Here is a 72,089-nt window from a genome sequence, read left to right as displayed (position 1 = left end):
GAAGAGACTTCTGAGGATCTGCACACTTCCGGGTCCCACCGCTGCCACCAATGTAACCGGTTATTTTCTTGCCCGGTGCGGGATTCGATACGAGGTGTACTGCTCCACAAGGCGACGTCACTAACCGCTCGGCTAAAGGGTCAGACCCGTTAGCTAGGGGCTAACGAGTCTTATTAGTAGTTTACACTAGCCTACACCTTAACACTACACGCCAGGTCATCAACAACCATCTGAATGAAATGTAACGTGCATGGATAAGTAGACACGGTAGCCCTTGGCTAACGGGTCGGACCCTTTAGTCGAGCGGTTGGCGATGTCGCCCGCCGTGCGGGAGATACGGGTTCGCGTCCCGGCTGCGGCAGTTCCTGCGGTTGCCCCCCCTCCCCCTCCCAATTCGCTGCAGAATGCTGTTGCCAGAGCCTGCCATTGCTCGGCTGAATAACAGGGAAAGCACGTGACCAGGTGCTCGTCACCTCTGTGAGGCAGCAGCACGGACTCACCAGCCAGGAAGACTACAGTACCGGATGGCCCTTTCTTACACCCGGGAAGATGTTGTTCAAATCCGGTGGGGATTCTGCACCCCGGCGCTTGACAGCTGCTGGAAAACTCTGCAGCTCCGACCGGGACGGTCCTCAGCTTCCCAGCCCGCGGAGCGAAGGAGGGGAGAGAGGAGAGGAGAGGAGAGGATGAGTTCTGACAAGCTGAGGTTCTGTTTCAATTATTGATGAGCAGAGCGTCGAGAGAAAGAGAGAGACAGAGAGAGACAGAGAGCGAGGGAGAGCGAGGGGGGAGAGAGAGAGAGACAGCGAGAGAGAGGGAGAGAACGAGAGAGAGAGAGAGAGAGAGAGAGAGAGAGAGAGAGAAAAGACAGGGAGAGAGTGAGGGAGAGAGAGGGGGGAGAGAAAAAGAGAGAAGATAGGGAGACAGAGGGAGTGAGAGAGAGAGGGGGAGAGAGAGGGGGGAGAGAAAAAGAGAGAGAAGATAGGGAGACAGAGGGAGTGAGAGAGAGAGGGGGAGAGAGTGTGCGAGAGAGAAGACAGGGAGACAGAGGGGGGAGAGAGTGTGCGAGACAGAAGACAGGGAGGGAGAGAACGAGAGAGAGAGAGAGAGAAAAGACAGGGAGAGAGTGAGGGAGAGAAAGGGGGGAGAGAGAGAGAGAGGGAGAGAAAAAGAGAGAGAAGATAGGGAGACAGAGGGGGAGAGGAGACAAAGGGAGTGAGAGAGAGGGGGGGAGAGTGTATGTGAGAGAGAAGACAGGGAGACAGAGAGGGAGAGAACGAGAGAGAGAAGATAGGGAGACAGAGGGAGTGAGAGAGAGAGGGGGAGAGAGAGTGAGAGAGAGAAGACAGGGAGAGAGAGAGGGACAAAGAGAGAGAGACAGAGAGAGAGAAAAAAGACAGGGAGAGCGAGGGAGAGAGAGAGGTAGAGAAAAAGAGAGAGAACATAGGGAGACAAAGGGAGTGAGAGAGAGAGGGACAAAGAGAGAGAGACAGAGAGAGAGAGAGACAAAAGACAGGGAGACAGTGGGGGGAGAGTGATGGAGTGATAGAGGAAGTGTGGGTGGAGATTAGGAGTGGGTGAGACGTGAGGAAGGTGGCTGGCTTCTCCGCCAGCTGGGTGTTTACCTTCACCCACACGTGTGATGGAGAGGTGAAGGGGTCTGGGGGAGGGGGGGCAGTCGGGGGGGCGCAGACAGTATTTACCGGTGTGATGGGAGGCTGCTTAAATGAGAAGCGCGTCATGATGATGAAGAGGAGGAGGAAGACCTGTAGGGAGGATTTACATGTTTCATACATGAACCACTCATATTTTAGAGGGGAGGTGGTTTAAAACATCACAAAAGAGCTGAGAGGCTGAAATTCTGGTTAAAGATTGATGATGTTAAATGAAGGATGTTAAATAAATGATGCCAGACGGCGGCGCCAACTCACGTTTGCAGCGTCCATGCAGTGTCTTCTTCCGGGTCTGGGTCTGTGTCTTCGTCTGATGGCTGGGAGGGCCGGTGCTGGATAGGCCGGGGGAGCCTGGTCTGCTGCCTCCGTCGGGCCCAGGGACCACGGCCCTGCCTGGAGCTGCGCCCCAAGACGAAACACCGAGGGCGGTCTGACAGGACGCGGAAGCGGGGCCGGCTAAGCTAACTGCTAGCCCACGCAGTCACCCTGGCTGGCGCTCGCTCGCTCTCCTGGGCACTGAACTTTTTAATTTTTATTTCTTTCTTTTTTGGGGGGATATGTTGGGTATATTTGTTCTTGTAGTTTTTGTAGGTTGTTTTCTATTTTGTATTTTGGATACATGTGTTCTTGTAGTTTTTGTAGGTTTTTTGTAGTTTGGATACACGTGTTCTTGTAGTTTTGTAGTTTTTGTAGGTTTGTGGTAGTTAGGATACATGTGTTCTTGTAGTTTTTGTAGGTTTTTTGTAGTTTGGATACATGTGTTCTTGTAGTTTTTGTAGGTTATTTGTTGTAGTTTGGATACATGTGTTCTTGTAGTTTTTGTAGTTTTTTGTTGTAGTTTGGATACATGTGTTCTTGTAGTTTTTTGTTGTAGTTTGGATACATGTGTTCTTGTACTTTTGTAGTTTTTGTAGGTTTATTTGTAGTTTGGATACATGTGTTCTTGTAGTTTTTGTAGGTTTTTTGTAGCTTGGATACATGTGTTCTTGCAGTTTTTGTAGGTTGTTTTCTATTTTGTATTTTGGATACATGTGTTCTTGTAGTTTTTGTAGGTTTTTTGTAGTTTGGATACACGTGTTCTTGTAGTTTTGTAGTTTTTGTAGGTTTGTTGTAGTTTGGATACATGTGTTCTTGTAGTTTTTGTAGGTTTTTTGTAGTTTGGATACATGTGTTCTTGTAGTTTTTGTAGGTTATTTGTTGTAGTTTGGATACATGTGTTCTTGTAGTTTTTGTAGTTTTTTTTGTAGTTTGGATACATGTGTTCTTGTAGTTTTGTAGTTTTTGTAGGTTTATTTGTAGTTTGGATACATGTGTTCTTGTAGTTTTTGTAGGGTTTTTTTGTAGTTTGGATACATGTTCTTGTAGGTTTGTAGTTTTGTAGGTTTTGTTTTATAGTTTGGATACATGTGTTCTTGTAGGTTTGTAGTTTTTGTAGGGTTTTTTTTGTAGTTTGGATACATGTGTTCTTGTAGGTTTGTAGTTTTTGTATGTTTATTTGTAGTTTGGATACATGGGTTCTTGTAGTTTTTGTAGGTTTTTTTGTAGTTTGGATACATGTGTTCTTGTAGGTTTGTAGTATTTGTAGGTTTTGTTTTGTAGTTTGGATACATGTGTTCTTGTAGGTTTGTAGTATTTGTAGGTTTTGTTTTGTAGTTTGGATACATGCGTTCTTGTAGTTTTGGATATGTCTTTGTCTTTGTGTTGCACTGCTGTGGGCTGGGGGAAACGATATTTCGTTTAATTTCATGTACATAGTACATGAAATGAAATGACAAACAGAAGTCCCTGATTCCTGAAATGTGATTAAAACGCTGACAAATAAATGTTCCTGATTCCTGAAATGTGATTAAAACGCGTAATGTTACTAATTACTCCCTTCAGCGGAAATCTCCTGTAACCGTTTCAACAGACGACTACAAAGTGGATTGATTGTATTTCCTCTTACAGATCAATTTGGGTAAATGTCACTTCTCTTCAGTCAGACTCCAAACTGTAAGATGGAGCTTGATACCAGCATTCAAGTATGGATAGATAGACTTGTCAAGCATGGATAGATAGACTTGTCAAGCATGGATAGATAGGCTGGTCAAGTATGGATAGATAGACTTGTCAAGTATGGATAGATACACTTGTCAAGTATGGATAGATAGACTTGTCAAGTATGGATAGATAGACTTGTCAGGTGTGGATAGATAGACTTGTCAAGTATGGATAGATACACTTGTCAAGTATAGATAGATAGACTTGTCAAGTCTAGATAGATAGACTGGTCAAGTATGGATAGATAGACTGGTCAAGTATGGATAGATAGACTTGTCAAGTATAGATAGATAGACTTGTCAAGTCTAGATAGATAGACTGGTCAAGTATGGATAGATAGGCTGGTCAAGTATGGATAGATAGACTTGTCAAGTATGGATAGATACACTTGTCAAGTATAGATAGATAGACTTGTCAAGTCTAGATAGATAGACTGGTCAAGTATGGATAGATAGACTGGTCAAGTATGGATAGATAGACTGGTCAAGTATGGATAGATAGACTTGTCAAGTATGGATAGATAGACTGGTCAAGTATGGATAGATACACTTGTCAAGTATGGATAGATAGACTTGTCAAGTATGGATAGATAGACTGGTCAAGTATGGATAGATAGACTGGTCAAGTATGGATAGATAGACTGGTCAAGTATGGATAGATAGACTTGTCAAGTCTAGATAGATAGACTGGTCAAGTACGGATAGATAGACTGGTCAAGTATGGATAGATAGACTTGTCAAGTATGGATAGATAGACTTGTCAAGTATAGATAGATAGACTGGTCAAGTATGGATAGATAGACTTGTCAAGTATGGATAGATAGACTTGTCAAGTATGGATAGATAGACTTGACAAGTATGGATAGAAAGACTGGTCAAGTATGGATAGATAGACTTGTCAAGTATGAATATATAGACTGGTCAAGTATGGATAGATAGACTTGTCAAGTATGGATAGATAGACTTGTCAAGTATAGATAGACAGACTTGTCAAGTATGGATAGACAGACTTGTCAAGTATGGATAGATAGACTTGTCAAGTATGGATAGATAGATTTGTCAAGTCTAGATATATAGACTTGTTACGTATGGATAGATAGACTTGTCAAGTATGGATAGACAGACTTGTCAAGTATGGATAGATAGACTTGTCAAGTATGGATAGATAGACTTATCAAGTATGGATAGACAGACTTGCCAAGTATAGATAGACTTGTCATGGCCAGCACATTTTGGAGTCGAGTCTTCGTGTCTGCGGTGTCGGAGCGGGCGACTGAACAACAGAGAAAAACCAGACGGCTGACACCAGGCTGGAGTGATGCATAGTTTATCATAGTATCGCCAGGGAGGCTACAAGGTCAATACAACAGTCTGGCTGGCTGGTCTACCTATGAACTACGAACAGCACACGGTGTTATCGTGACACCTTGGTATGACACAGGTAAAAACGTGACATTGCATTCAAGATTATTACTGTTATTATGTTTTTGCCCATTCTGTGTTGGGATGTACCATAAAAGTTGCTCTAGAGCAGTGTTTCTCAACCGGGGGTCCGCGGACCCCTAGTGGTCCGCGGTGTACCCCCCTCCCCCAAGATCAGGTGGAGGGGTCCTCAGGGTAGATCAAACATACGCAGGGGGTCCAGGACCCCCAAAAAGGTCGAGAACCACTGGCCTAGAAAGGTACAACATTGAGTATAGTATAGGGACGTGGTCGCCGTGCGCACACCTCCGTATCGCTACAAGCTACTGGCCGACACGTTTTGTCTCTCGTTTGGCTACTTGATCCTACAGTACATCGCTTTAGACTCCTCTACGTAGTATACCTGAATAGGGGCGGCGGGTCGCCGCGTGTGGAAATCGGCGGAGATTGAACAGTCGACAGTTTTTCTTCTCGGTGGTAGAAAAGCAAAGGTATGACGCGTCCGTCAGTGCAGAGTGGTGCGTCCCGGGATGAGGGACTGCGTGCGTGGAGGAAAAACTGGTAACCCCCCCCCCCTCCCTCCTCCTCCTCCCCCTCCTCCCAACACCACCTCCTCCCCGCTCCCCCCTTCCGCATGCGGAACACTTAATGCAGCCCGGCAAGCAGCGCTCGCGTGCCCTCTGTCCCCCCTCACGTCCTCTGAACGCGCATCGCACAACTCTCGGCAGGCTTTTCTCCGGGGATCTCTCCCTCCCTCCCTCCTTCCCCCCATCTCTCCTCTCTCTCCCTCCCTCCTTCCCCCCATCTCTCCTCTCTCTCCCTCTCTCATATACACGCACACAGACACACACACCGGACCGGTCCAGTCAGTAACCCCGGCAGCCCGCGGCGGTGTCATCCGAACCTGGGGACGCACTCGGCGGCAGCGGTGCGGTTCGGCGGCTCGGTGCCGGTGCCGTTGCCGCCGGTGGTGGTGTTGGTGTAATGCGCATCCGGCGTCCAGAAGAAGACGTAGTAGATCACCAGGATGAACGCCGCCACGGACACGCAGAGGAAATAGGCGATCGCCATCGCCACTTTGACCCAGATTTTAGTGGACATGTTGACGTGTTTGGCCCTCGTCTGCTCCCCCGGGTAGCTCCGGTTCGCGTCCCCGTTCGGTTTGCCCGCCGCCGGGCCGGGGATGGTGGCGGTGGTCACGGTGACGCTCTTGCTCGCCGTTTTCATCTCGCTGTGAGTGGCAAAACGCTGTCCCCGTCAGTCTCCGGCGTTGGATGTAGTCTGCTCATTGGACACGAGTCCGATCAGAGGCAGTACATATAATCTGGTCTCTCTCTCTCTCTCTCTTTCCCTCTATCTCTCTCTCTCTCTTGGCTGAGACGCAGCGGTAGGCCACCTGTCTCTGCTCCGGGACGGGTCAGCCCTCCTCCGTCCTCCAGCCGGACGGTCCTCCCTTGGCGCACACCGGCGCAAACTGTAGCCCAAGGAGGCTGATGTTGGCATCAGACGGGGAGGGGCGGAAAGTACGCAACGCGCAGCGATTGGCTCTCGTAGTTTGAGAGAAACGTCCCGCAAGAAGACGGGATAAAGCGGAGGCGCCGGCCCAGTGGGGGCTGTGGAGCCATGCGCACCCCCCATTTTCTGGGCCCCCCCGTCGCAAACACGCGTCATAAACACTCCGCCGTCCTCCCTCTCATTCACGCACATGTATTCCGCCGTGCTCCTACTTGTTTTCATTCCTCCTCTCCCCAGTGCATACCTCCACCTCTCCAGGCTCTCCTCCACCTGCACCCTACTCTCGCTACAGATCTCAATGTCATCCGCAAACATCATCGTCCATGGAGACTCCTGCCTGATCTCGTCCGTCAACCTGTCCATCACCGTTGCAAATAAGAAAGGGCTCAGAGCCGATCCTTGATGTAATCCCACCTCCACCTTGAACCCATCTGTCATTCCCACCGCACGCCTCACCACTGTTACACCTCCCTCATACATATCCTGCACCACTCCTACATACTTCCCTGCAACTCCCACTTCCTCATACAATACCACACCTCCTCTCTCGGCACCCTGTCGTATGCTTTCTCTAAATCTACAAAGACACAATGTGCCTCCTTCTGGCCTCCTCTATACTCCTCCATCAACATTCTCAAAGCAAGCATCGCATCTGTGGTGCTCTTTCCTGGCATGAAACCATACTGCTGCTCCCTAATCGTGACCTCTCCTCTCAACCTAGCTTCTATTACTCTTCCCCATATCTTCATGCTGTGGCTGATCAGCTTCTTCTCCACTCCCCAGGCATTCTCTCACTTTAACAACCGTTGACTAAATAAGAGAAGAAGAAGAAGGGAGAAGACTTAGTGTTGGCAGCCTCTAGCCTTCCTTACTGTCAGATCTGGGCTCTCTGCCATGTGCTCCTGCTAGCTGACGGACGGGACGGGAGCTGAGTAGACAGCATCATCCTCCCTGGACACTGAAGACGAGTTGGGCCCCATCACCTTCTTCTGTTCTCGGGTCGCTTGAGTATCAGAGAACATCTTTATAACGAGCGTTATCATATTTTTTGGGGGGGGGGTACCCAACTTTAGCTTTGTTTCAACTGTTTGTTGGGAGTGTTTTCGCATGGCTCGAGGAGCATCAAATCAAGGATAAAGACCTTCTTCCTTTCTAGGAGCTTTAACTGTCCACTGGTTTACAACAGTAAAAAAAAATCACTTTTGATTGAGACTGAAAGAAAAGATATTGAACAAGAATTTGATTTTTTTTCTATTTTCTTAATAGCTAAACTATCTCTTTAGTGTCATCCATTCATGTTTGTTATGTTGTCATTCATTCGCTTTCATTTATAAGTCATAATTTACAAATTACAGCAGAAGATACTGTAGCGAATTGGCGGGACAACGCAACCACAGGAACTGCCGCGGCCGGGAAGCGAACCCGAGTCGCCCGCACCGCAGGAGGCATCGCTAACCGCTCGACTAAAGGCTCAGACTCGCTAACTAGCGGCCAGCGTGTCTTATTATCCATGCACGTTACAATACTTTGCTTAAAACAAAGGGTTGACATGTATTTGAGGGAGGACACGTTCCAGCCCAGTAGTTCATTATGTGGACTTGGGCAGCATACCGCTACCAGACCCTGGAATACTACATTTCCTGCTACAGTGCAGTTTCAGTCTGGCCTCATCTTGATTTGTTTCTCTTTAAAGAGGGGCGACAGATACTTGGTGACGCGCTGAATAAGGAAAGGAAAGGGAGAAACTGGCGTCGTTAACCCACCGACAAATAAAACTGGCTAAACGCAACCCCAACACTACGTCACAATACGTACGTGTCAGAGGACACGTTTTTGCAATACCGAAATACGCGTATATGGACACGTATCAGTTGCCACTGGGGCCGCAATCCCGTCTTCTGGCCACTGGGGGCGCAAGAAAAAGGGCGGACAGCGTCACGGTGGCAGCAGTCCTGCAACCAACATAGTAGATGAATGCGGGAGGTGCGGCAAGACGCAGCACACCGATGAGCGGAAGTGTCCTGCAATGAACAGGAAGTGCAACAAGTGTCCTAAAAAGGGACATTGGGCGCGTGTGTGTCACTCTAAAGCGGTGACAGACGTCACTGAAGAGGTTAAACAGCTGTACTTTCTGGGAGAAGTTGGCAAAGACAGCAGTCAGGAACATTCGCTCCGCCATCTTTGTTCAATATTTTTGACATTCTATTGCGTCATGACCATGGTCATGACAGACCTAGTAGGCTACAGGGCGCCCCTAGCGGCATCTGTGAGATACGTGTCAATGAACACGTATTAGTGACTTGCAGAAGCGTGTCCATAGACACGTAAAGAGGAGGCGACCGGTCTGCGCAACACATGACGCGTGACTTGCCAAATACAGAACTTAAACCCGCAGCGCCTGCTGGCAGTGAGAGTAATTACTTCTCTGTCACCGCTCTCCGGCGAGGAAACGCTACCCCAGCGGTTATCGGTCGCTTTCTTCTTTGGCTCGAATCCTTCCTCTTCGTTCTCTGGAGCTTCGGGAACTTTTCTTGGGTTTTCCCGCCAAAGCCTCGAAGCCCCAGAAGCCTCGCGGCAGAACGCCCTGAAGGCCAGCCAATCAGAGGCGTGCGGATGCTTTCGTCACACGGAAGTTCGGCGCTTGCGCAGCAATCGTTGCTTTCGGCGTCCGGGGGGCGTAGCGGTCTGTTCCGTTGCCCGCCAACACGGGATCGCCGGGTCGAATCCGCGTGTCACCTCTGTGGGCGTCCCTGAAGATACAACTGGTATTTGTCCTGGTCGCTGCACTAGCGCCTCCTCTGGTCGGTCGGGGCGACCCCGGATCGGCAGAGAGGGGGTGGAGCAGCGACCAGGACGGCTCAGAAAGAGTGGGGTACTTGGCCAGATGCAATTGGGGGGGAAAAGGGGGGAAATTTTGAAAAACAATCAATCAATCAAGTTGCATTTTATATAGCGCTTTTCTATTGGATTTTTCTCTGACTAAGCCGGAGGTAACACGGCGATTCGAACCGCCGACCCGGTAGGCAACGGAACCACCACCACCACCACCCACTTCTTTTTTTTTTTCTTTCCAATTTTCCCCCTTTTTGTATCTGGCCAATTACCCCGCTCTTTTGGAGCCGTCCCGCTCGCTGCTCCACCTCCTCTCTGCCGATCCGGGGGCGCCCCGACCGACCAGAGGAGGCGCTGGTGCAGCGACCAGGAGACATACCCACATCCGACTTCCCACCCGCAGAAACGGCCAATTGTGTCTGTAGGGAAGCCCGCCCGAGCCGGAGGCGACGCGGGGATTCGAACCGGCGATCCCCGTGTTGGTAGGCAACGGAATAGACCGCTACGCCACCCGGGCACCGCCTCCACCAGCAGCCGCTTCTGTTCGCAAAACAATCATTGCTGGTTGGCGTAAAACGCATCACTATACATCACTTCCGGTGCGCCAGCGCGGGAAAGTCGCCCCAGACACCACATTTAGAAATCCGGTATACTGCGAAACAGAGAGCTTCACCTGGCGGTGATAGGTTTGATCATCATTATGTGAACTCGTTTGACAAGGGCTAGAATGTCACGGACATTCATCTCTATGTAAAAGTCCCGCGCTCTAGCTTAAAACCTTTTACACCTCCTGGTTCTACCCGCAAATTTGATATAGGTCAGACGGCCGCTCCCAAAATCTGCAACTTGCACCAAAATCTGCGAATTGTGACCATGGTTAAACGACACAATAAACTAAACATTATGTAGGATAGGCTGGCCTATATTATAGGCAATGTGCTGCATCTGGTGTGGGTCTAGTCGGGTCTGGTCTGGTGTTGTTTAGGAAGGCTGTGGGTCTGGTCTGGTGTGGGTCTAGTCTGGTGTGTTCTGGTGTTGTTTAGGAAGGCTGTGGGTCTGGTCTGGTGTGGGTCTAGTCTGGTGTGTTCTGGTCTGGTCTTGTTTAGGAAGGCTGTGGGTCTGGTGTGGGTGTAGTCTGGTGTGTTCTGGTCTGGTCTTGTTTAGGAAGGCTGTGGGTCTGGTCTGGTGTGGGTCTAGTCTGGTGTGTTCTGGTCTGGTGTTGTTTAGGAAGGCTGTGGGTCTGGTCTGGTCTTGTTTAGGAAGGCTGTGGGTCTGGTGCAGGTCTAGTCTGGCGTGTTCTGGTAGAACGAATTGGGAATGCGGTCGACCTTGAGGAGGCGCTTTCTGTGATTTCAGAAACATCTGGTCAACATTTTCAACGGTCGCAGATTTGGCCGCAACACCCCGTGCCAGTGTTCCCCTGTCAGCAGTGTTCAAACCTACATTTCCCTGGTGGGTCTAGTTTGTCGTGCGGACGGGTCGTCTGCATAAAAGCCCCATTTCACATTCACGATAAGCTTCTTGTAGAGGGAAATGTTGCGCTTTCATGTCGGTCCCTTTAAACGAGGACCCACAATTATATTTCATATGCTTGGAGAGATATGGGGGACACACGCAAAACCGTAACCCCACAAATGACGCCCCCCCCCACACGTCCTTCCCTCCCTCCCCCGTGGGCACGTGGGGATAATGGAACAGCCTAACCTCCAGCCGCACCGCGTGGATGAGTCACACAGCCATGAAACGCGGACTCTTCCTTTAATGACGTCACCGTTCGAAGAGCAACATTTATTCCCGCCGCGTCCAAGGTCGAGCGCGAGACGCCGCTAAGAGCAAGCGCAGCAAAACGTGACGTGGCAAAGGATCATCATCATCATCATCATTCCTAGTTCATGATGAAGGACGCAGAATTCGCTCTTGCCTACCTCTTATACACACACACACACACACGTGTTCGTTAGTGACGTCGTGGTGACGGGACGGGAGGTTTTCCCGCTCGTACGCCCGATGACGTCATCGGCGGCAGTTGCCGTTCCTTTCGAATCCGATCTGTCGGGTCCATCCCGGGTTTTCTCTAAACCTCACAAGTCTGTTTGGACAGCACTGACCCGTTCTGAACAACAATAGTTAACCATCCATATCCCTCCATCCTCCTCCACCCACACCGCCTATCCTGCTCTCAGGGCCAATCCCAGCAGCCATATCATATCATCACATCAATATTGTTAACGTTATTAATATTTGAGATGAAGAGGAGATATCTTGGGGGTCTTTCTGAATAGATTTTATAATCGCACTGCTTTATAAGCCACACGTGGGCCGCGCCCACTGCCACTTAGGGAACGAGAGATGGAGGTGACGGTGTTCTCTCATCTCTCCATCAGAGAGGGTGCTTATCAGCAGCACTTTTATTTAGGCAACACAAGTTTATTCCTCCATCTGCCCCCCCCCCAAACTGGGGCCCATCCTTACACCCTTCAGCTCCAAAACCCAAAGCAAGGTTCAAATCCTTGCTGTTTCGACTGCAGAACCAAGACCGAGCTTTTTTTTAAAATCCATTTCTGACGCACGCGCACACAAAGAAAAAAACACAACCAAGGGTGAAACTGGAGAAAAAAACATTTACTGAGTAAAGAAAAAAAAAACAAATGGATAAATCAACCCTGCGGAGAGAAGAGCGCCTCTTGCGGTGACGCGTGTCCACTGCACCCAGTCCGTGATGAGGAAAGACAAGCGTGACGTTTTCATACTCACTGCACTCCAAATGCACACCTTGTTAGTCCTTTAGCAAGCGTCCGGCCTGGACTGGGGAGACACCGCCGTGTCCGAGGGGATGTCCGCTACCTGCAAGCCACCGCAGTCGCTGCGGAGGGCAACGACGCAACCCAAACCCAAACCCAAACCAGAACAACGACACAATGGTGGTTTCAGACACCGAACTGAGGAATGTTAAATTACATTTTGAAACAAGACTATATACATATTGCAGCTCATTTCAAGGAGAAAATAAAAGGGTCAACATCATTGGTTTCCACTCCATTCCTGTGATCAAGAACACAAACGAAGCTAAAGCGGCCCGCTCGACGCCGCCGGGCGGCCAACGGGCCCGCCACCGGCACCGGCACCGACTGCAAAGCAGAATTCACACAAAGAGGAACAAAAGAAACAATAATGACAAAATAAAACCCTAAAGCCTTTGACCTGCCGAGGTACACAATTGAAAGTTTCATTTCAGAGCGCACACACACACACACACACACACACACACACACACACACACACACACACACACACACACACACACACACACACACCGTCCATCTTGGAAAGGTTCTCATTTCTGTTTCTCCAGCCAGTCCTTCACCTTGTTTCCCTAGCTTATAATAATAATAATAATGATAATAATAATCATCATTACTCTTGTTTGTGGATAAATGCAAAACATAACTGATGTGGTTAAGATGGATGCATGTTTGGTTTTCATAAGCGGCACCAGACTGGGTGAGGCACAGCAAGCCAGCTCTCCAGAGGCTCAGAACCCAGAGAACAGAAGAGAAGCAGACAGACAGGCAGACAGACAGACAGGCAGACAGGCAGACAGGCAGACAGGCAGACAGACAGAGGTCAGCGTCTCCTGCTGCGACTCTTTCACACGTTCACTCGGCTTTTTTATTTCTTTTTGTGTTGCTTTGTTTAAATGGGCGACGCTCCCTCAGGCGCTGGTTGGCGTGGTGGTTCCTTCATCTTCATCTTCCTCGTCCTCTTTTCTCCTCCTCTCACCCCTCCATTGATCCCTGCTGCTCTCCAACATCTATCAACACACAAGAGGATGGCTTTGTGCTCTCAGCGGTCTTCAGCCTGGCGATAAAAACACAGCGAGTGTGTGTTGTGTGTGTGTATGTGTGCGTGTGTGTGTGTGTGTGTGTGTCTGTGCATGTGTGTATGCAAGAGAGACAATGTGTCATTACGCTTTTATCTAAAGCACATTACAGCACCCTGATACCCTCAGTGTGAACAATTTTAGCATGGTTGGCCCCTGGGGAAATCTTGCCAGTGTAATGCTGTGTGTGTGTCTGTGTGTGTGTGTGCGTGCATGTGTGTGTGTGTAGCTCAGCTGCTACAACTTGGCACAACACTGCAGCACCGTACGGATTTGACTGACTATAAGTAGCAGTAGATATATACTATCAGTAGTAGTAGATATATACTATAAGTACCAGTAGATATATACTATAAGTAGCAGTAGATATATACTATAAGTAGCAGTAGATATATACTATAAGTATCAGTAGATATATACTATAAGTAGCAGTAGATATATACTATAAGTAGTAGTAGATATATACTATAAGTAGTAGTAGATATATACTATATGTAGCAGTAGATATATACTATAAGTAGTAGTAGATATATACTATAAGTATCAGTAGATATATACTATAAGTATCAGTAGATATATACTATAAGTGGCAGTAGATATATACTATAAGTAGTAGTAGATATATACTATAAGTAGCAGTAGATATATACTATAAGTAGCAGTAGATATATACTATAAGTAGCAGTAGATATATACTATAAGTGGCAGTAGATATATACTATAAGTGGCAGTAGATATATACTATAAGTAGCAGTAGATATATACTATAAGTAGCAGTCGATATATACTATAAGTAGCAGTAGATATATACTATAAGTAGCAGTAGATATATACTATAAGTAGCAGTAGATATATACTATAAGTAGCAGTAGATATATACTATAAGTGGCAGTAGATATATACTATAAGTAGTAGTAGATACATACTATAAGTAGCAGTAGATATATACTATAAGTAGCAGTAGATATATACTATAAGTAGCAGTAGATATATACTATAAGTAGCAGTAGATATATACTATAAGTAGTAATAGATATATACTATGTTGCTAAATGACAGCTTATTTATCAGACGTATGTTAATGTCCATCTCACAGACTCCCGTGTTTTTTGGGGAATCAGCGACGGCTCTGGCTCGGTTTCTCCCAAATAATGACCATGTTTCCCAGTGTGGCTGCAACAGAACTAAACTGAAACACCCCCTATGATGTCATCAACCAAACCAAGACACGCCCTATGATGTCATTAACCGAATCGAGACAACCCCCTATGATGTCACCAACCAAATCAAGACAACCCCCCCTATGATGTCACCAACCGAATCAAGACACTCCCTATGATGCCATCAACTGAAACAAGACACCGCTATGATGTCATCAACCGAATCGAGACACCCCCATGATGTCATCAATTGAATCAAGACACCTCCTATAATGTGTCTGCAGGTGGCAAGCCGGATGTGGGTACGTGTCCTGGTGTCTGCACTAGCGCCCCCTCTAGTCGGTCGGGCCCGAGAGACTCCAGTACGGCTGAGTACCGGTCCACACGTTGGTGCTGGCCAGAGACACTGAAGGAGTAAATAGTTCTGTAAATAAAACCCTGTGTTCGGGTACACCTGTGTCCGTCCCCCACCACAAACCCGTCCTCGTGGCAACAGACTTGCCGCAGTCACCTACAGAAACAGAACTATGATGTCCCCAACAGCCAGTGTGCTCTCTATGATGTCATCAAGAAGAATCTGATCTGGACAGTGTTCAGGATCAAAGTCCCAAGACCTTCACAGAACAAATCCTGTGTTTCAGAGGCACCAGATGTTCATGGATGTTCTGGTCATGAATTTTCTCCGCCCCCCCCCCCAAAAAAAGAGGTTTGCAACGCTTTGGAAACGCACTTCAAATGGCCAACGATCTCTCTAATGGCCGAGTGAAAGAGCCATTAACGCGGTTAAGGAGTGGGCATTTCGCCGATAATGGCATGATTCATGTTACCCTCTCTCCTTTCGGCGGTCGGATACTCTGGAGCAGAGCCCGGGAGGGTTTAATCCAATCAGGCTTCGGCACTTCAAGCGGTCTCTGCTCTATCGGTCCTATCATCTGTACAGCGGCTGCGGCTAATTTCCTCCGAAAAGCCTTTCAAAGAACTTCATATCGTCTCCAATTCATCCCGTTTCCTGCCCCCCCCCCCAACAGAATACAAAATGGGTGTTTGGAGGGAGGGTGAAGTGTGGGTTCCTCCTAGCATGTGCACTTCGTTGCGCTCCTCGAGCCCTGTGCCGGAAGGAGGCGGCAAAACACCGTGCTGGCGGTTCTGGGTAAAATGGGTCGCCAACACTGCAAGGGACCGGAGGTTAGGTTACTTCCTCCCGGGGCCAGGTTACTTCCTCCCGGGGCCACCCGTGCTGCAAATGTACAACCTCAGGCTTCTGTAATGTGCTCTGTGAAGGGGGGATGTGTCGGTGTGTCTTCTGACCAGCTCACCCTTTCAAAACAGCATGCTTTATGTCCTCGTTAAGGAGGTCGTTGGGAGGGATGTGCTTGCTACAGTAACCGCAACAGTAATGAAAGCTTTTACGGAAATGGCTGACAGACTATCAGCTTCAATAAACCAACAGGAAGCCATTTTTTTTCTTCTTCACAGGTTTTCCATCAGGGGGAAGAAAACAATGACTGGTTTAAAATGGGATTCGGTGAAACCAAATACAAAGGTGAAAGCAACGCAAACAAAGTTAGGCAGTTCACAACAGCCAGTTTAGGTGAGAGGCATCATGGGAGGGTTAATAACCAGCCAATCAGACATTGAGCAAGGAAGCAGATTTTTTAAAAAAAAACAACCTCTTTCATGGCAAACTGGAATCAGGAACTATTTTTTGTTTTTTTGGACCCCCCCCCCTTTTTCTCCCCAGTTGTATCCAGCCAGCTACCCCACTCTTCCGAGCCGCCCCGGTCTCTGCTCCACCTCCTCTGCCGATCCGGAGGGCTGCAGACTACCACATGCCTCCTCCCATACATGTGGAGTCGCCAGCTGTTTCTTTTCACCTGACAGTGAAGAGTTTCGCCAGGGGGATGTAGCGTGTGGGAGGATCACGCTATTCCCCCCAGCTCCCGCTGAACAGGCGCCCCAACTGACCGGAGGAGGCGCGACCAGGACACACACCCACAGCCTGCTCCCCACCTGCAGACACGGCCAACTGTATCTGTAGGGACGCCCGACTAAGCCGGAGGCAACGTAGGGATTCGAACTGTGATCCCCGTGTTGGCAACAGACTCGACCGCTACACTACCCGGACGCCCAGAACCAGGAACTCTGACCTCTAAGGGGTTAATAAGAATATTTTTAAAATCACAATGCATATCTCACATGCTTACTTACAAGACAGAATAAACGTGGTGGCATTTAAAGCTTGAATCTCAAAATGATGCACGACATCCTGTTGACCGTTCAGACTATGTTTCAAAAGAAAGGCAAACGGGATAAACGTGCGGCACAAAATTATCGAGCAGACGGTAACCGGACGTCATCTAAAACGTTGTCAAGTGGGGCGTCCGGGTAGTGCAGCGGTCTATTCCGTTGCCTACAAACACAGGGATCACCGGTTTGAATCCCCGTGTTTCCTCTGGCTTGGTCGGGCGTCCCTACAGACACAATTGGCCGTGTCTGCGGGTGGGAAGCCAGATGTGGGTATGTGTCCTGGTCGCTGCACTAGCGCCTCCTCTGGTCGCCTGTTCAGGCGGGAGGGGGAACTGGGGGGGAATAGCGCGATCCTTCCATGCGCTACGTCCCTCTGGTGAAACCCCTCACTGCCAGGTGAAAAGCAGCGGCTAGTGACTCCATATGTACCGGAGGAGGCACGTGGTAGTCTGCAGCCCTCCCCGGATGGGCAGAGGGGGTGGAGCAGCGACTGGGATAGCTCGGAAGAGTGGGGTACTTGGCCGGATACAATTGTGGGGGAGGGGGGGTTTAAAAAAAACCTTGTCAAGTTACCCAGCTAGTGTAGCAGCCACTATGGGCAGCTAGGACTAGCTATAGTACGATGACACCCTATACCGTACCCCAGGTGGAACTAGAAGCATGACATCATCATGGTTACAGCTTTTGTCGATTGGTGCTCTAACAGAGTTTCGCCGTGCGAAACGACTTAAAAAAGGAATTTCTGTTCAGTACCAACGTGCCATGAAAGCAAGAGGAGAGAGGAGAGAGTAACCAGAGCTGGGCGATATTGACAAAATCAAACATCGCAATATTTTGACTGAGCACCTCGATTCCCGTAATGCGATGACATTTTGGGGATGACTATCGGTGCTTTCGTGAGATATTTACACACCAGAAGATGTTGAGAAATTATTATTAGTAAAGTAGATGTATGATGACCAAGCAGGTGGACACATTCATTGTCCATTTCAATCAGATGAAACAGTCGAATGAGTTCATTCATTCATTCATTCATTTATCTTCAGCTGCTTCTCTGGGGTCGGGTCGCGGTGGCAGCTATCTAAGTAGGGCACTCCAGACGTCCCTCTCCCCAGCAACGCCCTCCAGCTCCTCCTGGGGGATCCCAAGGCGTTCCCAGGCCAGATTGGACATGTAGTCCCCTCCAGCGAGTTCTGGGTCTACCCTGGGGTTTCCTCCCAGTTGGCCGTGCCTGGTAAGCCTCCAAAGGAGGCATCCTGATCAGATGCCCGGACCACCTCAACCGGCTCCTTTCGACGCGAAGGAGAGGCGGCTCTACTCTGAGCTCCCCCCGGATGTCTGAGCTCCTCACCCTATCTCTAAGGCTGAGCCCAGACACCCTACAGAGGAAACTCATTTCAGCCGCTTGTATCCATGTTCTCACCCTTTCGGTCACTACCCAAAGCTCATGACCATAGGTGAGGGTTGGACGAAGACTGACTGGTGAATTGAGAGCTTTGCCTTCTGGCTCAGCTCCCTCCTCACACTCAGGTGAAGAGAGGAGCAGAGCTGTCAACTCATCACCACCTGGTGGCGAGTTGGCTAAGATGGCGGGGAAGGCTGCCGGACAGACCTGGCAAACACAAACGTGTAGTGAAGGTGAACTGGGAACGTCTGGCAGAGGCCCCTGTCCGTGAGGTCTTCAACTCCCACCTCCGGAAGAGTTCAGAAAGTTGCATCACTTTAAGCAGCCAAATGATAACTAGTCTCATATCCATCCATCCATTATCCGAACCGCTTATCCTGCTTAGGGTCGCGGGGATGCTGGAGCCTATCCCAGCAGTCATTGGGCAGCAGGCGGGGAGACACCCTGGACAGGCTGCCAGTCCATCACAGGGCCGTATCAACATTGGTATTTTATCAATATATTGCCCAGCTCTAACACTTACAGAAAAGGTTACATTTTCTCTCTCTCTCTTCATAATATCTCCATCATTATCACACAGTAAGATTAAAATAATAATACAGGAGAGAAAGAGAGGAAGAGGGCAGTACACAAACAGTAGGAAGAGTTGGTTTTCTAGTTTTGATTGTGTTGAGGCAAATGAAGACCTGTTAAATCAAACTTTTCCCAAAACAGCCAGATATAGTAAGCAGCAAGGTTAGATTCAAAACAAAACTCCTTTTAGACATTATATCATCTCATCTCATCTCATCATCCGCCACTTCTCCGGGGTTGGGTCGCGGAGGCAAGCTAAGTACACATCCATTATATCAAAAATGCAAGACTCTAATCCAGCAATTCCCATTTTGTCTATGAAATGTGAAAAGTTAAATCTTATCAAAATCACATTTCCAACTATAGGGGATTTGGACACTTTACTGACACGTTATGGTTTTCCAATTTTTAGACATGTCCAGCGATGAGATGACACTTTCCTATAATAAATCATCTTGCAGGCCACTGTATCTGAACAAGAGTGGAGAAATTCCTGATTCAAGGTTTCATCCCAGAAATCAAGACAATAAAAACTAATAAATTCAAGAGGGTGTGGCTTCAGTTGTTCACAGAGGGCAGCATGCCATGCGCTTACACAAGCTCATCCATCACACCCAAAGTAAACAAAAAAACAACAACAGATGAGTTCAACATGGTGAGGACGGCGGAGGAAGAGTTCTGGAGGAAGAGGAGGGTGGGGAAATGGGGCTTACAACAGTGTGCAGACACAACAGGGGGCCACTGCAGGAGGCGGAGTTAGTGCGTTCGGTCCATTAGAGGAGGGGTTTATACAGGAGGTACCGTTCCTATTGGTCCAGAGAGTGCAGCGAGGCTCTGATAGACTCTTCTTCGATCCCGAAACAAGGGGGCAAGTGTTGCTAGTGTGTTAATATGTGTACGCATGTGTGTGCATGCTTGTGTTTCCGTTTGTCATGCAGGCCATAAGACAAAAATCAAAAATAGAAGTATTTATGTAGATATGAAACGAATACACGAATGAAGCTGAGTGAGCGGGTGAGTGAGCAAGCGAGCCAACGAACCACAGCAAGGACAATCAACACAAAAAGGCCCAAAACGCCAGCTGAAAAAAGGATGAATGGGAGCATGAATGGGGTGAGAAGTCAGTTATCAAAATGGGGGGCAAGTGTCAGGGACTTCTTACGGTAAACCACCGTCTCAAAGTCACTGATGTGGACCGCACCTGAGGACAGCTCATCTGTTGGCTCTGCTGGGTTCACCGTCGGGTCAGCGCAGGGAGCAGTCGGCTCAGAGGAGGTGTTGTCAACCTCCAGGACAGAGGGGGAGGGAGAGGCTACTGGTTGGTCTGGGGTGAGAGAGAGAGGCAGGGGTAAATAAAAATAAAAATTGTGTTGCGTAGCTAATTCGGTTGCCACGGTCAATCGCATGCTTCTCAATCATGTTCAAAAGAAAGAAAAAATGACAAAAATGTGTTTCAAATGTGTTTCTCAAGTGACCACCATTAGCAACCAACAGGAATTTCGGTGGCGGTCACTTGGTGATGATACCCCACCAACTGACAAGACTAATGCTGATAATAATGGGGCGGCAGTGGCTCGGCAAGTACAGCAGGTTGTCCGCTAATTGGAGGGTTGTGGTTCGATCCTCGGCTCCTCCTGGCAAAAGTGTCGAGGCGTCGCTGAGCAAGTTAACTAATTCTTTACTGCTCTCAATGAGCTGGCTGTTATCTTGCATGGCTGACACCGCCATCGGGGTATCAGCGTGTGTGTGCCTGGGCGTTAACTGTAAAGCGCTTTGGAATAAAGTGCTATAAAAATGCAGTCCATTCATCGTCCACAGTTTAACAAGCTACCCATCACAAATGAAAAGTGAAGAGTAACCATGTCACAAAACACTACAATATTTAGAGCTTATCACACTTCCAACTGTAGCACGGCCAGCTCGGCACCAGCTTTTGTGTCTTTGTAGTTGCAAAGTTTCGGCACATCAAAAGTAATAATTATACTTTTGGCGCGCCATTTGTCATGGTATTTCCTGTAGGTGACAAGGGTTTTGGATCCTTTCAAGCTGTGTTGCAACGCTGAATCCTTCATATTGGAAAAAGCACAATGAGATGAACGTGTGAGGACTCGTAAGTTCGTGGAAGGCAATGGGATCTCTACCTAATGGGGTGAGCCTTCTACTGGTTTGTTTACCAAAATAAGAAATGCAGGTCTTGAAAGCCAGAAATCTTATCACCTGGCAAAGCTCTCATTTTTCATTTGGTACAGACCGACAACCCTTTCCAATCCCCGGGGACACGATGGTCATTTCTGGCTGCGTAAGTCCAAGTTTTACTGATAACATCTTTAAAATGACATTTAATGGAATTCAGTCAAGTTGTGGCTCTACTAGCCCTGCCCTCACAGTGAGAGTGACGTTTCTCCTCAAGTGCTCAAGGAGAAGTCTCAGGTCAGGAAATTTTTGGTTTTAAGTCCGTTTTAAGCTTTCATCCAAGTTTTAAATATGCACCATATCATGATTTTTCGGTTTTCCCCTTTCCTTTAGTGTGTTATATAGCTGGAACGTGCATGTAAAACATCAGCAGATTCGCAAAGCCCAAAGTCCATGCCAAAGGGAGTTTTTCTCTCAGACAGGAAATACTGCCTGAAACGCCTCGTTTGTAGTCCAGTGTGTTCTTCTGTTACTTATCTACGTCACTATGTAACACATTTTCATAATCCCTGCCAAGCAGCTAGTTTGGACCGCCCTCAACGCCAGCAAGCGGATGAGGCGGCGCTTCCATGGACTGAGTGCTACCCCTCAGCAGGCTTCCAGAAGTTGGCCAATCAGAAGAAAGCAGTGGGCTTTTTGGGAGTGGGGCCTTAAAGAGACAGCTAAAACAAGCTAAAATGGCTTGTTTCAGACCGAGGATGAACTGAGGGGCTGCATAAAGGGCCAGTACAAGATAAATAAGGATTTTTTTGAACTGCGACTCATGCAAAGCTACTCTAGTGGAGCCCCAGAATAAAAATATAGAGCTGGTAGGGCGTCCAGGTAGCGCAGTGGTCTATTCCGTTGCATACCAACACGGGGATTGACGGTTCGAATCCCCGTGTTACCTCCGGCTTGGTCGGGCGTCCCTACAGACACAATTGGGCGTGTCTGCGGGTGGGAAGCCGGATGTGGGTGTGTCCCGGTCGCTGCACTAGCGCCTCCTCTGGTCGGCCGGGGCGCCTGCTCGGGGGAACTGGGGGGAATAGCATGATCCTCCCATGTGCTATGTCCCCCTGGCGAAACGCCTCACTGTCAGGTGAAAGGAAGCGGCTGGCGACTCCACATGTACTGGAGGAGGCATGTGGTAGTCTGCAGCCCTCCCCGGATCGGCAGCGTGGGTGGAGCAGCGACCAGGACGGCTCGGAAGAGTGGGGGTAATTGGACAGACACAATTAGGGAGAGAAAAAAAAAGGGGGGGTAATATAGAGCTGGTATGACCATGATATGGCCTCTTTAAGATCAATTACGCAACATGAAAACTGTCATCGATTTGCCTTATTATGCCTTTAACATTTCAGCAAGACAAAACCTAAATATCAGCTAAATATTCATGTTTTGAGGGAAAATCAATGTAAAATGTCATCAACTTCTTTTTTCCATTTCTTACTGAAACATTCTTGCTGTGACAGCCTTCCACTGCTTGTTGGATGTAAGAACAACATTAAAATGCAGTCATGTATTTTTTTTTAAATAACAGCAAAAGCAAAGCACCATGGTCCTTGTAATTCTACACTGTGTTCTTTACCTTGGGGTGCAGTAGCGGTTGCCTCCTGGTCCAATGTTGTAGTCTCTTTCTCAGTGATGTCAGAGGGAGTGGGCCCAAGGATCTCGGAGGCTGGGCTTGAAATATTGGAGGGAACGGGAATGGACACCACTACAGGGGCAGGGTCTGGGAAATCTGCGAGGGTGGGATCTGAGGCTGCTGAGAAGGCGGGGTCTGAAAACTCTGAGGGGTCAGGGTCTGAGGCTGCTGCGGGGGTGGGATCTGAGGCTGCTGCGGGGGTGGGATCTGAGGCTGCTGCGGGGGCGGGATCTGAGGCTGCTGAGAGGGCGGGATCTGAGGCTGCTGAGGGGGCGGGATCTGAGGCTGCTGCGGGGGCGGGATCTGAGGCTGCTGCGGGGGCGGGATCTGAGGCTGCAGAGGGGGTGGGATCTGAGGCTGCTGCGGGGGCGGGATCTGAGGCTGCTGAGAAGGCGGGGTCTGAAAACTCTGAGGGGTCAGGGTCTGAGGCTGCTGCGGGGGCGGGATCTGAGGCTGCTGCGGGGGCGGGATCTGAGGCTGCAGAGGGGGTGGGATCTGAGGCTGCTGCGGGGGCGGGATCTGAGGCTGCTGCGGGGGCGGGATCTGAGGCTGCTGCGGGGGCGGGATCTGAGGCTGCAGAGGGGGTGGGATCTGAGGCTGCTGCGGGGGCGGGATCTGAGGCTGCTGCGGGGGCGGGATCTGAGGCCGCTGAGGGGTCGGGATCTGAGGCTGCTGCGGGGGCGGGATCTGAGGCTGCGGAGGGGGCGGGATCTGAGGCTGCTGAGGGGTCAGGATCTGAGGCTGCTGAGGGGGCGGGATCTGAGGCTGCTGAGGGGTCAGGATCTGAGGCTGCTGAGGGATTAGGGTCTGAGAAATCTGAGGGGGTGGGGTCTGAAAACTCTGAGGGGGCGGGATCTGAGATTACGGAGTCTGAGGCCAGAGCTCCAGCGGAGTCGGTGGGGGCGATGTCAGGTTCTGATATTATGACAGTCTGCTGTGAAGGAGTGGGAGGCTCTGCTGCTGAGGAGAGAAGAGGACGAGAGAAGGAGGGAAGGAAGGGACCGATTGGGATAGAGGCAGGAGTGAGAAAAAGAGAGGGTAAGGGAAAGAAAGAGTAGACAAGGTAGGGAAGGAAAAAGAAAGAGTAAGTGAGTGAGGAAGAAGGAAGAAAAAAAGGGAAAGAAGGAAAACAATTTAATAAGACGGTAAGTGATGAGACCAGCAGATCAAAAATGTTAGAACAGAATTGATAATGAGAGAATGGAAGAGGCAGAGGAGACAAGGAGAGAAGAGAAGCAAAAAGACGAGAAAAGGAAAGAAGCTAAATTTCAGATAGCATATCCCTCTTCTGACCCCCCCTTTTCATAAGCAGATGGCGCCGCGGACAGTAGCCTCGGTTTCTGTGCTCTCTAGTATTTTCTGTTTTCGGTTATTTGTTTAGTTTCCAGCGCCCACTCACTGATCACATGGGAAGAACTTTTAAGCCTCCAACTGTCCACTGGATAAATTAAACGGACTTCACCAATTTTATCTGAATGTTTTAAGGAAAGTCTTGCCAAGTTTTTGGCTGGTATAGCCCTGCGCAGACTATGCAGAAGACGCCGATGGGGTAAGTGAGCCAGAGCACTCGTTAAATTGTGACAGCAGGGATTTAGAACCCCGCTCCCATCAATTTATCTGGTGAATGTCCGCTCTCTGGCCAACAAGATGGACGAACTCTTACTCATAAATGGAGAAAACTTGGGACTTTTCCAGATCTGCCACCCTGTCTCACTGAGACCTGGCTTAGTGAGCATATCTACTAGGGGTGCACGATTCAGAAAATCTCACGATTTAATTCGATTGCGATTGTTGGCGTCATGATTCGATTCAAAATCGATTCGCGATTCAAAACGATCTGCGATTCAAAATCAATTCAATTCGCGATTCAAAATCAGTTGTCAATTCAATACATTCATAGATTTGATTTTAGAATGCTGTTTTGGGTTACTTTTCCCATTCGACTGCGGTAGACACTTTTATAGGTCTAAAACAAAATACACTGAATCAAATGTAAACGTTTGCTACTCAGTGAGAAGATTTATTTTCCTTTAGTCCACTCAGTCAATAGGAAACCAAGGCAGCCCTGAGACAAAGGGTAAAATGAATATTTAATACAAAAATAAAAATGATTGCAAAGATAAACTGCAAAGTGCAAACCTTCAAATAACAACTTCAATATTCAAATAACAAAATCAAACAAACAATAGCTGCCTGCTACATTTGGCTGCAAAGTGCAAACAAGAACTGTTACATTTATTTGTAAAGTACACCCCTGCCTGGAATGTCTAGGTTCTTCTGTAGAAACAGAACCTGGTCTACACGTTCTGGAGTGAGCATGCTCCGCTGTGCAGTTACTACGTCCCCAGCAGTTGAGAACACCCTCTCTGCTGCTAGTACCAGGGATGCATAGATAGCGTTTAGCCAACTTGGCCAGTAGGGGAAAGACAGTCGCGTGGGACCTCCACCAGCTGAGGGGATCTTCTGAAAGTGATAATGAGGAGGCCTCCAGATACACTATATGGACAAAAGTATTGGGACACCTGGCCATTACACCTACAGGAGCTTTTATGACATCCCATTCTAAATCCATAGGCATTAATATGGAGTTGGTCCCCCTTTGCAGCTATAGACGCTTCCACTGTTCTCGGAAGGCTTTCCACAAGATTTTGGAGTGTGGAAATTTTTGCCCATTCATCCAGAAGAGCATTTGCGAGGTCAAGCACTGATGTTGGACGAGAAGACCTGGCTCACAATCTCCATTCTAGTTCATCCCAAAGGTGTTCAATGGGGTTGAGGTCAGGGCTCTGTGCGGGCCAGTCAAGTTCTTCCACACCAAACAAACTCACCCAACCATGTCTTAATGGACCTTGCTTTGTGCACTGGGGCACAGTCATGCTGGAACAGAAAAGGGCCCTCCCCAAACTGTTCCCACAAAGTTGGAAGCATAGAATTTTCCAATATGTCTTGGTATGCTGAAGCATTAAGATTTCCCTTCACTGGCACTAAGGAGCCTAGCCCAACCCCTCAAAAACAACACCATACCATTATCACTCCTCCACTAATTACCATTAGCATAGAGAGAGGGCGTGTCCGTAGCGGGACGCTATAAAAGCGGAGACGCACCCTTTTGGCTCGAAGGAATACGGCTGTATTGGCTGAGCAACATATTCGTGAGGTGAGTAGTCAACTTCCACTGAGAAAGAGGAATCGTCTTCCGCTTCCACATCCTCAACCTCAAAGCTGCTGTCGGTGGTCTCGTCGCTTGCCTTTTCTTTTTTTTTTAATGTAAAGTGATGACAGAGCACGAAGGGGGCTGTCACCAGTGAATTTCTCGTTTTTCTACAGCAAGTGGTTTAGCCCCAGTGTTCAGCCCACCCAGCCACACCCACCCTGAATTTCAGTAGCCAATAGCTATGAAATCATAAAACCACACCTACTTTTCGGTTGTAATTCAAACCACCCGTGTTAAAAAAATGTTCTCAGAAACAGCATGAAAGTATCTCTTTAACTCCTCCCTGAACTCCACACAACAGTCTTCCTTCTTCAACTTCCACCATTTCATCTTTGGCTCTGCCTTCACTCGCTTCCTCTTCTTGGTCTCCAAAGTCATCCTACAGACCACCATCCGATGCTGCTTAGATACATTCTCCCGTCACCACCTTGCAGTCTCTAATCCCTTTCGGATCACGCCTCCTACTTAAGATATAGTCCACCTGTGTGCATTTTCCTCCACTCTTGTACTTCACCCTGTGTTCCTCCCTCTTCTTGAAATATGTATTCACCACAGCCATTTCCATCCTTTCTGCAAAATCCACCACCATCTGTCCTTCCACATTTCTCTCCTTGACACCATACCTACCCATCATCTCCTCATCACCTCTGTTCTCTTCACCAACATGCCCACTGAAGTCCGCTCCAATCACCCCTCTCTCCACCTTGGGTACACTCTCCACCACTTCGTCCAACTCACTCCAGAATTCTTTTTTCTCTTCCATCTCACACCCAAACTTGCGGGGCATATGTGCTGATTACATTCATCAATACACCTTCGATTTCCAGCTTCATACTCATCACTGTGTCTGACACTCTCTTTACCTCCAGCACACTCTTGACATACTCTTCCTTCAGAATTACTCAGAACTCATCCCAGCCATTTCACACTCAGCGGCAAACTGGCCCAGTGAGTGCTGGAGGTCACGTTCTGGTGCAGCCAACAAAACCACATCATCTGCGAAGAGCAGAGATGCAAATCTGAGGTTTCCAAAACGGACACACTCCTCACCTTGGCTGCGCCTTGAGATCCTGCCCATGAATATCACAAACAGAATCGGAGACAAGGGACGACCTTAGCGGAGTCCAACACCTACCGAAAACATGTTTGACTCTGTGCCGAGAATGCGGACACAGCTCTCACTTTGGTTATACAAGGACCGGATGGCTTGTAGCAACTGCCCCGGTACCCCATACTCCCCGAGTACACAACACAGAGTGCCCCAGGGTTCACGGTCACAAGCCTTCTCCAAGTCCACAAAACACATGTAGACTGGCTGGTCAAACTCCCATGCACCCCCTCAGCCCTTTCGCGAGGGTAAAGAGTTGGTCCGCTGTTCCGTGGCCAGGACGGAATCCGCAACTGTTCCCCTTGGATCCGAGGTTCAACAATTGGTCAGAGCCTCCTTTCCAGCACCCTAGAGTACACTTTCCCAGGGAGGCTGATTAATGTGATGCCTCTATAATTGGAGCACCTCCGGTCAAATTCATTCAAGGATAATTCTGTTTTGTTTTTTACAAAAAAGTATTTTTATTTTTTGCCATCATGCATATAGGTAATGATGTCATTTTATTGACAATTTTACTAATTACTAATAAGTTTAACTTTCATTTACACTTTCAAACAGGTGGCTTAGGTAATTGTGTGAAATTGGACTTGTTGAAGCCCCCTAAGATACCGTTGTAAAGGTGAGCCCAGCAGTGATCCCGTATTCAAAATCTCCAAAATGAAGCTGGTGAGTAAAATGACATCATAACCAATATGCACGATGACAAAAACGATGACAACAAGACCCAGATTGTAAAAACCAAACGAAAAAACCCTGTTATTATCCTTTCATTCTTTTAATAAGAAAAAAGTGGTAAATCGTAATGTATAGCGGCATATAGCTGCAGTTAAGAATCATAGAATATTATTCCAACTTTCTGCTGTTCAGATAAGGTGATGTCATTAAATTGGGAGTTCCCAAGTCATTTCAAAACTACCTGTCTCTGTGTCCTTCTTGGCATCAGGGCTGTCAGGTCCTCTGGGGCTGGGAGCCGGGTTCTCTCCTTGGCCCTGATTTGGGGTACCGCCCTCGGTGCTGGAGGGTTTCTGTGGGCTCTCCCCGCCCATGCTGCTTCTGGGTGACAGCATCTCCATCTCCTCGCCCCAGTCCGACACTGGCTGGTGGCCATCCAGCAGGGAGAAGGGGCTGAGTGGCTTGGCTCTCTCCGGCGACTCCTGGGCAGCTGTAGGAGAGGGGATGTGGACTTTGGGTCTGGGAGTGCGTCGCTCTTTGGGGCTCCCAGCTGATGGGCTGGATGTGGCGGGGACACGAGGAGCAGCAGGGGAAGCGGGGGAGGCCGGCTTGCTTTTCTCCGGGTCTTTCTTCTCATCAACCACGGAATTATGTTCTTCCTCGGGGCCGTCGCTCCCTTCCTCAACCTCTCCGTCCGAGTCTACATCGTCTCCGTCGCTGGCGTCCTCCCACTCATCCTCGTCCTCCTCCCTTCCTTCGTTCTTCTGCTGCACCTGAAGGAGTGTGTCGCATCAGATTTTTATAAAAGCTTAAGTAAAATCTTTGGACAGCATTGTTCCTTTACATAAAGAGTGAAGGTAATACAAGAATCAGTATAAGAGAGATGTTGACAATGGTATGATGTACTGTATGTATTTATCTTTGATGAAGATTAAGCAAGATAACCACTAAGTCAAACCTGAACCAGGCTTTTGCGTGTGTCACGTGTCTTCTAATCAAGAAAAATCAAGATTCAAATGGAGAACTGTTCAAGCAATCTAATATTTGATGAAGATATTCACAATCCACTTTGAATGCCACAAACATCTAAGAGAATTCTTCGGTTAAATACCAACCAAAAAGTTGTGCTGTACAAAAGTATCCAAAGGAGTTGAATCAAGTGCAACTGGACTTGGTATATACCCGTGAAGACGTTTCGCCTCTCATCCAAGAGGCTTCCTCAGTTCGTGCCTTTCTGACTAGATGAAGCTAGTCTGACTGGCTGGTGATGAGACTCAGAATTTTCTCCAAGAGGATAAATTCTGAGTCTCATCACCAGCCAGTCAGACTAGCTTCGTCTAGTCAGAAAGGCACCAACTGCGGAAGCCTCTTGGATGAGAGGCGAAACGTCTTCACGGATATATACCAAGTCCAGTTGCACTTGATTCAACTCCTTTGGATAACCATGACCTGGATGAATGAGAACATACACAGACATGTACAAAAGTACAACAACAAGGAAACGGCAAGACAATGACACTACATAATTCCTGCCAGGGTCAGAGGTTTAATTTTCCATGCAGCTCAGAGGAGAGAGAGCAAGGCACGAATTCTAGCTGCATTTCAAGCAAGTTAATTTGACATGAATTTTGAAGTTGTGAATAAATAAATGAATAGAAATTGCCAAATAAAAAGAATTCTTAAATCTGACAAAATATTTGTTCTGCTCACTTGAGGTAGGAAACAGACTTGTCAATAAAGAGAATATAGGATAAAGAGTGAGGTAAATGAAAATATTTAACTTTTAATATTTAAAGTTTGTTTAAACCTGACTGTACGTTGGGACGGACACACGGCTGCCTCCAGGGCTGAATACCTTCTGTGGCAGCAAAGCCTTAGGCTGCTGCTTCTCCTCCTCCTCCTCCTTCTTTGTCTTCTCTACTTTCTTCATCTTGTCCTCCTTCTCTTTCTCTTCATCATCTTTCTCTCCATCCCAGCGGTTGTCATGCATGCTGTCGGTGGCATTAAACATATGTCAGATCAAGTCTATTTAAAGTTTCACTATCACACCAGATCTCAACACAGTTTACAGCAAAAAGAAGAGACACATCTACTAAATAAAGGATGCAATTAAAGGCTAGTTAGTCTTTAATGTGGGCTTAGTCATAGTAGGCCATGAGAAAGTGAAAAAGGTGATCTGAAAATGTCTACTGAGTCTACCCATTCTGAGGTGCATTGCAAGGAAAGAAACATGGCTGGGGAACGCTCCACTTCCAATTCATTTTTTTATATACTCTAGGAACCGATGAGAAGCCAGCATATTGTGAGTGAATGGCATGTACTGGAATATAACATGTAATGTGAGTCCACTCAGGGTTTAATGTCAGAAGAAGCACTTTAAAGCCTCGCCTGGCGTTGACTGTGGTGATTTTGGTGTCATCGTGTGGAATACGGGGAGGTGTGTTGGGGATGTCTGGCTGGGGAAATTGGTGTTGGATCGGCTGGGGGAGCCTGGTCTGCTGCATTTGGTGGGCCTAAGGACCACAGCCCCTGCCTGGAGCTGCAACCCAAGAGGAAACACCGAGGGCGGTCTGACAGGATGCAGAAGCAGGGCAGGCTAAGCTAACTGCTAGTCCATGCAGACCGGCAGTTCCGACAGTCATCCTGGTTGGCGTTCGTTCCCTTGGACAGTGATTTTTTTTTAAAGTTTGGCTAGATATATGTTAGTTTAGATATATGTGTTAGTATGTGTGTTCTTGAAGTTCTTGTAGTGTTTGGATTTGTGTTTTTGTCGTTATGTTGCACGGCTGTGGGCAGGGGGAAGTGATACATAAAGTGTTCCTGATTCCTGATTTTAGGGCACCTTTTCTAGCCCCTTCCCCAGGTGCGGTGAGCAGAGTGGATCCTAAAGAGGGCTGCTCAGCCGTGGGTGCAGCTGCCAAAGGGCTTTCTATCTCATTCCACGAGCCCAGCGACTGAATGTAGCACCCACTGCCTGATGTGCCAGCTCATGAGTAGGGGCTTCCAGATCTCACAATCCTGCCCCCGTCACCACTTGTCCGTCGACATAGTACTTAATCCGGGATGTTAGGGTGGATTCCCTTTATGGAGGATGCCTGTGTGTGACTTTAACGTATGGAGACTGGTGCGCAGACAGCCACCACACAGTCCTTGACAGACCTGGGTCAGGATTCAGTGGCATGGAGTCCAAAACGACTGGGGGCCCATTTCTGCTGCAGCCTTCATCCGCCTTCTCAGCCATTGTGATGCTTCCCTAAAGTAAGCCATCATCTTCTGCCTGTTCCACCGTTGAGGTCTTGGTTGGATTTCTCTTTGTCAGGGACCTCCCCCTTGACCTTACCACCATGGGTGACCCTACCAGGAGCATAGCTCCAGACGGCATTGCTCTCAGGACCACGCAAGCTTCTCCACCATGACAAAGTGACAATCCACGGAGAAGGGCTATATATATATATATATATATCGTCACATTCTTAAAATAATGGCCTAAGTCATATTTTCAAGTTTTTTAAAAAAATGACTATTGACATACAAATAACACTTTCTGTCAATTATTAATTGACAGACAGCATTATTTGTATGTCAATAGTCATATATTGTCATAACCTTTTTGTGTGAAATGATTAAAAAATATCATATATTCTATATTTGTTTCAGTTTATTCTGTTTTTTGAAAAACTTGAAAATATGACTTAGGCCATTATTTTAAGAAGGTGACGATATATAAAAAAAGTGTGTGGAAAGACTGAGAGCCTTCCAGAACAAAGTGCAAAGTGTAACCGACCTGTAGCTCGGCCTCTGGCCCTTCCCTCGGCTCCATTCCCCTCGGCTTCCCTGGCTCCTGCCCTGGGACAGGAAGTCTCCAAATGTCGGGGCCTTCGGTGGTCGTTTACTGTCATCTGGACAAAATGAGGGAGGGATGGCATATGAATAACTTGACAAAAACAGGATTTATTAACCACAAAATGTAGAGAGAAAGAGGAGATATGGGATAGAGAGAGGAGGAATGAACAGATAGAGAGAAGAGAAAGAGTGGGTGGGGGGGGGTTGGTTTTGGAAATGTGGGATCCATACAGGATTGGTGCTTCTGTCCATAGCAGTGATGCATAACAAACAAGGCGGCCCCTGTTGTGATAGAGAAAGAGTGATAGAGAGACAAACTTTTATAACAGCTGCCTAGTTTTCAGTTTGCGCCATTAGCCCTCCTGTCTACTGAGGACTCTCCTAGTTTTACTCTGAAAGTTTTAAGTATTTTTCACTGTGGTAGATAGGATAATTAGAGTACATCCACCATAGGGCTGAAACAATTAGTTGATTAATCGATCAACAGAATATTAATCAATTGCAATTTTGGAAGATGATTGTGAATCATTCATCAAGTAAAAACATTAAACATTTGTTGGTTGAGGTTTCAGAAATGCTAAGATTTGCGTGCCGCCCTCTGATTTATATCATATTGAACAGTTTTAAGACACTTTGGACTCTGGGAACTTAAGATAAGCACTAATCAGAATTTTTTACTTTTAACAGACTAATTGATTAATTGATTATTCGGGGGTAAAAATCGGCAGATTAATTATCCCCACCAGGTGGTAGCCTTTGAAAAACGTTTGTTCTCGCTACTGCTCGCTCCTTTCTTCATTCAAGCTCTAGCTCGCTCAACCACTGCTGCGCTCTCTCTCTTGTTTGAAGCCAGAGCGGACCTGACTGTGCTTTCCGGAACATTAGCAAAGGCAGAGCTACTAGACTGCGACCAAAATGGTCGCATAGAAAACCTTTTCTTTTTGGAAAGTGCAAGTTATTATTAGACTTTGTCGCGTTCGTACGAGGGTCCACCTAGGCGGCTGCATATCCACAGACTGACAGGCAAAACCTTTTTATTAGCTAGAATTTTTAAGTATGAGCGCTGCATATTAAGAACTTTTTTTCCCATATTTCCCATTTGATACTGCAAATATACCTGTTTTATACCTTAACTGGGTGCTAACTCCTCAGCTGGTCTTTCACCTAAGTCTGAGTATGGAAGAAGGGATGATATGCAGGCAGTGCTTCTGTATTTTGCCTCCTCCTGGTAGGCGAAAAAAAGGGGCGGTTTGTCACCAAGTCTGAACACCAGAGACGGGGATATATGCCTGGCGGAGATCTGCACTCTACTGAGTGCACTCTTCCACTTTAATATGAACGCAATCTTTAGAAGCAGCCTCATCCACACAAACACATACATTTCAGAACAACTGGGAAGTTTTCAGTCCACACTCATGTTTTCCAATAGTTTTCGAAGTCTTTGCCACCCACACTGAAACACCAGAGCAAAAGCCTCTCCTTTGGGGCATAAGCATGCAACTTGAGCCGTCAGCTTTTTTAAAAGTTTAATTTTCCCTGTGCAAATTCAGTACCATGACTGGCCTTTTCAGGTTGACTGACTTTGGAGAGCATTTTGGAAATGCACAATTTTCCAGTGGTTGAAAACGCTGGTTCAGTATGGATGGAAGGCCAAAATGTGGAGAAACAGATGAGTTTTTGAATTTATCCATTGTTAGTGTGAACATACTCCAGAGACGTAGAGGTGACGAAGGCGTACGAATTTAAATACTTGGGGTCAGCTGTCCAAAGTAACAGGGAGTGCAGAAGAGAGGTGAAGAAGAGAGTACAGGCAGGGTGGAGTGGGTGCAGAAGAGTATCAGGAGTGATTTGTGACAGAAGGGTACCAGCAAGAGTTAAAGGGAAGGTTTACAAGGTGGTTGTGAGACCAGCTATGTTATATGGTTTGGAGACCGTGGCACTGATGAAAAGACAGGAGGCGGAGCTGGAGGTGACAGAGCTGAAGATGATAAGATTTTCATTGTGAGTGATGAAGGACAGGATTAGGAACGAGTATATTAGAGGGACAGCTCAGGTTGGTCGGCTTGGAGACAAAGCAAGAGAGGCAAGATTGAGTCTGCTTGGACATGTGTGGAGGAGAGATGCTGGGTATATTGGGGGAAGGATGCTGAATATGGAGTTGCCAGGGAAGAGGAGAAGAGGAAGGCCAAAGAGGAGGTTTATGGATGTGGTGAGAGAGGACATGCGGGTGGCTTGTGTGACAGAGGAAGATGCAGAGGACAGGAAGTGATGGAAACGGCTGATTGCAGAATTGATAAATCTATACATGTGAGAGGTTCGTGTATCACTGCACCCAAAACGACTCCAGATAAGCCACAAGGTAAATAAAATCATTAACTCCACTGTGCCATGCGAGAGCGGTACAAGGCAACCGTGCCTGGTGTGAGTACACTCTTACATCGAGAGAGACAGAGAGAGAACAAATCTAATTAAAGGTTATCTAATTAAATCTTAGTCATCTTTTAAAATGGTGTTTAACCCATTGCTTAGTCAGACATAACTAGTCTGAGATAAGGACGCTACACATGGATGACTGCTTAAATTTTACTGGTAGTGAAGATAAGAAGAGAAAAGCGGGTGAGGGTATACATGTGAGGATTTAATAAAAGAGGGAGGACGATATGAAATGAGAGGAGTAAAGCTAGGAAAAAGAAAGGGACAGCCGGGGAACAGAGGAGGCGAGAAAGGGATACTGGAAGGGAGGCAGGGAGAGAAAGAAGAGCGGCAAAGTAAGGACAGGACGGCAGGAATAAGAAAAGAAAACGAGGGCGAGAGAAAGAGGAGTAGAATGAAGAGGAGGATGGAGATAAAGGGATTCCAGCTGTGAAGAAGGTCACTCAGTAAATCCAAAAATTAATGTCTGTGGGGGAAAAGAAAAAAAACCCAGGAGTACACACAAACGCAGCCAGAGTGAGTGCAGACCATGACATGAGGCAAGTCTAAACCAACACTGCGATACACACTCAACATACAAACCAGACCTGGGTCAAACACTGTCCACAAATCATTTTTTGCCACTTTTGCCTCGCTCGGACTTTCAAAAACATTTGGGTTTTGCTGGCAGGGTGGGGGGTAAAATGTCTGTTAAGTTGGCGATCACAGGTGCGTCCGGGTAGAGTAGCGGTCGATTCCGTTGCCTACCAACATGGGGATTGACGGTTCGAATCCCCGTGTTACCTCCCGGCTTGGTCAGGCGTCCCTACAGACACAATTGGCCGTGTCTGCGGGTGGGAAGCCGGATGTGGTTATGTGTCCTGGTCGCTGCACTAGCGCCTCTTCTGGTCGGTTGGGGCGCCTGTTCAGGGGGGAGGGGGAACTGGGAGGAATAGCGTGATCCTCCCACCCCCTACATCCCCCTGGTATCCCACAGGTATCGGAGCAGACGTGGTAGTCGGCAGCCCTCCCCGGATCGACAGAGGGGGCGGAGCAGCGACCAGGACAACTTGGAAGAGTCGGGTAATTGGCCAAATACAATTTGGGGAGAAAAAAAAAAAGGGGGGGGTGAATGTTGGCGATCACAAGAGATGCATGCGAAACTGACGCATAGTCAGCTTTGATATGATTGTCTGAACTCTGACCTTCTTGTGGCACATAAGAGAAGCCCATCTGTACAATACTCAAAGAAAGCTAAAACAAACACAACAAGGACTGTGTGTTGATATTTTCTGACCCAGGCCCGGTAGCAGCACTCTGAGGTTAGCATGTGGTGAGAAGCTTGTGGTGCACAGCTGACCTCTTGAAAGGTGGTCAGATCACAACAGACCCAGTCCCAAAGCAACACCTGTACAAGAATCCGGGTAAGGTAGAGACAAGACCTCGAGTCGCTCTGAGTAAAAACAGAGGTGGATGAGTTGTTTTGGTTAGACTAATGAGATCAGCTCTACAGCTGATTGGTAAAGAAATGTTTTGAGCTTGGCAATCGAGTGGTTATCCTCAATTTCTTCAATTTTGGTAGATTTGGCATCATATGGTGGCTACAATAATTTGTTTTCATACCACTAATCCCCACATTTGATTCGGAAAAAAAAAAAAAACATGGCATTACGTGCAGGTCACAATTTTTGAAGGTTGCAGATTTTGGCATAACACCGGCGAGGTAAATCAGTGGTAACGTGGGTGGTTTGGAGGTTTGGAGAAAAAAGGCTGATCCGTCATCTGACAAGGTAATATTGAGCAAACATTTAATTAAACCCGGTGAAATGGGTAATCTTTAGCTTTGTATTTGAGCAACTATCGCATTCTCGCTATTACACTATTAGAAACTTGCTGACAGCGCTATAAATACAGGAGCAGGTCCTGCTCTCGTTCATACATGCAACGGTCCAGTCTTCTGAATATGCATCTTTGTGTGCACACCGAACATGAGTGATTTCACTTTGGCTGTCGAGCCCATGGATGCAAATATGAACAGGACCTCAGACTGTCTGGACCAGGGGCCCCATCCCCTTTACGGTCACTCATGCTTAATACTCAGCCACTTGTGGTAGTGCATACTGTTTTGGAGCAATAATGAACAATTTAAAACAAAGCTTACACTGATGATAGCCAGGATATACAGAACTGCAAAGGGACCCGTTGTTAGCCAATTCGTCCACATATCCAAGAGCATGAAATGTAAAAGAGGAGTACTTTCACAGGCAACAAATCAAAAAAAGGATCTATAGACGGGCTATGTTTTATGGTTTGGAGACATGAAAAGACAGGAGGCGGAGCTGGGGGTGGCAGAGCTGAAGATGCTAAGCCCCCCCCTCCTTTTTCTCCCAATTGTATCTGGCCAATTACCCCGCTCTTCTGAGCCTCCCCGGTTACTGCTCCACCCCCTCTGCTGATCCAGGGAGAGCTGCAGACTACCACATGCCTCCTCCCATACATGTGGAGTCACCAGCCGCTTCTTTTCACCCGACAGTGAAAAGTTTCACCGGGGGGACGTAGCGTGTGGGAGCATCACACTATTCCCCCCAGTTCCCCCTCCCCCCTGAACAGGCGCTCCAACCGACCAGAGGAGGCGCTAGTGCGGCGACCAGGACACATACCCACATCCGGCTTCCCCCCTGCCAACAAGGCCGGTTATGTCTGTAGAGATGCCCGACCAAGCCGGAGGTAACATGGGGATTCGAACCGGCGATCCCCATGTTGGCAGGCAACGGAATAGACCACTACGCTACCCGGATGCCCCCAGGAAGATGCTAAGATTTTCATTGGGAGTGACCCAATGAAAATCTTAGCAAGATGGTTGTGAGACCAGCTATGTTGTATGGTTTGGAGACAGTAGAACTGATGAAAAGACAGGAGGCGGCACTGGAGGTGACAGAGCTGAAGATGATAAGATTTTCATTGGGAGTGACGAAGAAGGACAGTATTAGGAACGAGTATATTAGAGGGACAGCTCAGGTTGGTCGGTTTGGAGACAAAGCAAGAGAGGCAAGATGGAGATGGTTTGGACATGTGTGGAGGAGAGATGCTGGGTATATTGTGAGAAGGATGTTGAATATGGAGCTGCCAGGGAAGAGGAAAAGAGGAAGGCCAAAGAGGAGGTTTATGGATGTGGTGAGGGAGGACATGCAGGTGGCTGGTGTGACAGAGCAAGATGCAGAGGACAGGAAGAGATGGAAACGGATGATCCGCTGATGATCCTAACGGGAGCAGCCGAAAATAGTAGTAGTAGTAGTAGTAGCAGTAGATACACAGGCACCATAACAGTATACTGAGTAAGTTGTATCATGGTTGGGGGGGCCCAGCTTTACATCTTATCTGGGAACACAGAATTCCTAGCAGCATCCCTGCACACACCAAACAAACAGTGGGCTAGACTACAAGTTTGGCAGATGAAGCAGTGGGTTTAGCGGTGCAGGTACAGGCTAACGGACTTGGGGGGGCGTTTCCTTTGGACTGGGCTCTGTTGTGCTCAGACAGACAAGCAGATGGAACATACACACGCTTGAATCTCAGTCCCATGCTGTTGTCTAACCTGATGCCCTGCCCCGAGGCTCTGTGCGGGAGGGTCGCCCCCTTGCTGCGTGGAGGACACACATACACAGAGGTCACAAACCCAAGAGACACACGTTACATTCGAAACATCAACTCACACACACACAAAAACTAAACTTTATATTCACAACACGATCGCAGACGCACACATCATAACCACAATATATAAAGCAGCCATCACAACTCGTTCCTCAGCAGCCGATAACTGTGTGTGGCATTAACACCAGTGATGGAATGGCGGTCTAAGTGTCATCCGAATTCAATTTAATTCTCTTTTCATTTGATAAGATTTTACCCCCTGTCTGAAGCTGGTATGAACCGTCACACTGATAATTCAAAGTGGACATACGTAGTCAGACATGCATAAAGATGCAAAGTCTAAATAGGACACACATTCTCTGATATCTTGCTTTACAAGAATGTGTATACTTTTTAGGTAATGAACGTTCAAGTTAAAGACAGGAGGTTAAAGTTATCCATCTTCTGATCCATCACTCCATCAGAGGGGGAGAAAGACATAGAAAGCACCAACAAGTAAGAACCGGGGGGGTTCCGAAAAGCCCTTCACCTCCTCTCACCACAGCCCAGCGAAAGCTTAAAATTGCTGATTTGGACACCAGGGAAATACAGCGTACATTTACATAATGAGCATTAATCAGTTCACATTTACATAACGGCCTTAATCGCCTGGGGGAGGGACTAGGGCTTGAATGCCATGATTGTTCATTTTATGTGTGTGGGCATGTTTGTGACATTATTTCAGACAAGGGCAGACGTTGGGGGGGCAGGTCCGCTCGCATTGTCTCGTCAGGTGTTGCGTAACCACGGAAACAACACTCTGTCAGAAACCATGTGTGTGTTATGTGCATGTGTTATGACTTGCCTCTTCTGCCGCCAGGCTCTGGGGCCATTCCCTCCGCAGACACAGATGGGTCCTCCTTGAACCTGTGAAAGATGCCACAGGGTTAGAGAAACACATACACCCACACCCACAGTTCTCCTTCCACACCTGTCAACATGTCACTCCCCATTCCTTTAAATTGTAATATCTTGCTTCAGTATAAAACTCTGCTTCATATTTGTTCGGGTTTGTTAAAGCTCGTCTGACAGCATTGCTAGATCTCCTCATTAAATAAGAACATTACAGCTGGCTGAAACCGCATACTGAAAACTCAAGGGTGAAAATTTGTCCTTCACAATGTGACAACAGAATCCCACTAAACTTCAGAATGTCAATAAAGAGATCCAGGTGACCGTCACAGGTTATCTGAAACTTCCCTGAAATAATGTTTTCTTCCTCAGATTGATCCATGACCTTTGTATCAAATGTACACGATGAGCTGAGAATTTTCTGATGGGTATTATAAAGGTCTCTACTGGAAAATGGTGGATTGCTCCCTCCCGGTTGTGGATGAGTTGTTGCCTCAAGTGAAGGAGTTTGAGTATCTCGGGGTCTTGGTCACAAGTGAGGGTAGGATGGAGCGGGAGATTGACAGGCGGATTGGTACAGCATCAGCAGTAATGCGGACGTTGTACCGGACCGTTGTGGTGAAGAGGGAGCTGAGCCGGGAGGCAAAGCTCTCAATTTACCAGTCAGTCTTCGTTCCAACCCTCACCTATGGTCATGAGCTTTGGGTAGTGACCGAAAGGGTGAGATCGGGGATACAAGTGGCTGAAATGAGTTTCCTCCGTAGGGTGTCTGGGCTCAGCCTTAGAGATAGGGTGAGGAGCTCAGACATCCAGAGGGAGCTCAGAGTAGAGCCGCTGCTCCCTCGCGTCGAAAGCAGCCAGTTGAGGTGGTTCGGGCATCTGATTAGGATGCCTCCTGGGCGCCTTCCTTTGGAGGTTTTCCGGGGACGTCCAACTGGGAGGAGACCCCGGGGTAGACCCAGAACTCGCTGGACGGACTACATGTCCAATCTGGCCTGGGAACGCCTTCAGATCCCCCCAGGAGGAGCTGGAGGGTGTTGCTGGGGAGAGGGATGTCTGGAGTGCCCTACTTAGCTTGCTGCCACCGCGACCCGACCCCGATACAACAAACAACAATACAAACACCGATATTCTCCTTAAACCTCCTTTTCCTCCTTTCTTCCATTAACCTCTGTCTCTCCTGTCTGCCTACCTCCTCCACTTCCCCTTCAAGGCTCCCCCCAGTCTGATGTCCCCTACTGCGCTCCCCCTTTTTCTCCTACTCTCCCCCCTCCATCTCCCTCCACTCCTCTCACATGCTGTCGGTCTTCTGGGCGTCCCACTCTCGTCTCCACTGGCCTGTGGCATTGCGATGGCGTGCCAGTCTCTCCTCGTCGATCTTCTCACGCTCCTTCTTCCAGCGCAGGTACTCGGCCCGTTCCCGGCCTGTCATGGACATGGTCATGTCCATGGAACCCTTAGGACCGGGCCGCCGGCTCTGTTGAGACAAGAAGGCCAGAGGAGGGATAGAGTTAGCGGGGCAAATGTGCAGTAGGTCATTTGTCAAATCAGTCCTTTATAAAGTGAGTGCGTGGGCAGTGGGGACATTAGTTTCTTATTTTGTGCTGTAGAAGTGATATGATTTATAATCTACTGAGTACCTTCTGCAGATATATATATATATATATATATAGACAGACAGACAGACAGAACGAGAACATGTGAGAGTGAGCAAGTAAGCAAATTGGTGTGTGAGAGGCAAGACAAAACAGGTCAGAGAGAAAGAGAGAGACTACAAACTTTATTGTGGTTTCTGGTTGGTGCCACGCTGGGCAGACAAGCCAAATAAATGCAGTAACTCACCATTAAACATCTAGCATTGTGTCTGGATGTGAGCTCCTGTTGTTCTTGCACTGTGTGCCAGTATGCACGCCTTCTTATGTAAGTTCTGTTGCATTACCATCAATATGTCTCAACATTTCCCCTTCATTATGTTCTGTTTGTACTCTACTCATTGATATCCTGGTCTTTGTTGGTGTAATGAGCTATTTTCCCCTACAGAAATCAATTAAGGTTACAATAATCTAATCCGAGACATCAGCATCTCTCTGCACTGGTGTCATCAAGACAACTTCCTGTGGATGTACTGTACACAGCATGTTAAATGAGTCTGACTAGAACTGTCTAAAGTTTTGTCAGGAAACAGGAAGGACTCACAGTCCACTCTTTCTCCAGCTCGGTTCCTGTCTTCACGTTGTCAAAGTCCAGTCCGCCCCAGTTCCTCACGTGTCTCCGGCTGCCCTCCTTGCGGTCCATGTCCAGTGCCGGGCCCGAGCGCCGCGGGTCATCCAGGAAGTTACGGACAGGCTTGTCTCCATCCGCCTGCAGAGATGAACACCAAATGTAATCCCTCAAAAAAAAAAACCCTCCCTTCCACCAATGGGTTACCATTTTTAACAGGTCTGCACATATGACCAACAGAAAGGACCAGCTATGTACAATTCCAACCTTTGTTTCTAAGCTAAGACATGTCTAATTACCAACTGTCCCCCCCCCCCTTTTCTCCCCAACTGTACTTGGCCAATTACCCCACTCTTCTGAGCCGTCCCGGTTGCTGCTCCATCCCCTGTCGATCCGGGGAGGACTGCAGACTACCACATGCCTCCTCCGATACATGTGGCGTCACCAGCCGCTTCTTTTCACCTGACAGTGAGGAGTTTCACACTATTCCCCCCCAGTTACCCCTCCCCCCTGAACAGGCGCCACGACCGACCAGAGGAGGTGCTAGTGCAGCGACCAGGACACATACCCACATCCGGCTTCCCACCCGCAGACATGACCAATTGTGTCTGTAGGGATGCCAAGCCGGAGGTAACATGGGGATTCGAACCGCTGATCCCCATGTTGGTAGGCAATGGAACAGACCCCTACACTACCAGGACGACCATTACTACCAATTGTTAAGATAATAATAATAATAACAATAATAATACATTTTATTTGTGGGCGCCTTAGAGAGCACTCAAGGACACCTTACAGAAGACAGTAAAAAACAAGCAGCACTGTATCAGACAGCATCAAATCAAAACAAAGCAGGGTAGACAATAACAAGTTAACACAACAGATAAGTATAAAATCATCATCTGCACAAAACTCAATAATGAAGCCTTTCACACTCTAGGGATGTCAATCTTAATCTTATAACAAAACTTGATTTTTTTTCTAAATTGTTATTTTTTAGAGAATGTTTCTGACATACCCGTTGTCCTCGCTCATACTCGGCTATTCTCTCCATCTCCTCATTCATTTTCTCAATGTTCTGCCTTCTCTTCTCCTCCCACTCCTGTCAAGGGAACCAACAACACATGTAAGTGAATCAGAAGGATTAGAATCACATTTATGGTGGCTATAACATTGGATGACGGCACCGCTAGTGCTGAGCAGTACACCGCCATTTCTGTAGATTTTCAGCGTTCAAATAGAAAACCGAACCGAGTTCAGTTCCGTTATTACAATGCACTGATACAGCCGCCAGTCTTTTGTGTTTGGTCATGTGTGTGTGTCTGTCCGCGGCTAATCTCGCAAACTACTGGACCTATCAGACTAAATTCTTTTGTGCAGAGTGATGACTGTATAATGAAGAACTTGTTGTGGTTGCGGTGATTTAAATACCTTCCAAAAACGTTTGTTCTCGCTATTGGTGCTCGCTCTCTTCATTCACTCTCTAGCTCCCTGGACCAACGCTGCCCGCCCTGAGTCAACCGTGTGCATGCGCAACTCACATCTTACGGCAGTGTTGCACGGTTTTGGGTTGCATTGTGTGTGTGTGTGTGTGGGGGGGGCTTGGGCAGGTGCACTGAATTTGGGCCAGTTTTTTAACTATATTACAAATTACAATATATTCAAATTATATATTCAGAAAAATGTATCCCTTTGTTATGCAAACAAAATAATTTTCTCCACATCCAGTCCCTCAGTACAACATTGATATGCGTTACCATTATTACCACACCCACCCACCCAATCGCAGCTTGCCCGATAAACCCACACAAGCTATAGTGTTTTTGCAACGCCACTTCATAGCAACTGCCCTGGTGAATTTGTGTTGGTCATAGAAAGATGATACGAGAAATCGCAGGGGATTACCGCTCCTTCTCTGCTCTCACGGATGTGCACACAGGTCTGACACGGAACAGACGGACATCTGCAACAGTCCACCCTCCCCGACAGCTGCTGGTCAGCAAGTTCACCTGGCCAGTGTACACAGTTCTGGTGTTGTCAGTTCACCTGGCCTAAATGACCGTACAAAGTTCTACACTGAGTTGGAAGATGGAATGGTCGTGACCTGTTTGGTGTGAAGACATTTTTAACATGTATTTTCATTGCAAGAGAAACCTCTATGCTTCAGCTGTGTTGCTTTAATTATCATTATTTATTTGGCTCTTTGATAGCACGGGATTACGCATTTCTCTCTCTCTCTCCCTCACTCTCGTGTCACACACGTCTAAAAACTACAATACCGATCGTCCCTTGTGCACAGAACTCCTGCGTATGGTAATTCGCAGTAGTGTTGGTGAAGACTCGTCAAGCCAGTTTGAGTGAGCTGCAGCAAAAATAACTAAATAAATAAATCTGGAATTCTTCTCGATTTGTTTTTCTGCTGTTTTAAGAGGCCAGCTAAACGCCAATATCCCCAACATAGCCTAAACATTACCCCACCAAGTCCCCTGGGCACATTTCCTGTGTGATGTGAAGGATGACAAGTTGCGTGAGAACTAGATAGTTAATTAGCAGATAATGGCCTGTTTTTTTGAAAATTAAAATAGTTTGTCTAATTACTGCTATTAAGTTTGATCTAAAAGCGGAAAACTAACTAACGATTCTAGATTTTAAGCTGGATAGTTGGCTAACATTATCTGCCAGTTAACCTTGCCAGTGCTATTATGACATTTCAAGTGAAAATATTTGGCCCATGATAAATGGATGGCAGCTTTTCTGAGCTTGATCACAAAATAATTACTAAAACCGTTCAATTTGCAGTCATTAACGCTTGTTCAAATGCCCAAAAGAAAAAAAGAAAAAAGAAAGAAACAGAAAAAACGAACCAGAAACCAGAATTATTCCAAGAAACTGAACCAAGTTAGAAAAACACTAACCGCTCAGCACTGGTTACTGCTGAGACAAGTCAGCAAAATAACAACAGATCATCCACAGTCACCTTTGATTTCCTGTCAATACCAGCTTGTGGTCCTGGTCCTCCTCCTCCGCTGCCGCCTCCTCCTCCTCCTCTTCCTCTCCTCCCTCCTCTACGCCCCTGCCCTCCTCCTTCGCCGGTCTCACCATCTCTGGGAGTTCTTTCAGGGCGAGGCTCCCTGTCTCTCCTCTCCTGGCGGCCCCCTCCACCCCTCTCTCTCTGACCTCCCCGGCTGAGGCGCCCTGACCCTGTCCTCCTGGACGGGCTATGGGCCTCGCTCTGAGCTCTCGGACCACCGTCGCTGTCCTCTGAAGTTCTCCGGCCGCGGGGCGTCCCGGGCTTCCAGTCATTCGCCACTCTCTTTTCCTGTTAGGGGTACAAAGACATGGATGTCAATGAGTTGAAAGCCTGATGACAGGCAGCTGCTGGACCGACAGCTGAGTAAGTTCACACATATATGGGACACTCCACATAAAGACACACCCCCTCTGCTGATCCGGGCAGGGCTGCAGACTACCACATGCCTCCTTTGATACATGTGGAGGCGGCAGCCACTTCTTTTCACCTGACAGTGAGGAGTTTCACCAGGGGGACATAGCACGTGGGAGGATCATGCTATTCCCCCCAGTTCCCCTTCCCCCCTCCCCAAACAGGCGCCCCAACTGACCAGAGGAGGACACATATCCACATCCGGCTTCCCACCTGCAGACACGGCCAATCGGCTCTGTCCATAACTGCAGTCCACCGACTTCCAGTTTCTACTGCAGCGGTCATACCAGTTTCCTGTTTGTTGGCATGTGCTATTGACGATGGCATATTTTTCACATTGCCTGCAAGATTTACCATGGATGAATGCCAAGTTACGTCCACAATTATTAGTATGAGCATACGGACGGAATTGTGGCTGTAACTTGATATGTTCAACTTGAAACTTTTTCACCCGTTTGCTGGTAGGTGCAGGTGAAAGTTTGTCAACAACTCTGTGCACGTGGTTGACATTTATCCATGGTAAATCTTGCAGTCATCGCAAAAAACATGCCATTGTCGGTAGCACACGCCAACAAACAGGAAACTGGTATGACCACTGCAGTAGAAACCGGAAGTCGGCGGACAACAGTTACTCACAGAGTCATTTGTGTCTGTAGGGATGCCTGACCAAGCCGGAGGTAAGATGGGGATTCAAACCGCCGATCCCCGTGCTGGTAGACAATGGAATAGACCGCCATGCCACTCAGATACCCTTAAAAAAAATCTTATTTGGGATGTAAAGTATTAAGAAGAGACTGAAAGTTTTAGGAAATCCCTTAACTATTCTGACCTGTGGACCAAAAATGAAGAAAAAAAAAAAAACGGTCCTGTCCTGAAGTTGAGAAAGAGAGAGAGAGAGTGAGAGAGACAATGCTGGGATGAATTTAGAGACAGAAATTAGCAGGGCAGGAAAAGACGCCCTATGATGTAATGCAGAGAGACAGAGAGAGAGAGGGGGAGACGAAGAAAAAAAGGAAAGAAAAACAGATAAAGATAGAGGGAGATGAGAGACAAGGACAGAAACAGGGAGGCTGCCAGGGTCCTGTTCAGCTTTTCAAATATCTGAACAGATCCAACGTAAGTTGTCTCAAGTTTAAAGGTGAGTCTGTTGGACTTCGTGTCACCCAGCAGGGAGCCTTCATCATTCATCACTGTCAACTCTGTCGTTCTCTGTGACCTTTGCAGATTCACCGCAGGAGCTCTGAGGTCTTCATGATTCATTTAGAGGCAATCTGCAACACACCTGCATGACCACCGCAGACTCATCCTGCCCCACATTTACATCCCAGTCCTCTGGGGGACACGAACTAGAATTTGCTTACTTCGTTCAAGAAAGGCCTAAAGTATGAGAGGCTGTAAAAGCCATAATTCTCAGTTACACTCTCACACACTATCAAACCCTCTCTCACGCACTATCAAACCCTCTCTCACACACACTATCAAACCCTCTCACACACACTATCAAACCCTCTCTCACACTATCAAACCCTCTCTCACACACACTATCAAACCCTCTCTCACACTATCAAACCCTCTCTCACACTATCAAACCCTCTCTCACACACACTATCAAACCCTCTCTCACACTATCAAACCCTCTCTCACACACACTATCAAACCCTCTCTCACGCACTATCAAACCCTCTCTCACACACACTATCAAACCCTCTCTCACGCACTATCAAACCCTCTCTCACACACACTATCAAACCCTCTCTCACACACACTATCAAACCCTCTCTCACACACACTATCAAACCCTCTCTCACACACACTATCAAACCCTCTCACACACACTATCAAACCCTCTCTCACACACACTATCAAACCCTCTCTCACACACTATCAAACCCTCTCTCACGCACTATCAAACCCTCTCACACACACTATCAAACCCTCTCACACACACTATCAAACCCTCTCTCACGCACTATCAAACCCTCTCTCACACGCACTATCAAACCCTCTCTCACACACTATCAAACCCTCTCTCACACACTATCAAACCCTCTCTCACGCACTATCAAACCCTCTCTCACACACACTATCAAACCCTCTCTCACGCACTATCAAACCCTCTCACACACACTATCAAACCCTCTCACACACACTATCAAACCCTCTCTCACGCACTATCAAACCCTCTCTCACACACACTATCAAACCCTCTCACACGCACTATCAAACCCTCTCACACACACTATCAAACCCTCTCACACACACTATCAAACCCTCTCTCACGCACTATCAAACCCTCTCTCACGCACTATCAAACCCTCTCTCACGCACTATCAAACTCCCCAAGTTGATCTCACAGAAATAAGTGAAACAACCACGACCCCTTAACACCGCATTACATGGTGGTGGCACATGTGTTAAAATTACGTGCCGGCACCACGGAAACAATGCAAATGAAAAGTCAAATAGGATCCTTTGTCGTGTTGGACACACGAATTCCCTGGTTCCAAATCATCATGCAATGGGCGGGGCTTAATATTTTCTAGTTGAGAAAAGTTTATTTTATTTTTATTGTCAACTGACTGAATTTATTATAGTGCTTTAGTTATGATTTTTGTTCTCTAAAAACAATGAATTGTGTGTGATATAACTGTCATTTTGATGTAATGAGGTAGTTTTGACAACACGTTCTCAATGGTGAATTAAAGGGTGAGAGGTTTGATAGTGGGTGAAAGGTTTGATAGTGGGTGAGAGAGGTTTGATAGTGGGTGAAAGAGGTTTGATAGTGTATTAGAGGGATTGATAGTGTGTGAGAGTTTGATAGCGAATAAGAGGGTTTTATAGTTGCGTGCGAGAGAGGTTTGATAGTGTCTGAGAAAGTGTAGCTGAGAATTATGGCCTAGACAGCCTTTCATACTAAAATCCTTTACTTTCACAGGCCAACCTTAATTCATAGATGGTCTCTGAGCTTGACTGTTTTGAGCTTCCTGTTACTTGCATCACTATGGGTGATCTACCTATGGCTGCACTTAACAGCGAATGCACTTGACTATGCAGTGCATTGAGATGCCCCGCATAGACCCCAGGAAGAACAGTCGCTGCTGAGGCAGTGATTAATGGGGATCTGAAATAAGGAAATAAAGAATGCCTGTAGGTCGACACACAGCTACTATATCTGCTCACTGCCAACACTCCTGTAAGTTGCTTTGGGTAAAAGCGTCTGCAAAAGAGAATGTAAACGAACCTCAACAGGCTCTTTTAATGCGCCAATGGCTGATATCATTAAAAAAAAACTTTACCTCTTACTTCTGGAAGGACAGGAACCCCAGTCAACGAACAAAGGGTTGTACTCGCCACTTTATCTAAAGGTGACGTCTTTTGTCGTCGTAGATGACAGGTCTGAGACTTTCAAAGAACGCACCAATGTTTTGGCCAGGCACCTCTAATCCAAAACAAAAAAACTGCCCAGAGATGCTCTTTTTTTCCCCATACTGAATATCGATTCATTGCTCTATCATGCATGCTAGCGCTTTACCGTACGCTGTGATTATATGACGCATATTAGCAGCTAGTGTAGCGTACAAAGTGATCACCACGCAAGAATGAAACTTGCTCACCTTTTCATCACACATGGATAAGCTAACCATAGAACACATTGATTTAAAAAAAAAAAAGTACATTCTTTCAAGACACTGACCTTGGCAACTACATTATGAAGCATAATTAGCATTGCAAATTATGCTACCCTGCTGTAATGTTGGATGATAATTTCTGCAAGAACAGCTGGCTTAATCAGATCTTAGCAACAGAAATGGAGGCAACTTATAGCCACCGAGACTGACAGACAGATCATCTCCGCCACAGCACGCATGCACACACACACACACTTCTCATGCATAACAGCGTTTAGCGTGCATCCATGACATCCTCACTCTATATGACAATCGAGTTTTCTTCTGGAATCAATACAGCAAATCTCCTGTCTGATGTCGTCACGTATTGACACACAGACCGATTAATACACCCTGTCTCTGACATTCACAGGGCATGATGGGTAGACAGACAGACAGACAGGCTGGTGCATAGAGTGCACTAATGAGCAGCTGTCAAAGTGTGTGAGCTGTCTCCTCTGTCTACTTATAGGCAGATTACACATAAGGCGGTTATCTTTTGACCAGGCCAGACCTTATGGAGCATAACACAACATCAATTAACCTTATCAGGCTGTGTGATGCTGCAGGTGTATGTCTTGATAACATTAAACAGTAATGTTACTTTTTTTTTGTGAATTTTTTTCTCCCTTTATCTAATTACCTCACTCTTACGAGCAGCCCCGTTCTCTGCTCCACCCCCTCTGCCGATCCGGGGAGGGCTGCAGACTACCACGTCTCCTCCGATACATGTGGAGTTGCCAGCCGCTTCTTTTCACCTGACAGTGAGGAGTTTCACCAAGGGGACATAGCATGTGGGAGGATCACGATATTCCCCCGAGGTCCTCCTTCCCCCCCGAACAGGCGCCCCGACCAACCAGAGGAGGCGCTAGTGCAGCGACCAGGACACACACCTACATCTGACTTCCCACGCATAGACATGGCCAATTGTGTCTGTAGGGATGCCCGACCAAGCCGGAGGTAACATGGGGATTCGAACCGGTGAGCCCCGTGTTGGTAGGCAACAGAACAGACCGCTACACTACCCGGACGCCCAACAGTAATGTTACTTATTCAATTGTTGTGGGTTTTATCAGGCAGGTGTGACATATTTCAATACTGTGCTGTGTTTTAGGTGCTATTTGCTGTGTACTGTGTGAAATGTGGGCGGCGCAGTGGTTAGCACGGTCGCCTCAGAGCAAGAAGGTTCTACGTTCGAGCCCCGGGGTTGCCTATCCTTGGGGGTCATCCCGGGTCGTCCTCTGTGTGGAGTTTGCATGTTCTCCCCATGTCTGTGTGGGTTTCCTCCGAGGGCTCCGGTTTCCTCCCAAAGTACAAAGACATGTAGGTCAGGTGACTCGGCCGTACTACATTGTCCCTAGGTGGGAATGTGTGTGTATGTCAGCCCTGTGTGATGGAGTGGCGACCTGTCCAGGGTGCCTCTCCGCCTGTCGCCCAGTGACGGCTGGGATAGGCTCCAGCATCCCCGTGACCCTCAGAGCAGGATAAGCGGTTCGGATAACGAATGGATGGATGAAATTCTGTGAATGATGGCAAGTCCAAAACAAACCACATATGATTTGGTGTTTTGCATGTTTGGAGATCTTTCAGGGAAAAAAACCCAAAAAGCTGTGACAGCAAACATGAATCGAAATTTGATCCCACTAGGAACAGAGTCGTTATGGAGGAGACAATACCCGGTACCAGTTATAGCATAAACACACCACCGTTTAAGAGAGACTCAAGATAAGGGACATTCCCTAATAATCAATATCACAGGCAAAAAAAAATAAAAATAGATGAGGTTCAAGAGATGATGTAAAGATGAAGGGGGATGAACTTACGGAAAATAAATCCTCCCTCTTTCCTTTCAATGCCACTGAATAGTCTGGCTGATATCTACATTCAGTATGGATTAGGGCTGTGCGATATGACGATATACGTATATCGTGTGACGACAGAAAACGTCTATCGTTTCATATTAAGCTCTGTCGTTTATTTCATTGTGTCGTACATCACACTCTTTAGGGCAATATTTTTTGTCATTTGGACGACCCTTTCCGCTCTTTGCACAGCACGGACACAGGCAGGAAATGTGCATGAAGGCAAAAACATGGAGGACAGTGAACCTAACGCAGAACGGGGTAGTTGCGAACAGAAGGACTCCGACCAGCCAGGACAAAACAAGGAGCTTGTACCTACAAGAGGGGCTACTTCTATCGTATGGATGTGGTTTGGGTATGAAAAGTCTGACATGGACCAGAAAACTGTACTTCGCAAAATATGCCGAATGCCGGTCTCCACAACGGACTCAAACGCCACTAGCCTCTTTTACCACCTACGCAAGAATCACGTCAAACACTATGGAGAGTCTACAGACGAGAGCCACAAAAGAACAGCCGAGTGCTCAAAACAAACCTCAGATATTAATATTTTGTCACATGCTTAATAGAAAATTTGAGCGAAGGTTCTAAATAAGAGAAAAATAATCAAATAAGAGTAAGTACCTTTTATTTGCTGAGTATATAATCCAAAATGTAATAAGAAATAGGCCTTTCCACGCGGTCATTTTATATAAACTATTTATCCATTGAATTTACAGAAAATGTGCTATATCGTCATATGTATCATTATCATATGAATGACCTATATCGTGATATGTATCATTATCATGATATGAATGACCTATACCTTGATATGGATCATTATCATATGAATCATCTATATCGTGATATGTATCATTATCATGACATGAATGACTTATGTCGTGATATGTATCATTATCATGACATGAATGACTTATGTCGTGATATGTATCATTATCATGACATGAATGACTTATGTCGTGATATGTATCGTTATCATGATATGAATGACCTATATCGTGATATGTAGTATCCTGATATGAATGACCTATGTCATATGTATCGTTATCATGACATGAATGACCTATATCATATGTATCGTAGTCATTATATGAATGACCTATATCGTGATATGTATCATTATCTTGATATGAATGACCTATATCGTGATATGTAGTATCCTGATATGAATGACCTATGTCATATGTATCGTTATCCTGATATGAATGACCTATGTCATATGTATCGTTATCATGACATGAATGACCTATATCATATGTATCGTAGTCATTATATGAATGACCTATATCGTGATATGTATCATTATCTTGATATGAATGACCTATATCGTGATATGTATCGTTATCATATGAGCGTCCTATATCGTGATATGAATGACCTATATCGTGATATGTATCGTTATTGTGATATGAATGACCTATACCATATGTATCGTAGTCATGATATGAATGACCTATATCGTGATATGTATCAATATCGTGATATGAATGACCTATATCATGATATGAGATTTTGGTCATATCACACCGCCCTAGTATGGATCATTTTAAACACGTATTCACCCTTTCCATAAATATGTTACGTCCAAGTGCCGTACATTGCATCACAAATCTCAATTCATCTCTTCATAAACACTTCTCTTGAAAGTCTTAACCCTCCCCTAGAAATGACTAAAAAGTATAAATACACATTATAGTGACCTAATGCCACAATGTCGAACATTTTGCTGCCATTTACCTTTAATGTTGATATTCTTGTTGTTTCAATTCACGTCATTTCGTTCAAGCATACCAACTTCTGCCTTGTAAAAGGTGATTTAGAGTGCCTCAATTTAAACGCAAAAGGCTGAAGAATTCTTTTATACATCAGTCTATCCTGTTGCTAAACCAAAATCAGTACGCTGTTAACCCAGATCTGAATCTAGAGGACATAATGTGATATGTATGACTGTCATGACTGTTTGATGTGTTTTGTACATCTCTAAGTGTCATATGTGTGACTCTATGTTTAAAATCTCCTTAACGGTACTGCCTAAGGATGCAAAATGATTTTCAGTGTAAACTGACAATAAAATTGTATCGTAGCATATCAGCTAAGACCACACTGAACGTTACAAAACAAGTGTTTTAAGTCTTCCTTTTTAATGGGATACAACTTTGCCAATAGTCAGCCTTGTGGAGTGTCCTAGTGAGAAATGGTGATATAGTCTTCCTGTCTTACCCCAGTTGGCTTAGACGGGCCCACTGTGACTGTAAAGTTCTCCTTCTCCGTCTTCCTTCTGTCCGTCTCTGGCTCATGGGGGCGGGGCTTTCTAGGTGTTGTCACGGCGATGCCTTCCTGCTCCGCCTTCTTCTTGTCTTCTTCTATTTCCTGTTTGCATGAGGAAAGAGTTGAACGTGACGGGAGACGGCAAAGACCAAAATGAAATTTCAGAGCGATTCCAGCAACGCTAGTCTTGTATATTGACTCTAAATAAGTTAATGTGTGTGTGTTTATTTTTGGGATTTTTCTCCCAAATTGTACTTAGCCAATTACCCTATGTTCTGAGCTGTCCCGGTCACTACTCCACCCCCTCTGCCGATCCGGGGAGGGCTACAGACTACCACATGCCTCCTCCGATACACGTGGAGTCGCCAGCCGCTTCTTTTCACCTGACAGTGAGGAGTTTCACCAGGGGGGCATAGTGCGTGGGAGGATCACACTATTCCCCCCAGTTCCCCCTCCCCCCTGAACAAGCACCCCGACCAACCAGAGGAGGCGCTAGTGCAGCGACCAGGACACATACCCACATCCGGCTTCCCACCCGCAGACACAGCCAATCGTGTTTGCAGGGCCACCCGACCAAGCCGGAGGTATCACGGGGATTCAAACCGGCGATCCCCGTGTTGGTAGGCAATGGAAAAGACCGCCACACCACCCGGACGCTGTGCGTGTGTGTTATGATCAAATACTGAGCGTCCAGCTCTGCTGCATTCAAACATCTAGTAAAAATCATTGCAGTGTGGCTGTCCAATGGGCAAATTGTTTAATATGTCAAATACCAGTGGTGTTGGAACAGAGGGCACAAGTAATAACAACACTTGTCCCTGGTCAATGTTTACATCCCACCCCAGGCCACCTCTCTATGGTCCTTGACTAGACAGAGCCACTTATCAGTTAAGTCACAGATCATCAATAACCGTCCTAAACCCAGAACATGGCCTGCACGAAAAAGCGCAGTCAACCAGGATATCCGTCATTTCAAGTCTGACTGGATCTGAAAAAATAAAACCAGTTTTGTTTTATTTTACTGGACCACGCCAATGCCAAACCAACATGCCTGATATGCATGCAGACCGTAGCTGTCTGCACAGCAGATAATCTCAAGCGGCACTTCCAACACTATGCATGCTGCCAGCTTTAATGCCGGCTACCCTCCAAAACCAGATCACAGCAAACATAAAATAGCAAATACAACATCAAGCAAGCACTGTTTCTACTATCTGTAAATCAACACTGGCACAAGAGAGTGCAACAGCTGCATCATTGCATGTTTCACGGACCCTTGCTGAAGCTAGGAAGCCATTCGCTGATGCTGTGTTGATTAAAACGTGTACAACTGATATTGCTGGCGAAGTTTTAAGTCATGATGAGAAAAAAATGAAAACGCAGGGTTTTTCCTGAAGAGAGAATTACGAGGCGGCCACCTCCATCAAATTCCGTCCCGCCTCCAGCTCTCAATGGGGGTCTTAATGAAGAACACTATTTTCTAATTAGCGTTGCACTTAGTGGATTTGCCATTTTTAACTGCAATTGTGGCATTACGCCGTCGCCAATGTGGCGGCGCTGTATGGTAATCAGCACAGTGCGCCTGGAAACTACTACTACTACTTTTGGCTGCTCCCGTTAGGGGTCGCCACAGCGGATCATCCGTTTTCATCTCTTCCTGTCTTCTGCATCTTCCTCTGTCGCACCAGCCACCTGCATGTCTTCCCTCACCACATCCATAAACCTCCTCTTTGGCCTTCCTCTTCTCCTCTTCCGTGGCAGCTCCATATTCAGCATCCTTCTCCCAGTATACCCAGCATCTCTCCTCCTCACATCTCCAAACCATCTCAATCTTGCCTCTATTGCTTTGTCTCCAAACCGTCCAACCTGAGCTGTCCCTCTAATATAATCATTCCTAATCCTGTCCTTCTTCGTCACTCCCAGTGAAAATCTTATCATCTTCAACTCTGCCGCCTCCAGCTGCGCCTCCTGTCTTTTCGTCAGCGCCACTGTCTCCAAACCATATAACATAGCTGGTCTCACTACCATCTTGTAAACCTTCCCTTTAACTCTTGCTGGGACCCTTCTGTCACAAAAAAAAAAAACAGTGCACCTGGAAAGGCGCTGCCAAAACTGCCAAAGAGGAAAAAAAGAGCTGCAATTTTCCAGAAGTTTCCAGTTGTGAAAAGTGTAAATTAAAGCAAAGGCTTATATGTTACATTTATGTTCAACTACACTGCAAGAGGGCCCATGTGAACTTTAAATGAAAACAATAGCTTATGTTATATTTGATTTAATTTTAAACAACTTTGCGACACGTTAGCATTTATGTTGCATTTAATTTAATGTTGAACAGGGCACCTTTATTCTTCTTAAAATAAAATATGCTTTAACGTGATAATTGCCGTTTTCCTCAATCATAAAATTATTAGAACTCCTAAAATATGTTGCCTGTAAAAGAAAAAGTGTTTGCTTGAGCCAGCAGAAGGTACGGTACACATGCACGTCTGTGCGCATGATCAGGATGGTACCACATCCGCCTTAATTTGAGCCAGGAAAAACCCTAAATCGTTGTGGCGCTATTAAAGCAGGTGCCATTGTCAGCTTCCACGGCAACAAGTAGAGTAGAACTTTTAGCGGGGGAGTGTTTTTCCAATCTACTCACTGGTTTGAGGAAAGTAGAGGGCATATTACTATCCACGGACTTGTCCTGTGACCGAGCCGATATGGAACGGCTATCTGTGTTCGCAAGATTTTCTGATGGGAAGACCTTTTGAGAAGAGCTACTTTGTTTGCTTCCTCTGCGTGGGCACACAAATGGGAAATCATCTTTAATGAATTAACACAGTTCTTGGAAAAGAATGGCTTGGATGTGAGCAAATTTGTGTCCGTCGTCACTGATGGGGCTCCGTCAATGGTGGGACAACACAAGGGGGCTCAGTAAGCAGGCTTGCTGCCGTTAACCCAGCACTCTTAGCATTTCATTGCATTAACCGTAAATCAGTGTTTTGCACTAAACTGTGTGGGGAAATGAAAGAGGTGGTGGATACTGTGATGAGACTGGTGAATTTCATGATAGCAAACTCCAGTTCTTCTTTCCATTGCCTTGGTCAGGGGCACATGGCAGGAGTATTAACCCTAACATGCACGTCTTTTTGATGGCGAGAGGAAACCGGAACACCCGGAGGAAACCCACGCAGACACGGGGAGAGCATGCAGACTCAACACAAAAAGGACCTGGGACGGCCTGGGGTTCAAACCCAGGACCATCTTGCTGTGAGGCAATAGTGTTAACCGCTGGGCCACCATGCCGCAAGGCTAGTACCACATTGTTGCAGACATGTACAAGGCGGTTGATGCTTTCCAGTCAATGCTGAACCTTTTACAGAGATACAGTCACGGGAGAAAGTTGCACTTTCCACATCTGCGGGAGCACTGCGTGATGAACGAAATGCGGGAGGAACCAGCGATGAAGGATTTCGTGACGAGCCTGGCAGAAAACTTCAAGAAACGGTTTGAAAGCTCCCCTAAACTCTCAGGTAACATCCTCCTCTTCCTGAGACAGCCGTTCTCTGTTTCCGCTGACAGCCAGTGGACTGCAGAGCTCAAAATGCTGGTACCTTCCATAGATGAAGCAACTCTTCAGATGGAGGTCTTGGAGATGGGAACACCTGATTTGCTCAAAGCACGACACAAGGACAGTGGGGTGAGTGACTTTCGGATTAACATGGTTCCCCAAACTCGATTCAAATACATGAGAGCTTAGCAATGGTCCTACTCACAATTTTCCCCTCCATGTACATATTTGAGTATTTGTTTTCGTCAATGAAATCGATCAAGAACCAGAAAAGAAACAATTTCTCCAATGCACGTCTTGGCCAGTGCCTCAGGATTGCCACAACAGAATACAGGCCCGACATCAGAAGGATTGCCTCATCCTGTCGCTCTCACTTCTCTCACTGAATGGTGAATGAACATCCATTTATTTTTGTCCATTTGTCCATAATTAAATGGTTGGTTTTGGATTTATTTTGTTTCAAGAGTGCATTTTTTTTCTTGTGTGACCCTCAACACAGGCTTTAAGAATCACAGGCCTAAATCCTAAATTATTATTATTACTACTACTAATAATAATAATCATGTGATGTGCCCACCTGCACATCAATCAACCTTACTGGCGCGATGGAAAAATAACAAGATGTTTTGACCATTGGCTTGGTATGCATGACATAATTTGGCCCTTGGGGAAACCTAACTGGGGAACCCTGGTATATGGTATAGTGTATGGGCAATATAGTATATAAGCAGGGGTGCACATAACTTTTTTGATCTGGTTCTCAAGGGAGCACCTGGAGATGTTGCTTGGTATTCAGTCTTGGTTATCCTACAAGCTGTTGTCATCACTACCCTCCTGACTGCTCTCCACACCATCTTCCTCTTTTTCGAACATGGCAGATGAAGATGTAGGCCTACTTCTTTCTCCCTGGTTGAGTCTGCGATTAGCTGTTTGCATCCATAAGTCAACAGCTGGCTTCAGGTCAAAAGTCTCTGTTGTCATCTCAAGACAAGTGGATGTGCATCAGGGATGAGAGGCGAGAGTCTGACAGGCGGGATCTGTACTTGCTTTTTATTATATTGAGATGTGAAAATCCCCTCTCAGATGCAGCACTGCTCAAGGGCAGTGTAAGGGACAACAGAAGGACTTTATGAATGTTGGAGTAACTATCTGGATTACTTATCTTCACTGTGTTGACCAAGTCATACACAGAGGAGGCTGCCAAACGTTTTCCTGCTTGCTTTAAACACGTCCATTCTCTTACGCTCTGTGCAGATACATTTTAGGTCACCGTCATGACTTGTAGCCACTTGAATTTGAACGACAGGTAATAGCCTCCATATTTTCAAGAGTCTCTTGCCTTCATGTAGACCATCTGCTGTTGTGAAACTTTCCTAGTTTCACAAAGGCAATGCCATTCTCATCACATATCTTCTTTAGTGCTGTTCTTTTTGCGCCGCCTCTCTGCAAATAAAAGCTCAGCAACTTGACAACGGAGTGATCAAATGTCTCACAGTATGGTACCATGCGATCAGTTGACTTTGTGCAGTTCTCCAGGGTGTGGGCAGTACACAGAATATGCACAAGGGAATCCCTGATCGCCACCATCTGACACAATTTGGGAATGACCCCATTGTCAACGCCAATATTGACTGCTGCTCCGTCTGTACACACCAAGACCAACTTGGTCTTCCACTGATCCCCTAAACCACAAGTATGAAGGAGCTGCTCCAGTCCGTTCACTATATCCTGTGCCGCTTGGTTCACACCCAAATTAATTAATCCAAGGAAATCTGAGGTAAATTCTCTGTAGCTAGATACAGACACAATGTACACCATTTCCTGCTCCACTTGTGTTATGTCTTCTGATTCATCAAAGAGCACACCCCGAAATTGAGCTTCATTCAATTTTTCACTCAATTCTAAACTATTTGTGTGTGCGATGCTCTGCATGATGCGGGTCCCACCTTCTCGTGAATGATATGCACTTCCAACATTAACTCCAAGCCTCTTGAAAAGTGCAATATCCTCCTCATATGATCGCATCAGGCGTGCATGTTTCGCTTTGTGAAAGGCCAAAAGAAAAATATTACACAGTGCTTGACACTGTTCTTCATTCAGTTTGTCCTGTCACTTGTCAAGAGGGTGAGGCTGCGCCTGTTATCTATAGTTTGCATTATGTTCAAGTGTTCTTGTACTTTTCAAAAGCTGAATGACTGACATTTTATGTCCCTATATTAAAAGGCACTGCTTTTATCCGCAAGATTGGGATTTTCACGGCATATTTTGCACCACATCTCTGAGCAGTCGTCATCTGTTTGGAGACAGGCTACGTCCTGCAGCTACTTTTCTGCGAACACACGTTTTTTTATGTACAGGTTCAGTCTGGCATTTCTTTGGAGGTGGCGCAACACCAAAGTAATTACTCAATGTAGCTTGCTTCTTGTGCATTTTGAGGAATGGACGAAAATCCTAAAACCAGAGAAAAAATGTAACGCAAGCTAGTTGTAACGTAAGCTAACTATTTGCTGGAGCTCAAGGTTTAACAGTTAACCTTGCTAACTTGGAAAAAAACGCATCCACTTAATCAAGAATGAAGGCTAAAAGTTGCACGATTAACTGATTATTAAAACTGACACGTTTGTCATGACTTTCTTACCAGTGATATATGGATATTATATCACTGGTAAGAAATCACCAGTTGTTTCAGCAAGTTTTGTGTCCCAAAAATGTTGGTAAGTAAAAGCGCCTCTTTTCATATTATCTGCTGTGCATCACTTATTCTAACCACGCATGTGCACCAGTTATGTGCACCTCTGTATATTAGCAATAGGGTATAATATATGGGCATAGGTTGTTCATTACTCAAGCATAACAAAACTCTGTATAGTGGCGACTTACCTGTTGTGCATACATGCTTGCATTCAATGTCCTGTTGTCCCATTTTTTTATCTATTTTTTTCCCTTTCTTTTTTTTTTGTTTGTTTGTTATTTTCTTTTCTTTTTTTTCTTTCTTGTGTGAGTGATGTCTGCAAGATCTAGAAGCTGCTGTGTACCGGAGTCAAATTCCTTATTTCTGCATCAGGCATACTTGGCCAATAAAGTTGATTATAATTCAGTTTCAATCTTGTGGAGATACATGATTGAACCTGGTGGATAGGGTCCATTTTAAAGTAAGTGTGTGTGTGTGTGTGTGTGTGTGTATATAAAACCTAAGATTCCCTAAGACTACCTGGTATCTCTTGACCAGAGCCTCATTCTTCTTCCTCAGGGCTTCGATGCGTCTGTCCAGCTCTGCATCCTTCTCCTCCTTGGTCTTAAGATCCACTGCTGAAGACTGGTGAGACGAGGAGCAGGAGGAGATGAAGAATTGATTGAGAAGGGGCAGAACAATTGTTACAAGTACTAGGGCCTTATTTCATTTTTCAGCTAACGTGTACTGTGTATACAATCTCACTTCACACAATCAAGTGGTCTGTAAATCTTTATTCATCCAATGATGGTGGCTGTGCAGCTCTAAGAAATTATGTTTTAACATTTATTGAAAACGTGACCACACGTTAATTCCACCTACAATTAACCAATAACACTTTTGATAAGTCATATTCAGCACAGAACACGGCCTTGCCTCTGTAAGGGCTTCTGCTAAGGCACAAGACTGAACAGACCCTTTCATTACAAAGAATATCCTATATTTACATTCAGTTTCAAGGTTTCTCGTATTGGACTCACCATGGCTGCTTCTCGCCAGTCTTCACGCACAGGTGGTAGAAATAAGCCGTGCTTCTTATTTCTGCATCAGAGAAAAAGAAGACCCTTGACTGTGACCACTGTCTCCTTCGCACAAGAGCCCAACGTTGCAGTGGAGGTTACACGAGAGAGCCTTGGTCAATCCTCCAGACCAGCGGTTCTCAATCGGGTCCTCGCAACACCACCAGTACTGCTGGTTTGACATTCTGCCAGGCTGTTAATTACATTCACCTGCTGTTCTATTAATAAACCCTTCCGTGGATTGAAAGGCTGGAGTGGCTGGAACAGGTTTTAATGTAATAACATAGAAAAACCAGCATGACTGGTGGTACCACGAAAACCCTATTAAGAGCCACTGGTCCAGAGGATTGACCAGGGCTCTCTCGCGTAACCTCGGCTGCAACATCGGGCCCTTGCCTGAGGGAGACGCTGATCCCTGGTCTAGCCCTGACTGTGAGGAGCCGCGGCCTTATCTCTGCTGACTGCAATAAGGTGCCGAGGGCGACACACTGCGCGGATCCACTATTCCTTCACGGAGACTCCCTAAGCGCATTACGCTCGCAGGGGGGCGCAGGTACGAGTTAGCGTTACCCGCGACGCTGTCACACGGAACAGCGACACACAACGGTGTGGCCATGTCGCCGGCGGGTCTGTCACCACGCAGTGAAGACGCCGCCGGAAGCCCCATGCGTCTTTCAGCAGGGCACTTGGGAAGTAAAGTTACCGCACCGGGCCATGTCTGCTTTGCCATACAAAGCCCCGCAGAAGGGACGCGGGGGATTTACGGACGCGGGGGATTCACGGACGCGGGAGAACGGCGGACTCGAACCACGGCTAAAGTCACACTGTCAACATTACCTTGGTCGGGGGGGGGAGAGCTGTAATTAGGGTAAAGAGCGACGTATCAACTCGGTAGTTTACAGAGTACTGCGGGACCTCGTTCGACTTCCTGTTGGCGGTTCTTCTTCGCTTGTTTTTTTCTTTCTTTCTCTTTTTCTCATTATCGCAGACCGCTTTCTGGCGCGCCACCGCCACCGAGTGCACAGGAGGGGAAACTACAGCGACTCCATTCTTTAAATAAACGAATAGAAGAGGGCGAACGAGATAAATTCAGATCCCGTGGACCCGTCCCGCTGATTTTAGGAACCGAAAAGGAGAGTAAAGCACACACCCGTTGATTATCCAAACATCGCTTTTATACGCGCCACCTTTACCGCTCAGTTACTCCCTAAATCGATCAACCTCTTTCCCTCTCTCTTCTCTATATTTTGAACACTTGTTCAATAGTCTACCAGGTGTTTCTCAACCGGGGGTCCGCGGACCCCTAGTGGTCAGTGGTGTAATTGCAAGGGGTCCGTGAAAATAAAATATCTTTCAAAAAAAGATGCTATGACATTTATAGAAATAGGATTATTTTACTCAAATGTGACTGAGACCTTTATCTACCTAAACTATAAAGGGTAACAGGACTTTTTTCTCTAATTACATCTGTTTCACAAGTGTAATTTATTGTATTTTAATAAGAGATCTCGCTCCCGTTTGCATTGTTAAGTTACTGCATAAAAATTCTGTTGTTACATATATCTGAAAGTTACTGAATACATATTCTGTTGTGTTACATATATCTGAAAGTTACTGAATACATATTCTGTTTAGTTACATATATCTGAAAGTTACTGAATACATATTCTGTTTTGTTACATATATCTGAAAGTTACTGAATACACATTCTGTTTTGTTACATATATCTGAAAGTTACTGAATACATATTCTGTTGTGTTACATATATCTGAAAGTTACTGAATACACATTCTGTTTTGTTACATATATCTGAAAGTTACTGAATACATATTCTGTTTTGTTACATATATCTGAAAGTTACTGCATAAGAATTCTGTTTTGTTAACTATATCTAAGTTACAACTGAAAGCTCTTATTTTTGCCCCAAAGAGTGAATAAATGCTATAATGCAATTTAAAATGCAGTTTCTACTGTTTCTATCAAATTGCAACCCCCCTCCCCCAAGATCAGGTGGAGGGGGTCCTCAGGGTAGATCAAAAATACGCAGGGGGTCCAGGACCCCAAAAAGGTTGAGAACCACTGGTCTAACCAACGGCCCTGCCAAATAAGCGTCTCTTCTGTTTTTCCAACTTTTACTGTAGTGCTATTCGGCTTCAGTCCGGCAGAGGGAGACAGCGGTCCGCGAATGAACGTCGCCTCGTAACCCGGCGGTGACGCACACGTGTGTCCATGAAGGTCAGCAGTGCCGGCCGCTATCAGAGGGCTTATCACCCTGGAGTGAGCAGGTTATATTACAGCCTCTTTAATCGACCACAGAGATGAATCAGCGCTTTCGAGTGCATCAGGTGAGTCTGTCAGCGGAGACGGATGAGGTAATGTCGTGTGGTAACAATAGACACACACACAAAACTCACAATCTCCTGTTTTACTTGTTCCCCAGGGCCATTATCAGGCTCATCACACCATAACCACGCCAATACACCCCCCCACACACACACACACACATTCTCCAACACCTATTTGTAAACGTTCATTCTTACTATTTACCAGTCTAGACAGATGGATACATATTCTTTTCTATTCCTTATTTATGTGCAAAATAGGAATTTAGACGTTTCAGTCATCCTGGGCATGTAGAACCTGCACTTGCATGGTAAAAAAAACCACTACACGTGTTATGATAATATCAAAATTATCTTTTATAATGTCATTAATGACATTTTTGTTTTTGTTAGAATGCACACAATCAGAAATCTTTCAAAATTGATTAATGCATCTTATAAGACCAAATATATGTTAACCCAGACAGGTTGGCAGCGCCGAGGAGGGTTTGACCAATTTTTGGTTTTTTGGTGTTGGATGCCAATATTTTCTTGAACTGAACTGACAAGCAATATTTTGTGTCAGTGTTCAATGAATGTAAATCTGAAAATTACAATGCAAACAATACCTAAGTAGAGTAATTATTTTTTTAATAAATCAATTAATGAAGCGTGTAAAAAAAACAACATTATTTGGTAACACTTTAGTATGGGGAACATAGTCCCCATTAATTAGGTGCTTATGAGCATGCAAATTAGCAACATATTGGCTCTTAATTGGTCATTATTACGTACTCATTAATGTCTTATTCTTCATGGCCTTATTATACAACCAGTAAGCCATTAACTATGAGTTTTCCCTCTATAACCTCAGAAGTATTGCTTATTAGTAGTACCATCTCAATATGCTTTGCTTAGTATGGCCTTTATAAGGTGGTAGTACCACAAGAAGAGTTATTCTCCCTTACTAGCACTTAATGAATATGGTCTGTTCTTACATAACAACACACAAAACTACAAGTGTTCATAGTGTTAAATTACTCTAAATTAAGTTTTTGTTACTTAGAATATGTTCCCCATACTAAAGTGACATCTTGATCATTACTAATTCACTAGTAATTAAGTTTTTGTTACTCAGAATATGTTCCCCACACTAAAGTGACATCTTGATCATTATTAATTCACTAGTAATTAAGTTTTTTTACTTAGAATATGTTCCCCATACTAAAGTGACAACTTGATCATTACTAATTCACTAGTAATTAAGATTTTTTACTTAGAATATGTTCCCCACACTAAAGTGACATCTTGATCATTACTAATTCACTAGTAATTAAGTTTTTTTTACTTAGAATATGTTCCCCATACTAAAGTGACATCTTGATCATTACTAATTCACTAGTAATTAAGTTTTTGTTACTTAGAATATGTTCCCCATACTAAAGTGACATCTTGATCATTACTAATTCACTAGTAATTAAGTTTTTTTGCTTAGAATATGTTCCCCATACTAAAGTGACATCTTGATCATTACTAATTCACTAGTAATTAAGATTTTTTTACTTAGAATATGTTCCCCATACTAAAGTGACGTCTTGATCATTACTAATTCACTAGTAATTAAGTTTTTGTTACTTAGAATATGTTCCCCATACTAAAGTGACATCTTGATCATTACTAATTCACTAGTAATTAAGTTTTTTTGCTTAGAATATGTTCCCCACACTAAAGTGACATCTTGATCATCACTAATTCACTAGTAATTAAGTTTTTTTACTTAGAACATGTTCCCCACACTAAAGTGACATCTTGATCATTACTAATAATTAAGTTTTTTTACTTAGAATATGTTCCCCATACTAAAGTGACATCTTGATCATTACTAATTCACTAGTAATTAAGTTTTTGTCACTTAGAATATGTTCCCTATACTAAAGTGACATCCTGATCATTACTAATTCACTAATAATTAAGTTTTTTTACTTAGAATATGTTCCCCACACTAAAGTGACATCTTGATCATTACTAATTCACTAGTCATTAAGTTTTTTTACTTAGAATATGTTCCCCATACTAAAGTGACATCTTGATCATTACTAATTCACTAGTAATTAAGTTTTTGTTACTTAGAATATGTTCACCATACTAAAGTGACATCTTGATCATTACTAATTCACTAGTAATTAAGTTTTTTTTACTTAAGAACATGTTCCCCATACTAAAGTGACATCTTGATCATTACTAATTCACTAGTTGTTAAGTTTTTGTTACTTAGAATATGTTCCCCATACTAAAGTGACATCTTGATCATTACTAATTCACTAGTTATTAAGTTTTTGTTACTTAGAATATGTTCCCCATACTAAAGTGACATCTTGATCATTACTAATGCACTAGTAATTAAGTTTTTGTTACTTAGAATATGTTCCCCATACTGAAGTGACATCTTGATCATTACTAATTCACTAGTAATTAAGTTTTTGTTACTTAGAATATGTTCCCCACACTAAAGTGACATCTTGATCGTTACTAATTCACTAGTAATTAAGTTTTTGTTACTTAGAATATGTTCCCCACACTAAAGTGACATCTTGATCATTACTAATTCACTAGTTATTAAGTTTTTGTTACTTAGAATATGTTCCCCATACTAAAGTGACATCTTGATCATTACTAATTCACTAGTAATTAAGTTCTGTTACTTAGAACATGTTCCCCACACTAAAGTGACATCTTGGTCATTACTAATTCACTAGTAATTAAGTTTTTGTTACTTAGAATATGTTCCCCATACTAAAGTGACATCTTGATCATTACTAATTCACTAGTTATTAAGTTTTTGTTACTTAGAATATGTTCCCCATACTAAAGTGACATCTTGATCATTACTAATTCACTAGTAATTAAGTTTTTGTTACTTAGAATATGTTCCCCACACTAAAGTGACATCTTGATCATTACTAATAATTAAGTTTTTTTACTTAGAATATGTTCCCTATACTAAAGTGACATCTTGATCATTAATAATTCACTAATAATTAAGTTTTTTTACTTAGAATATGTTCCCCATACTAAAGTGACATCTTGATCATTACTAATTCACTAGTAATTAAGTTTTTGTTACTTAGAATATGTTCCCTATACTAAAGTGACATCCTGATCATTACTAATTCACTAATAATTAAGTTTTTTTACTTAGAATATGTTCCCCATACTAAAGTGACATCTTGATCATTACTAATTCACTAGTAATTAAGTTTTTGTTACTTAGAATATGTTCCCCACACTAAAGTGAGATCTTGATCATTACTAATTCACTAGTAATTAAGTTTTTGTTACTTAGAATATGTTCCCCACACTAAAGTGACATCTTGATCATTACTAATTCACTAGTAATTAAGTTTTTGTTACTCAGAATATGTTCCCCATACTAAAGTGACATCTTGATCATTACCAATTCACTAGTAATTAAGTTTTTGTTACTTAGAATATGTTCCCCCCCCAAAAAATGACATCTTGATCATTACTAATTCACTAGTAATTAAGTTTTTGTTACTTAGAATATGTTCCCCACATTAAAGTGACATCTTGATCATTACTAATTCACTAGTAATTAAGTTTTGTTACTTAGAACATGTTCCCCACACTAAAGTGACATCTTGATCATTACTAATTCACTAGTAATTAAGTTTTTGTTACTTAGAATATGTTCCCCATACTAAAGTGACATCTTGATCATTACTAATTCACTAGTAATTAAGTTTTTGTTACTTAGAATATGTTCCCCATACTAAAGTGACATCTTGATCATTACTAATTCACTAATAATTAAGTTTTTTTTACTTAGAATATGTTCCCCATACTAAAGTGACATCTTGATCATTACTAATTCACTAGTAATTAAGTTTTTGTTACTTAGAATATGTTCCCCATACTAAAGTGACATCTTGATCATGACTAATTCACTAGTAATTAAGTTTTTGTTACTTAGAACATGTTCCCCACACTAAAGTGACATCTTGATCATTACTAATTCACTAGTAATTAAGTTTTTGTTACTCAGAATATGTTCCCCATACTAAAGTGACATCTTGATCATTACCAATTCACTAGTAATTAAGTTTTTGTTACTTAGAATATGTTCCCCATACTAAAGTGACATCTTGATCATTACTAATTCACTAGTAATTAAGTTTTTGTTACTTAGAATATGTTCCCCATACTAAAGTGACATCTTGATCATGACTAATTCACTAGTAATTAAGTTTTTGTTACTTAGAATATGTTCCCCACACTAAAGTGACATCTTGATCATTACTAATTCACTAGTAATTAAGTTTTGTTACTCAGAATATGTTCCCCATACTAAAGTGACATCTTGATCATTACCAATTCACTAGTAATTAAGTTTTTTTACTTAGAACATGTTCCCCACACTAAAGTGACATCTTGATCATTACTAATAATTAAGTTTTTTTACTTAGAATATGTTCCCTATACTAAAGTGACATCTTGATCATTACTAATTCACCAGTAATTAAGTTTTTGTTACTTAGAATATGTTCCCCATACTAAAGTGACATCTTGATCATTACTAATTCACTAGTAATTAAGTTTTTGTTACTTAGAATATGTTCCCCATACTAAAGTGACATCTTGATCATTACTAATTCACTAGTAATTAAGTTTTTGTTACTTAGAATATGTTCCCCATACTAAAGTGACATCTTGATCATTACTAATTCACTAGTAATTAAGTTTTTGTTACTTAGAATATGTTCCCCATACTAAAGTGACATCTTGATCATTACTAATTCACTAGTAATTAAGTTTTTTTGCTTAGAATATGTTCCCCATACTAAAGTGACATCTTGATCATTACTAATTCACTAGTAATTAAGATTTTTTTACTTAGAATATGTTCCCCATACTAAAGTGACGTCTTGATCATTACTAATTCACTAGTAATTAAGTTTTTGTTACTTAGAATATGTTCCCCATACTAAAGTGACATCTTGATCATTACTAATTCACTAGTAATTAAGTTTTTGTTACTTAGAATATGTTCCCCATACTAAAGTGACATCTTGATCATTACTAATTCACTAATAATTAAGTTTTTGTTACTTAGAATATGTTCCCCATACTAAAGTGACATCTTGATCATTACTAATGCACTAGTAATTAAGTTTTTGTTACTTAGAATATGTTCCCCATACTGAAGTGACATCTTGATCATTACTAATTCACTAGTAATTAAGTTTTTGTTACTTAGAATATGTTCCCCACACTAAAGTGACATCTTGATCATTACTAATTCACTAGTAATTAAGTTTTTTTGCTTAGAATATGTTCCCCATACTAAAGTGACATCTTGATCATTACTAATTCACTAGTAATTAAGTTTTGTTACTTAGAACATGTTCCCCACACTAAAGTGACATCTTGGTCATTACTAATTCACTAGTAATTAAGTTTTTGTTACTTAGAATATGTTCCCCATACTAAAGTGACATCTTGATCATTACTAATTCACTAGTTAAGTTTTTGTTACTTAGAATATGTTCCCCATACTAAAGTGACATCTTGATCATTACTAATGCACTAGTAATTAAGTTTTTGTTACTTAGAATATGTTCCCCATACTAAAGTGACATCTTGATCATTACTAATGCACTAGTAATTAAGTTTTTGTTACTTAGAATATGTTCCCCATACTGAAGTGACATCTTGATCATTACTAATTCACTAGTAATTAAGTTTTTGTTACTTAGAATATGTTCCCCACACTAAAGTGACATCTTGATCGTTACTAATTCACTAGTAATTAAGTTTTATTACTTAGAATATGTTCCCCATACTAAAGTGAGATGTTGATCATTACTAATGCACTAGTAATTAAGTTTTTGTTACTTAGAATATGTTCCCCATACTAAAGTGACATCTTGATCATTACTAATGCACTAGTAATTAAGTTTTTGTTACTTAGAATATGTTCCCCATACTAAAGTGACATCTTGATCATTACTAATTCACTAATAATTAAGTTTTTGTTACTTAGAATATGTTCCCCACACTAAAGTGACATCTTGATCATTACTAATTCACTAGTAATTAAGTTTTTTTACTTAGAACATGTTCCCCATACTAAAGTGACATCTTGATCATTACTAATTCACTAGTAATTAAGTTTTTGTTACTTAGAATATGTTCCCCACACTAAAGTGACATCTTGATCATTAGTAATTCACTAGTAATTAAGTTTTGTTACTTAGAATATGTTCCCCATACTAAAGTGACATCTTGATCATTACTAATTCACTAGTAATTAAGTGTTTTTATGTTCCCCATACTAAAGTGTTACCCATTAATTCTGATCATTAGGTTGCCATATCAACAGTGCACCTTATCTCGAGTGCCCTTAGGTACACAGGGCTACACACTCAAGTAAGCTGCACTCAGAACCAAATACACATGCATGTGCACTTATTTTCCAGCACGCACTTTGGCCCAAAAACAAACACTCCCAACCCCCCCCCCCCCCTCCCCGTCCCACGGGCGGGCTTCCCTCTAACCTGGCCTCAACGGCAGACACGCCACGCTGCCGGGCGGAGTAGCGAGCGGGCCGGATTTGCTTATCACTCGATGAGACCTGGTAACCGGAGACGGGTATCACAGCGCCTCCGGTCCGGCGGCAGCCATGCCAAAGAGACACGGGCCGTGCTGGAGCCGTCCCGTGTCTGTTCGGCGGCACCACAGTGTCAGTTACTCCGATGAGAACATGACGTTATAGGAAAGGCGAACCCTCCTCCTGGCTTCCCTCTCCACCTGCTAGCTAGCATGGCGCCACATAGCAGTGGCGATGGACGGCAAGCCCGCTTATTTTATTTCTTTCATTTTTATTTTTATGGGTTCGAGCGGCAATCTCGGATATCCCCCCCCCCCCGCTCAGATACGCGTCCCATACAGAACTTTCTACCTTTCGCTGAACCAGGCGACTCGATGAAGACTCGGCGGCCCGGAGTCCCCGCGTTTAGCAGCGACGCGGAGAGGCGCCAACCGTTCCCGCGGCGACGTTCCCGCCAAAAACGCCGCGGCATCGCCGAGGCGGTGACGCGTTTCCGTCAAGCAGGGCGGATGGGCGTGACAAAACGCGCCGTTCCTGCGGCGGCGTTCCCGCCAAAACAACCTCGATTCTCAGTATTATTTAAGCAATTTGCTAATTATCTTAACAACATTTTATATTCACACATCTAAATTCTCTAGCAAGAAACCTAACTTTCCCGAGCTAGTAAATACTAACAGTAAATACTAACAGGAAAAAAAAGACATTCCCGCCAAAAATGCCGCGGCGTCGCCGAGGCGGGGACGCGTTTCCGTCAGCAGGGCGGATGGGCGTTTTAGTGTTATTTAAGCAATTTGCTAATTATCTTAACAAAATTTCCTATTCACACATCTAAATTCTCTAGCAAGAAACCTAATTTTCCCGAGCCGTCTGCGCATATCAAACAATATATTTCATCAATATCTGATAGTGAAAATAAAAAAGCTGTAAAAATTTAAAAGCACTTTATGATTTACAAAATATTTAGTTAAGTATGTCATTTATTTGTTTTGATTTATACAATCCCCCTGGCGTATTTATGTTAATGTTTATGATAATATATGTGTTAATGTTGTATACATTCAATAATGTGACTATTGTTGATTGACATTGTTGTGTACTATTTTTGTTCACTTTTGTTAATAAAGTTCTTTTAAAGAAGTGCCATATTAAACGGTAAATACTAACGTAGGAAGAAAAAAAAGACATTCCCGCCAAAAATGCAGCGGCGTCGCCGAGGCGGTGACGCGTTTCCGTCACCAGACCGGATGGGCGTAACAAAACGCGCCGAGTTCTGTCATGGCGGACAGCGAGCGGTTTCCAAATGGTAGAGGCTAGTTCCCGTCGATGCAGAGAACGGTCAACTGAGCATGCGCAAGTACTCGACGCCTCCGTTGCTTGGGTAGGGTAAGGTTAGGGTTAGGGCGGGGTTAGGGTTAAAGTTAGCCAATCAGACGCAGAGTAGGGGCGGGGCTTCCTAGAATCCTAGCACCTGGACGCTACGCGGGGCGTGTGGAGGCGTGGTACAGGCATTTCGCGCATGCTCAGTTGACCGTTCTCTACTCCATTTCCGTTCTCTGCGTCGACGGGAACTAGCCTCTACCGTTTCTAAATGGCTCCTGGGAAGTGTAAGCCAAACAAAAAACAAAAAACACAACCAGAATCTTCATTGTGGCCACTTTAAAGCTAGCATCCTGAGGCTCCTCGGTTACGCTTAACATGCTGTAAACTACTAATAAGACACGTTAGCCCCTAGCTAACGGGTCTGACCCTTTAGCCGAGCGGTTAGTGATGTCGCCTTGTGCAGTACACTAAGTATCGAATCCCGCACCAGGCAAGAAAATAACCGGTTACACTACTGTCACATGTGGACATACCAGTAATGGCGTTGCCGTTTGACCGCTTCAGATCCCAGAGAGCCGTTCAAAAACGAGACGCTCGCCAGTGCTGCTGCGTCACCACCGTCCCCAAGACGGTGAAACCCGGGTTTTCCATGCTGGCGTTGTGCCAGGCCTATCTGTGGGTGAAGGTCTTCCACAAACTCGGCCTGTCATACATTTTTGTTCACCTCATCTTCAGACGTGCTGTGCGGATACCTGCCCAGTTCGTCCACGCTTGCTTGCCGTGGAGAAGACGAACTGAGGGGTCAGAGAAGCATGGCGATGGGGGTGTTTCCGGATTAGCCGCTGTCTGTAATACACCGGCGGTTAGAAAGTATCCCGGTGGAAATCTGTCCGCATGAAAATCTTCTGTATTGCTGCTTTAACTAGTAATCCTCCAAGTTACCCGTATGCACACACAGGCTTAGGCACTAATAAACACGCACACACGGGCAATCTATGGGAAGTAGTCTGCTTATCAACATACTCCCGTAAGGAATAATCCTGTAGGTCACTTTCAACACAGAAACTGCATGGCCCTATCAAGTGTTACTGCTTGGTTTCATTTAACTGGAATCGTTGAATCAGCCTGTCAGGGGCCAGTGTAGTTCGTGAACTTTGCATCGAGTCAAGTCAATTTTATTCGTATAGCCCATTATCACAAATTACAAATTACAAATACAACACAGCAACCTGTCCTTCAACGCACAGGTTAATGATCTAGGGGCTCCACGTGGCGGTTTTGTAACGACGGGCTGAATACATCACCTGCTACTCTAGGAGCTAAAGGATCTCCTTTCTCTCGCGGCATCCATCCGCAGTGTCTTTATCCAGGGGAGGACGCGCTGATGAGCTCATCGTTGTGAAAGACAAACAAAAGCCTCCCGGGGGGATGAGATGAGCACCGATGAGACCCAGCTCACGGAGAAGAGCAAAGTGATAGTGTTTTTTGTTGTTGTCTTGCTGTTGATATAAACAACCGGGACATGGCGGGGGGGGAGGGGGGGGGAGACAGCTGGGCTCAGAAAGCAGGTTGAACAAACTCTTGAGTTTAAACCTGGACTCTGGTTTGACTAACTCAAGGGTTTTCAGTCTCAGATCAGCTAATGTGAGTATTGTAACGTGCACGAATAAGTAGACGCGTTAGGTCGGACCCTTTAGTCGACTGGTTAACGCTGTCGCCTGCGGTGCGGGAGATACGGGTTCGCGTCCCGACTGTGGTGGTTCCCGGGCTGCCCCCCCTCATCCGCTGCAGTATGTTCAATAAACTCTGAGGTGTGTTAACCGCCAACTATAAAGAGCCATCATCAGTGGCGCCACGACAACCTGCGAGAGAAAAAGGGTCGTCCTACTTTACCCCACTGGAGTTGGACTTATTACTGAATGCCTATGCAGAATACGAGTATATATTTAAGAAAGAAAAAGCAGTACAGGAGCAACAGCAAATGAACGTAGGCCCAAAACGTACTAAGCAGCAACTGAAGACCCCAACACGTCCAGTATTTAATATTGTCTATTTGAATGCAACACCTAAATGCCTTTATACATACAAGTATACAAGTATACTCAATTGTGCTTCCGGGATATGTTCCAATTTGACCTCCATTATCGCCAATAGAAAAAAGGCCGAGGCCCGAAAAACAGGTGGGGGTCCACCAGCACCACCCCTCACAGAGGCCGAAGAGATGGTCCTCAGTCAAAACAGTGGGCGGCCTGTTGCTGGAGGCATCTCACCGGAACCGACCACCCCCCAGCACACAAGGGCCTGCATAAGAGGTTAGTTATTCAAATTAATGATATATGTACATTCATCCCTTTGCCAGTGACACCCGTGCATCCACCTTAGACACAGCTGATTTTCTTGTAGCAATACAATTCTTTGTAGTTGACTACTGTCACTCTTCCAGATTCTTAGGTGTCCTTCTGACCTCATAATCCATTTTAAGGTGACTCACAGTAATATATTTGAAAAATTATGATGTGGCCTGCGCAGCTGCAAAAACCATATTCAAATTAGGTGGCGCACTTTTCTGGGTAAAGTTATAATTTGACTACCCAATCTTCTTCATCTTCTACCAGGTACTGATGGTGTCATCTGTCTGGTGGAGCCTTCTGCCGTAACGGACGCCCATGCAGTTTTAAGTACTCTTAATACTCC

At 45.2% G+C, this 72,089-nt stretch overlaps 1 protein-coding gene across 2 annotated transcripts; it reads right to left on the bottom strand.

Moving 5' to 3' along the window:
• Nucleotides 1-12,816: 12,816 nt before the first annotated feature.
• On the bottom strand, nucleotides 12,817-60,070 carry ccdc9 (coiled-coil domain containing 9). 2 transcript variants are annotated; one of them, XM_056283560.1, is made up of 14 exons: nucleotides 59,964-60,070; nucleotides 59,088-59,148; nucleotides 58,588-58,692; nucleotides 51,773-51,922; nucleotides 43,555-43,896; nucleotides 41,596-41,679; nucleotides 40,554-40,718; nucleotides 39,653-39,834; nucleotides 38,311-38,372; nucleotides 31,342-31,456; nucleotides 29,413-29,548; nucleotides 27,802-28,330; nucleotides 19,948-20,070; nucleotides 12,817-13,292 (listed from the first exon to the last, which is right to left on the bottom strand). In XM_056283560.1, the coding sequence occupies exons 2-14, from the start codon at nucleotides 59,088-59,090 to the stop codon at nucleotides 13,258-13,260; spliced, it is 2,031 nt and encodes a 676-aa protein (XP_056139535.1). In that variant the 5' UTR covers nucleotides 59,091-59,148; nucleotides 59,964-60,070; the 3' UTR covers nucleotides 12,817-13,257. The 2 variants fall into 2 exon arrangements, with proteins under 2 accessions (XP_056139535.1, XP_056139536.1); XM_056283561.1 differs by lacking the exons at nucleotides 12,817-13,292; nucleotides 19,948-20,070 and adding an exon at nucleotides 24,560-24,628.
• Nucleotides 60,071-72,089: the final 12,019 nt, after the last annotated feature.

Source organism: Lampris incognitus, chromosome 7 (assembly GCF_029633865.1).
Source record: "Lampris incognitus isolate fLamInc1 chromosome 7, fLamInc1.hap2, whole genome shotgun sequence".
Taxonomy (NCBI): Eukaryota; Metazoa; Chordata; class Actinopteri; order Lampriformes; family Lampridae; genus Lampris; species Lampris incognitus.
The sequence above is the reverse complement of the archived record's forward strand: the minus strand, read 5'-3'. Positions and strand labels throughout refer to the sequence as shown.

Coding starts and splice junctions, on each gene's coding strand:
- ccdc9 (XM_056283560.1), bottom strand. Junction 28,331..29,412: donor AGGCTTTGCTGCCACAGAAG/GTATTCAGCCCT, acceptor ACACTCCTTCAG/GTGCAGCAGAAGAACGAAGG. Junction 20,071..27,801: donor CAAGAAGGACACAGAGACAG/GTAGTTTTGAAA, acceptor CTCTCACCCCAG/ACCAACCAGTAGCCTCTCCC.